Here is a 70,223-nt window from a genome sequence, read left to right on the forward strand (position 1 = left end):
ACCAAAGCCATCGACATGTGGGCTGCTGGCTGCATCTTTGCTGAGATGCTCACAGGGAAAACCCTGTTTGCAGGTAAATGTTGACTCAGTTTGTTATGTCAGACTCACTCCTAACACCTTGTGTAAAACCAGTCTTTAAGGTGGCTCAAGTGACGGAGGTAAATGTCAAGTATAGGTGTGATGACGCATATGCTAATTTTGTTAGTCATTAAGTCTGTTAAACACATGGTAAACCAGACAGTCTGGTTTTCTTTCTGTGTGACTTTGCGTATTCGGCCGGTGCAGGGAGAGACTGTTCTTGCTAAAACAGCCTTGAGCTGACCACAAGGCAAATGAAATCTCAATTCCCATGATCTGAAGCAGATCATGGGAATCGAGGCTGCCTCACTCAAACTCCCTCAGTCATGCAGAAGTTGAGTCATGGGTTCTCTTCTAAGAAACTCCATAATATTTCTGTTTGCTGTTTCAGGAGCCCATGAACTGGAACAGATGCAGCTGATCCTGGAGTCAATCCCTGTACTACGAGACGAAGACCGCCAGGAGCTCCATAGCGTAATTCCCGTCTTTATCCGCAATGACATGACCAAGCCTCACACACCATTGGCCAAACTGCTGCCTGATGTCAGTCCGCAGGGTAAGTACCACTTTAAATAATCAGAAGTACTTGGAGCCTTATGAAGTGCTCGTGAACCCAGGGTCATGGTCGTGTACTTCATAGATCACATCTCGTATTTCCAGCTTGATAATCTCATTGTCCTTCTCCTTTACAGCCCTTGATTTCCTGGAGAAGATCCTGACCTTTAACCCCATGGATCGTCTGACTGCGGAAGAGGCCCTGGCACACCCCTATATGGCTGACTACTCGTTCCCCCTGGATGAGCCTGTGTCTCTGCACCCCTTTCACATTGAGGATGAGGTAGATGATATCCTGCTCATGGACCAGAGCCACAGCCACACTTGTGACAGGTGTGCCTTCTCACTTATTTCCCTCTCACATATTCTCTTGGGATTAACTTCAGCGGAATTTGTTTTGCTGTACTGTTCGACTAGAGTTTATTTGCAAACTTACAGTCTGTTCATGACTGCTGCTAATGAAGTCTTTCTCTTTCTTACTCCATTAGGTATCATGAGAGCCAGTTCTCAGAAGCTGACTGGCACTTGCACAGCACCCATGACCCAGATGAAGTTCAGGTTGACCCAAGGGCACTCTCCGATGTAACGGACGAAGAGGTCGTCCAGGTGAGTTATATTTGACAAACCTTTTCTAGCTACTATCAAAACAGTTTTCACTGCTTTTTAAGAACCTTAAGGATGATTAAACTCTTGGCAAAGAAGCAAGTATTGAGTTGATCTTAAAACGGTACACATCAATAAAAGCCTTAAGGCCGGGTTCCCATTCATGGATTAAGCTTTATTGCTGACATAAATAAACATTATTTCAGAGGCGGCATTCCTTGAATTTTTCATGTATTTTTGTTTGGATAGGCTTAATCTATGTCTGATAAAAGCTAGGTGCAAGTGTGCTCATTCCTTACTAATTTAAATTAGATTTAAATCAGTACTGACTTAAATTATCAGGTGCTGAAAGGTGGCTGTTGTCTCTTTCTAGGTGGATCCTCGTAAATATGCTGATGGAGATCGAGAGAAGTTCCTGGACGAGCCGTCCTTCGACTACTCAACCCCATTCCCACTGGAGCGATCTTGGCAGGATGACCACCACGAGAACAAATACTGTGACTTGCAGTGTAGCCACACCTGTAACTACAAGGCTGTGTCGCCCTCCTACCTGGACAACCTCATCTGGAGAGACAGTGAAGTCAACCACTACTACGAACCCAAGCTTATCATCGACCTCTCCAACTGGAAGGAGCAGCAGAGCAAGGAGAAGGCAGACCGCAAGTCCAAGAGCAAATGCGAGAAGAACGGGCTGGTAAAGGCTCAGATCGCATTGCAGGAGGCAGAGAAGAGCCCTGTAGAGAAGGACAAAGTGCAAGAGAAACACCAGACGGAAAAGCCTCAGAGCCAGCAGAACCAGGGCTTTGACTTTGACTCCTTCATTGCCAGCACCATCAAGCTGAGCCTGCAGCCGGAGCCCTGTCAGGAGGTGACCCTGCTCAACGATGTGGGGCTCCTGAATGAGGTGGGCCTCCTGAACGAGCTCAACTTTTCTGTCTCCCAGCTCGAGGCTCCTCGCTCAACCTCTATGTCCAAGTCCATAAGTCAGGAGAAGGAGGAGAAGTGCCTGGTAAATCTCGCCCAGCTAGGTGGCGGAGGACTGGGAGTGGTCGGCGGGGACTGTGTCTGGCCTGCTCGCCCCTGGGAGAGCTCTGGGGACACGGTCGGAGAGAACGGCATTTTGATAGATGAAGCGTGCTGGGACATTGGCAAAGAGGACCACCTCCAGAAGGAAAGCCCTTACACCAGCTACCTGGACCACCTGTTCAGCCGAAGGGAAGAAGCCGTCTCCGAGACTGCCAGCCCGCAGATTGGGTCCCCGGTGGTGAGAGAGCTAGACGAGAGCTTCCTCGACAGGAGCACGGAGATTGTGCTCAATATGCAGCTGGACTCTCTGGCCCTTCCTGGCTTTGACAGCACTGATGACTTGCCTCTAAAATCCATCCAGGCGTCCCTCACCCCCTGCGCTGTCAAATGCTCCCCACAAATTGCCCACAAAACATACAGCAACATCTTCAAACATCTTAATTAAGGAAATGTATATCTTCCTCACAGTGCAAAATCTAGGCAGTTTTGTTTTTATGTTGCTTTTTTTTAATAATATGGTATACTGTACTTGAATCATTTCATACCTTTTTTTTGTTATTATTATGGTTATTATTTTTTTTTTAAGAGTCGAAAAGGGTGATTTTATTTAAAGAGTTTTGATCATCACTCTGAGCCTTGATCACCAGGCCTTCATGGGTTAATGTCTACACCCTCATTGCTATACTGGCATGTCACTCGCACATTTAAGTACTGTAGATGAAAGGAGAGCGGGAAAGAAGTATCTAGAGGAGGGAGGATGAGGATAGAGGATTTAAGAGATGAAGTTTGGCCGTTTTGGGTGTGACATAAAGAAGGAAGGTAGACGCTAACATTGCTGTGGGGTTTAAAAGTGCTCTCAAACAGCCTTTCCTGGGATGGGGTGTGTTGTTCGTCATGTTTTTTTGTTTTTCCTTCTTTTTAAAATATTTTTTGACCTTCTGACATTTTTTTTTTTCCCTGAAGAAAGCTTCCTTGAAAACCCTTTCATACTGTAAATCTGACACATGATGCCAGCAGCAACCATTATCGTAGGCGTTAATGTAAATGTGTTATCTACCTCAAGGTAACAGCCGCGAGAGACACTCGAAGCCGCACTAGTGCTTTACACACATGACCATCCTCATACCATGAAATGAAGTGGTCGCGTAGATGAAATCTGTCTCACTTTAGCAATTAACATAGTGAGGTGTTTCAGTAATCATTTATTTATTTCTAGCAAAATGTGCGCTATTTATTTTATCAAAATGTGTTATTTCAATGTGATTATTGAAGATTTGAGGAGTTGAGCAGACTTCCATTTTCATTTTTGGCACTATACGGGCGTGCAAGTGTTCTTTTGTTTTAAGGTAGGATGCATATTCATGTGTTATGTTGAAGTCGAGGCTTTCCATTTTCCATCAATACTGTTCTAATGGATATCTTTTTTTTTCTTTCTTTTTTTAAAAAATGGGTGCGTTCTGTCTTTAGTGGAAAAAATAATTTTATGGTTTAAAGAAGCGCCTAAAAGTCTTAATTTTTTTTTTATCCAGATGTAAAAAAATAAAATAAAATTGCGTGCATGGAGGCAAGAGAAAGGTACAGTTAACGGTGAGTATAATGTACGTCAGTTTTAATTGTACTTTGTTTTTTGTTTGTTAAATTTCTATGTACTTTTTCCAGGCAAGCATGATGAAATTAGGTTAAGGTGTAGCATGTAGAACACTTACGGACTTTTTTTGTAATCATTGGTTCCCCTGTTCTACAAAATATCTCAATAAAAATTATTGGCAGAGAGTTTGGCCTCCTTCTCTTCCTTGTTCTTGATCGGGATGGGCCCCATCAAAAACCTGGTTCTTGTCGGAGAAGACGTGCCGCCAAATCTACGTGCCACTTTTAAAGTCCAAGTAAGCAGACTGGATTTCACTGGAAGTGCTGGGGACATGGGACTTGAATCACCAGCTAAATGTAGCTCTGGTTGAGACCACCATATTTCAAAGCTGCCAACTTGGTTTCCACCTGCTTCTCATATAAAATGCTACAGAGAAGCGAGTGGGATTACACGACGAGTACTTTTCCATTCTGCAGTCCTGTTCTGTAACACTGACGCAGCATAACTACATTTCCAAACTTCCTGTTAGGGAACAAGTTGACGAGATGAAATCAGACTGTGGAGAAATAATAGGTTTTTGTAGGGTGTGGTGACATTGTCAAAGTCACTCTGACAGTTAATTTTCACATCAATCATGCAGGATAGTAGGGTTGTTTGGATTTTTGGGGGGTGGGTCTACTAAAATGTGTCCAGGAATGCATGTTTTTTAATCGTGCTTATAAATGGGCAAAAACAAGCTTGTCTGGCTCACTTTAAAGGCAGTGATACTAAGTGAGGTAGAGTCAGTTTTAATCAACCAATGGGCTGATTGGGATGCTTTGGTTCTTATTCTTGGATGGCATGATTTTGTCTTAAAGCCAAATCTTTCTAAACAAGTTAGTACTTGTGCACGAGAATGGGCATTTCTCTTTTAGCATTGGAAAATGTTTTAGTCGCTAAACACGGTTGTCTACAGTTTGTAGTCATCCATTTTCTTAACTGCTTAGGCAGTCCGGGATCACAGTGGAGCTGAGGCCTATCCCAGCTGCGCAGGGTACTTCCAGTTTATTGAAGAGCTGAAAACGGAGACAATTCACATCTTAATTAAACTACCTGGAGAGATTCTGTGCAGGCATTGGGGACTGGGAGAAACCCCGCCTGGAGATCCTCTTCCTGTGACAGCGCCTCCCAGTTTTTATTCATTTATTCTCTGGCAGTAGAAACGCTTCGTTCTCCAAAATATGGCAGCATTAATCCACTGTGTATGTCATCACATGCAGAACAGTTTATCTAGTTGTCAAAATCTGCCGATGCCACTCCGTGCCAAGTCATGAACATGAACATTGTAAAAAACAGTTATAGAACTTGAGCACAACAGTTGGATGAGCATATCACAGGGAAACGGCCTGTCTGTGGAAGAGGAAGAGGAGTGTGGTGGTGTAGCGAGGGACAGATAAGAGATGTGAGGGATGCTGCGTAAACAGCGGTTCTTCCTCCATTACACTGCAGAGGGAGAGCACTGGGTGTGAGGTTGATTGAGTGACAGGCTGTCCCGTGATACCCGGCACTGCTATGTTACTGTAATACACTATTGCACACACATAATCTCTGTGGGTTGTTCTCAAAGTGTGTTTTTGGTGTTGATATGAGTTGTTCTGTGCAGTGCTTGTGTTGCTGGTTTACAGTACTGAGTCACCCTTAGAGGGTAAAAAGCCCCTCCCAGGTCACAGTACACACCAATACACTTTCTCTTTATAAAATCAAATGTAAAACCTTTTACTTGAAATCCCCATTTGAACATTGTTAAATGTGATCCACAAAGTGAAGTGAAGAATATAAAGTCTGTTCACGCAGAAGCTGTTTTACCCAGTTAAGCACGTCTCTAACCCAGAGCTCATGAGCCTCTGCTGACTCTTGGCTAGAATGCGTTTGTTTTGAGTGGCAAGGCTTCTCTTAATATGTTACTGTTTGCCTATTGAGGGCAAACTGCTTTAATACTGCCTTACAGTGTGCACAGTCCTCTGAGCAGGCGAGAGTCTGTATTTTAAAGTAATCTAACTATTAGAGAGCGAGGGGGGGAATCGTGGTATAAAGGTTGGAACCGGTTGTCCCTCAGTAATCAGCTACAGCTGGGCTTGGATTTTTCACCGCAGCTACTTCCTGCTGCGAAAAAATTAGGCCAGCTCTGTCTTGTTTTTCTGCCTTCCTAGTAACGACACAAGACGCAGCCACTGTGATTAAACCCTGCTTGAATACTGAGATGAGAGCCAACACCTGATTTGCATCAAGTGCAAGAGTAAGAGGCGTGCCCAACAACCAAATGTAGGCCAAACACTCTGAAGAAAGCACTCTTTCCACTACGACAGTACTTATTCCACATCTTCCCTCTGCAATATTTTTTTTCTTTATACTGCAGCTTCATATTTGCCTAGATTTATGTGTTGATCCTCTCTGTTGTCATTCCCCACCCGAGGTCTTCCTCATGCCCTGGGCCTGTCAGGTGCCACCAGGTTAAAAATAAAATCCAGCAGCACCAAGATAAGCAGCTCAACTCACCACCCATCAGCTGACAGTAGCTTACCAAATCGCCTCTTAATTCAAGGTCATGAGTGCTATTCTCTTTCCTGGGAGGCCAATTAAAACTCCTAGATGAGGAACTGCTTAAGCTTCCACAGAATTTCCTTCATCGGCGAGCCCTAAAATACCTCGTGTAAAAGCGGTGACCTGCTTGGCACTGGCTGCAGGTCTTGCAGTGGGGCTGAACAAACGTGGGGACAAAGCTTCCGGCAGTTATCTGCCACAACTCGAGACTGCTCATTATGGCTGCACGGTGTCAGGATGTGTGTCCATATTCAGACCAGAGCTGTGCGGAGCACTGGTCACTAAAGTTAGAACACAAAGTGCCTTTATAAATATAGACGTCGCCACTTTGAAAGCTTCGACTCTGGCCAAAATTACAGCCTGTCCCGACCACTGATATCAATGTGTCGTTTCTAAGCTTTGACATCACAGTTACAGATTCTCCTCAAACTGGGAGACACTGTATGGAGGAGGGGAACAAATATTTGCAGTACTTCTGACTTGAATCATGCACTTCATATTAATACAATCCAGCTTGGCTGCTTCTCCAGTAATGGAAATTAAAGCAGTCATTGTGTGGCTGGGAGGGCGGGGGGGAGAAACGAACCCTTTTCTGGCCTCCTAAAGGAGAAACGTGCTGGAGAGACTGCTGGATGCACAGCAGCCAGTCTTTCAGTGTTGTTTAAAACTGGAAATCCAAACTGTAGAAAAAGTCAGAGTAAGCAAAGTCAAAGTCATATGCATACTCCTCGTTTTAAGAAGAGAAAGAAAACGCACCGGCACTCACTTTAGGACTCGAAGCACTTTTGGGTCTGCGGTGATAAACAACAGCAGCTAACATCATAATAATGTGCCCTCAATCAGAGAAAAACATCCTAAAAGCCCATTGATATTCACAGAGTCCTCACAAAATGTTCCCTGTGCCTGCAGAGTGGCAACAGCTGTTCCCAGTGAAGCCCATTTATTACACAGAGACAACCAATTTAGCTGAAGAGGGTCCATAATGAAACAATTTTTTTTGTGTGCATGTGTGTGTGCATAAGCAACAGAAAGGCCAAAAATATGACATTTTGTCGTCTTATACAATCAACATGTTACATTGTACTAAATTAGACTGTAGTAATAAAGTGATTTATTAGGACCAAAGTGCTTCTTGAAACTAGTCTGCCACCACTGAAATGCTTCCCGACACTTACTTGAGCAGTTATGCTAAAGCTTGATCTTAATGAACTTTAATTTCAAGCATTAGTAGAAACAGTTTAAACAGGTTTGCAGACTTTGGCCCACAAATAAGGTTTTGAATATATTTATGTTCTTTTTGGACACCATCTTTGCTGTTGCACAGTTCTCCCAGAAATCCCAATGTTGGATTCTTTAGGTACCACCATGCTCTCTCTCTCTCTCTCTCTCGCTGTTATAATATCTCTGACATGCATTGTGGGGAGAGTTTCCTCACTTCCCTCTCAGCGTGTCTGCAAGGAAAACAAAAAGAGTCCCTGAGAAGAAATCACCTGCTGTGTGCAGGACTAAAGGTTCAGGTTTTAGAAAGTCTACAGATTCTCACCATGTCGACTGTTCGTTCATAATCAATTACAGACGGAAAAAAAGACGACGGCGATGCTTTAGATGAGGTACGCTGAGTCATAGATGCTAAATTTGTGTTATATGCACACCCTCTTCTGGCTGGTGCTATTTTAAGGTACCTATGAAATTTAGACCACTGTTATGGAGCAGTGTTAGGTCAGCGCTCTTGGTATGTTTTTTACTTTCTTAGAATTGTGTAAAAAATAAACAATTCTGATTAATACACAGTCACTAATTAAAACTTGCATAGTTCATATTTCTGTATAGCTTTTTTTATTTCATATTTCTGTATAGTTTTCATATTTATATCCTGTTCATAGCCTGTACATAGCTTGTGCACCCACTACAGCCTGTACATACTTATAATTATAGCATATTCATAACATACCGTGTACATTGTAACATACCCATAATAGACCTATATTTTGTACCCTCATACCTATAACAGACCCATTTCTGTAATATATCTATATATCTATATTATTGCTAATATATATTTTGTAATATATCGATATCATGGCTAAAGCACTTCTGGATGGATGCAAACTGCATTGCGTTGCCTTGTACTTGTGACATGTGCAATGACAATAAAGTTGAATTCTATTCTATTCTATTCTAAACTGTTTATGATATTTAATGGAATATTGCACTCCTGTGTTTCAATGGCACATTGTGTTATGCAAGTTTATAATGTTAGACGGCTAGTTGATCATTAAACCATCAGGCTGTATGGTTTATGATTACAGTCTCAGAATAGCCGCACAACTACCTCCTTCTGAAACCACTTAGAGTGTTAAGAACTTGCAGGAAACTAATTAAACCTAAAAAGACTGAATTTGATACAGTGTTGAAAAGTTGTTAACCAAAAGAAAAAAGAGACGTGGGAAACCTTGAACCACAGTTGAGCAAGAAGAAGAAGAAGTCTGAGTCTCTAGTTTGAGAAACAGGCACCTCAGAGCTCCTCAGCTGGAAAGTTCATTAAAACGCACCTACAAAGCAGCAGTCTCAACGTCAGCATTCAGCAGTTGCCTACAAGATCCTGTTCTTCTATTCAAACTGCCGAATATAAAAGCACATCTTCCTCTGTCCAGTAACCGTGTTCTTCTGCCTGTCTTGATCTTTTAATTTTATTTGTCAGCCTCAGACGTGGCCCTGGTTTTTGCAGCTCTGTCTCTGCTGACTCTCTGACTGCTGTTTTGTTCAAAACATTAAATACTGTGTAGGCCTCCCTGGTGCTCTCACCCATATGCACATGACCTGTGGAGTTTTTCTGTGGTGTCCAGCTTTGGGGCGCTGTGGTCTGTGGGATGGGGCCTCCATGGATTGGGTTTGTTCCAGCGCATCCCACTGATGCTTTGCATTGACATCTGAGATGTTTGGAAGCTGGGTCAACGCTCTCCAGCTGGGCAATCGGGGTGCATGATTACCACAACACTGCAGGCTCGGTCTGTTTAGACGTCAAAGAGACAGGGCCCAAAGTTTCCCAGCAGTAAGATGATAATCACTGTTATTCAAGTCATCTGTCAGTGGTTTTAATGTTGTGACTAAGCTGTGATTCCATTAGGAATTCATTGTTATTTACACAATTTCTAATCAATATATTGTTCCATTAGACAATAATAAATGTGCTTTTCTATCAAATAAGGATATTTTGGAGTGATCTCAAGCCTTTGACCAGTAATGGCAGATCTGTATTTATGTGGCTGAGCATGACTGAGAAAAAAAAATGGAAGTGAAAGAGTGAGTCAGAGAAAGAGGGAGAGAGAGAGTCTTATCAGTCCTCATTTTCCACACAGTGGCCAGTTTTCCAACAGGGCTAAAAAAAACAAAAAAAAAAACCTGCACACATTCCTGCCACATTAACGATTCCTTATTTTTTCCAAAACAATGTTGACCTTGTCCAGGAAGTGGACTTTTTTCCACTGCAGTGTCATTACAGGCACACAGAGAGCTCAGTTTACAACAGAGGTACACAGCTGATGCGTATCTCGGCAGCAGACTGCCACGCACATTACACTGTATTATCTGGCTGAAGCTCAGCATAATGCATTTTCCACCACAGAAGGTACAAAAGAGTACTACTTAAACATGCATACGCTTACGCACACTCGTGCTCACTGTGCTGCACTTTGCCTTTTTATTTCTGTATATTTGCAAGGCCCAAAACTTTATGATCACCTGGGTTAAAGAGTACAGCAACGCAATTTGTTCCTTGTAAAAGAATGCGTGCGTCTGTGTGTGTCTGTGTGTGTATGCATGTTATAACACCTACCAGGGTACACCTGCACTGTACAGAAAAACATAGCGATGCAGTGTTCTCTGCTGACTCGTCCAGAAAAAAAAAGAAAGAAAGAAAAGAAAAAAATGAGGAAGCATCACAAATGATGTTTCACTCCAGTGTTTACGTAATTTTACTTCTGGTAAATATTTCCATCCAATCTTGACCTGAGTCGTTCTCACGCCAGTTTTCTTAAATTAGATCAAGGATCATCATCATCAGTTTTACTGCCTTCTTATTGACAAAGACATAAACCCATCTTCTTTCATAACAACTTCAAAGGACAGTGCCTAACTATTTCTGTAATTATTATTATAATTATTAATAAATCTTTTATTTAAACAGGTATTCTCAATGAAATCAAGATGTCTTTTTTCCAAGCGAGAGTTGTTTACAAAAAACTGAAAAACTGAGACAGACACATGTTAAAATGACACAACAGCAATTAAGAAAAACACGGGCGAGAGTAGCCGCAGATAAATACATATAATCTTTTAGATTATCTTTAGACAATTTGTTACCAACAGCCTGTTGCCAAAAAACACACATATTTTGCTCTCATTCTTCTATTTCAGTCCATGAGGAATGTCAAAGATAACACAGTCTGGCAGACAAGAAATTTGCCGAAATCTTGGCAAGTGTTAGCATGGCATCCTAAAAAAAATCTGAGGAAGTACTGAGAACTATCTACAGCAGAAGAACTGAAAATCATGTCCTTAATAAATAGAGAAAATGTGGGAAACACCAGATATCTCACCAGGATGTGAGAGATGCATCTGGCTCTTCAGTTGATCCGTCTACTGTTCACTGAAGCCTCGCCAGAAATGGCCTCAGTGGAAGGGTGGCTGTCAAGAAGCCATTCTTAAAGAAGGGGAAACAGGAAGAAAAGTTAGATTTATGGCAAATTACACAAGAACTGGACTGAAAATTTGGTGGCAACAGGTCTTATTGAGGGATGTCTGGAGGAGGTCAGGAGAGAGGTATGACAGAAAACTGATGGAATTATGATCACAGAAAAGTGCCGTCAGATGATCCCAGATCCACCATGCAGTAGAAAAATCACACAGTAAACACTATCAGTCGTGGCCTGGCCTCCCCAGAGCCCAGACCTCAACATTACTGAAGCAGTGTGTGATCATGTTGAGACAAAGTAGAAGAAAAGGCAGCCAAAATCCAAAAAAGAGCTTTAATATCATACCAAGTATTGACTTTCAAGATTTTACAAACTCTGTTTTTGCAACTTATTTTCCACTTTCCTAAAAAAAATACTTAAAAAAAATAAAGAACACAATTTCTCTTCTTCTGGTCTAATTTAAAATGAGTCGGTCGTGCAAATATTTAACTGATGTAACTAGAAATTAAAAGATCTCATCTTAATGAATCTACACTATAAGTGATGTTGGACATGGGCATGTGTGAAAGAGAACTAGCCTGTCATTTTCAAATGAAGAGACAACTCTGGATTATATTCACTTGGTTTAAAATCTTTGTTCATGAATTTTTCAGACAACAGCAGAGTTTCCAGAAACACGATGTGCAGGGTAGCCAGTTTTCTGACCTGTCTTCAATCACAAACAGAACAAAGGAGAAGCAGAATGGGGTCAGGAATAATGTCTTCAGAAGATAATTTAAGGATCTGAGTGGTACTACGATGCAAACTATTGCCTATCTTCAAACTCCTACATGAAATAAAATCATCACCTTCTGGGGGAGTTTTTTCTACTGGGTGTGTGGGAGACTTGAAGTGGACACTTCAGACTGAAACACATTTTGTAAACAGTGGCTATTTGATTATGTTTCTTTGGGTCTAAATGAATAGGTTCTTAAATTAGAAATTAGACAAAGCTCAAAGAGTGTGCTGAAGGAGAGACGATGCCCTTTGATATTAATGGATTAACATATTTTAAGCGTAAAGTGGATGTGATTTATGCAAGAGAGCTTCCCGAGCCCTCGAGGTAATTGTGCGATTCTTCCACCCCCGGTGACAGAAGGCAGGGTATTATCACGACACTCGGCATATACTTTAGATCCGCTGTGGAAAAAGACCTTTAAAATTCATCTCATGAGTTAGAATTATGCAGTTTTCCTACAAAAAAAAGAAATGTGCCAAATCTCAGAAAGAATGACATCATTCAGGCTACAGGTAAAAAAACAGGCGAGCTTTAATCGTGCTGCGAGCACAGAAAGCAGGATTGCAGTGAAATGAACACGGGCAGTCGTGAGGCTCGTTTTTGCAATTTAGATGGAGATGCGACGCCCTCTTTGTTTTCGTCCTCTCTGCCAAACTTATCTGCATTTCACAGCCAGATCGCTTGTGATATTATCTGTGATTAGTGTTTCGAGCAGATTATCTGTTCACATATGGCGAATGTTGGATCAGCTCTAACGAAGGCAAATACGTGTTTTGTCAAAACATAAAATGTTGGCTGAGTAATTTGGCTGGAAGTGAGCAGACTTAATTTCTTGAACTGATCTGGTGCTGTTGCGAGCAGCTCTGTGAAACAACAGCACCAGTGTCACTGAGGATGGTGAACTCAAATCCATCACACTGGAACTCACAGGTTCATGTCTGCACCTCTGGAGCCAACCTCGCACCACCTACTGATAAGAAAAGCAGCAGTAGAGACAGTTTACACAAATGCACAAATGGTTGACAAATTAAAGGAAAAGCCTGAACCATTAAATCACTATGGAAAAGGGATCTGGTGGCAAAAAAAGAGCAAATCATCTTCATCCTGTGATAAAACCCTTCTATCCTAATGGGAGCTGTTTCTTCGAGGATGGAAATGCCCCCATCTGTAGTGCAGAATCATCAAAATAAATAATAAGGGAACATCATTTGGGAAAAGGTGTTCCATTCGTCAAATACATTACTAGAAACTCAGTCACAGCATCGTGCCAAGGTGCAGTAAAGTTGTCCAAGTGGCACATTGGAGCACTTCCCAAGAAACTTCACATTGTTCTTTGTTTGGTTTTTCCTTTAATTCACCACCCATGTGGAACTTGGTACATTTCAGATAATTCACCAGGGCAATCACTGCCACTTGTGATGCAGTTAATCTTTTTCTAGTTGCTCTTGATGGATTTATATGTTAAATATTAAATCTTTGTTTGATCGGGGACATATTCAACAGAAATGCACCTGCCAGTATTTCTGCAGTCCTGGAGACAGAGACACAAGGTCTCCCGCTTGATGGTTTGCTTTTTGGATAATAAAATGAGCAGTCCATTTAATGTTTTACCAAAACTCAATCCTGAAAAAAATTTAAGCTTTTTCAATGACTTACCCAGAATTGGTAACTGTAGACTTTATGGCTGCTTACTATGTGGAGAAAAAAAACTATTTGGAGTAACATTTTTCTCTCCCACAAGGGAGGGAGTATGCGATCGGTTGTGGTTTCTTTATCTGGTTGTTAGCAGTCTAGCAGCCACAGACTTCAAGATGTCATTTTCAAATTTTGTGGGGGAGGGGGAATCACACTCTCTAATATCAAGTGTCACAGTTGAGGGAGCTATATTTGATTTATTTGTCCGTAAGAAATGCCATCCATCCAATTTAGGGTCACAGAGCCTCGAGTCTATCCTGTCTGCCTTAGGACGAGAGGTGGATACGCACTGGACAGGTCACCGGTCTCTCACAGGGCTACCACAGAGAGATGACCATTCACACTCACGTTCACACCTATGGGCAATTTAGAATCACCAGTTAACCCACTAACTGCATGTCTTTGGACTGTGGGAGGAAACCGAAGCACCCGGAGAGAACCCACACAGACACAGGGAAAACATGAAAACACCACACAGGAAGGCCCTAACTAGATGGGGGATTTGAACCCAAGACCTTCTTGCTCTGAAGGAGCAGTGCTAACCCCCACACTTTTCCTCAAATCCTTCTAATCCAAAGTGGTGTCACCTTTACCCAACTTTCCCAATTCCTGCTGTAATTGATGCAAGTTGTGACCCTTGAGCAAGGCACATGAACTTGAGCTGTCCTGCTTGTTGGGAAACAGATCAAGCTATTTGCAGCTTTCAGGTCTGTTTCTCCAGGCTGCTGTGTGGATAAGAAAAACAAAAACTGAAATCATACGACCAGCTTTCACAGCTAAATGAAATGTGTATTTTTTTTCCTATTGCTTGGAGCCACAAAATAACTAATAAAAAAAGGTAACCAAACAGAGCTCTGCTACCATTTGTTCTTTTAAGAGCCCAGTAACTGAGTTTTAATCACAGGTAAATTAACACATATTTACACTCATAGTTTGTCTCAGGTTTAAAAAGCATTTTGGTTGAACACCCCACCCATATGATCCATCAAAACCACAAAGCTTTATCTGCTTCCATCACTGGCCCTTTCACTGTTTTGCAACAGTAATCCAGACCTAAGATCATACCTTTGCAACTCCAACCGCAAAACAAAGCAACAATTACCAGCACACAAAATGAATGGGCCAACTCAATACTTAAAATGGATTCAACTGCACCTTTACTGCAGAGATCTGGGTACAATCCTGGATGCTGATCCCTTTGTGCATATAGGTTGACAGTCTTTACTTTTAATATGCTACATGGCTCTGTTGGGTCTGCCACAGGGAGGAGGCCCCGGGGCAGACCCAGGACACGCTGGAGAGATTATATCTCTCGGCTGGCCTGGGAACGCCCTGGTGTTCTCCCGGACAAGCTAGAGGAGGTGGCTGGGGAGAGAGAGGTCTGGGCTTCTCTGCTTAAGCTGCTGCCCCCGCGACCCGGCCCCAGATAAAGCAGAAGAAGATGGATGGATGGCTCTGTTCAAAACAGATCTTCGACATTTTTACCTGAAGGAGGGACTCCTGCTTTTTTCTTGCACCTTCTGGGGTCTCTTCCATTATAGAAGTTTTACCGGCAGTGTAGGGGTTGTTTCAGGAGGTTATGATATAGGGTGGAGTTAGGGACCTGTTGGATGCCGTCAGCAGTACGTAGTACCAGCGAGGACACTTCAGCGGAAGAGAAACTGCCACAACTGGTCAGGTGTTTTTAAAAACTAAATTATTAAAAACAGATTAGAGCAGGGGTGTCAAACACAATGCCTGTGGTCAGAATCGGCCCAGCAAAGACCCCAATCTGGCCCACAGGGCAGCTTTGGAAAATGTAACGCAGGGCATTAAATTTGGACTTTGAACTGTATTTTCAAAGGTTTTACAACACTTCCTTCTGCCATTCAAACTACACCAAAGTAAGTAAGTAATAGATAAACAACTACAGAAAAGTTCCTGTTTTGTTTTTTTCCTTTAAGAAACAGAAATTTCAGTTTTTTTTACAACGGATTCGAGCTACCTGATATCTGGGATAACCTCCAGACCCACCTCGACCCTGAGTTGGTTACACGGAAGAGAAAGGAATAGATTTATTTGTGCTGACAGATTTCTTTAATTTACTACAGCATCATTTCTTTATCGTGTAGAAAAACTGAGATATGCTGTTGAAATTGCACTTTTCATATCAAATGGGGTTTAGTGTGTAGTTAAATATCTTTCACTTGTTCGGCCAACTTACGACCAAAGTGGCTGTATGTGGCCCACGATGAAAAACCCCACAGTTTAACGTCCCTGAATTGTAGGTTCCCAAAAGCCGCACTGGTTCACCACAGAGCACCATCTAGTGGAGACTCTGAAGAACTGCATGTAGCTCAAATGATACCCAACAGATACACTGTAAACAAATTCTCCATGAGCTAGTTCTTCTAAGTGTTTTGCTAAATGACAAGTTAAATCCTGAAGTCACGCGCACCAGAAGCCAGAAGCGCGTCACGAGCGCTGTGTTTACGTTGCCAGGACACATTTGTCTGGCTACTGCGGATCCCAGGTGATTTACCTAAAAGCGGATTCTCCTGAGCGCTGGTTTCACCTGAGGATCAGATGAACATGAACAGCACACACAGTTTTCAGGATAGCACACAGGATATTAAAAACACCGTCGTCTGAGGCTATCTCCTCCTTTCGCTCCCAAATAAATACATATTTTGAGATGGCTTTTTTCTTAGCGCGCACAGGTTGAAAGATGAAGGCCAAAGCTCTGTCAGTGAAGGAGTGCGCCTGGATGTCAGAGGACTGCCACCTGGTGGACATACCGCGTGAAGATACCCAGAGGGACAGCCTTTGCTTACCGAATATCTTCCAAAAGTCCAAAAAGGTGAAGCCTCTGACAAAGACTCGGACCAGCCCCAATTGCCAGGTTTACTACACAGCCAGGGAGCTTCTGCTGGAGGTGCTGGACAGAGAAGCGATCCGGGAGCTGATCAGGAGAGCTGCCGGTGTGAAGCCAGGGCCAAATCGGCAGTCACACTGCCAGAGCAGGGAGCAGAGCACAGATGTGTCTGAGGAAGGGTATGCTGATGCAGTGACGTGGTTTTCTGTGGTCCTGCAGAGCGGCCTGTCTTTGGGGGAGAACTGCAACTTTGGGCATGATCTGAATGTGAAACTAGACGGATGGCAGGGCGTGCTAAAGAGAAACAGCATCCAGGCCGACCTGCTGTCTCTGACCAGACTGGAGGATGGAGACAAGCTGGAAGTCCTCTCTGCTTTCTGTGGCCACATAACCCAGCGCTACCAGGCCCTCCATACCCCAGGGCCAAACCTGGCTGTGAAGAAATACAGACTGTCCTCTCAGCAGGAGCACTACTCTCTTTATCTCGCTCTCCTCTGTGACCCAAGCTCGGGGTTTATCTGTAACACGTATCTGTACTGTCCAGAGCAGCTCCAGAGGCAGAGTAAGAAATCTGTTGTGGAGCAGGTGGTCAGACACCTGCTGAGACCTTTCTGCAGCCACAGGTGTGTGGTTCAGCTGGATAGCTCCGCCTGGATGGAAGGAAGGCTCACACATATCTTGTCTAGATTAGGGTTCACCATTCATTTTGTTCCCGCTGTTAAGAGGCCACCATCTTCACCACCTGAGGGCTCCATGATGTCTGAACTTATTGCCCACCTGCAGGGTTGGACAGGACCTGCCCTCGTTCCCCTGTCTGACCCGAAAGGAACAGCGGCCGATGTATTCCTCCCAGGCCTTTGGGTGACGCTGCATGTGATCTGCATCAACACATTTGTGCTCCACACTCTGCAGAGCCAGAGCTCAGGAAAGAAGGTCAACCTGACTCAGTTCACCAGGACTCTGGCCTCTCAGCTGGCTGTGAACAGCAGCACCGCCGTGCCTGTTCTGCCACGACTGAACAGCAGCTCATACCAAGAGAAAAATGTCTCAAATATTTGTAAGCAAAGGTTAGTCCCGCTTTTTGTCACAGATCTTCTGCTACGTCTTATGGCTGCTGCAATGTTTGATGAATGAAATAAGCCAAACAGAAAAAAAATGAAATTCTGAAAACTTTATATTTAGCTTAGTATTTAATTTATAAGTGTGTGTTTTAGATATTTGATCCCCACACTCATCACTGAGCCTTGAGCACCCTGATTCTGACTTTCAGTCTTCCTTCCTTGCTCATCACCCCACTTAACCCGCCATAGAGCCTTACCGCTACTTGCAGCTGATTTTTAATTTCCTGTGTTATCTATCCCACCACTTGACACACCACATTCTAATGTGATAACCAGGGTTTTTAATATTGTGATCTTTTTATGTGAAGATTTGAACAAATAAATCCTGTCATTGATATATTTGATATTTTTGCTTGACTAAATTCTCCTGCAGGACAAACACCAACATCTGTGGTCAGGTGACGGTGAAAGGAAAACACAGGTGCAGCTCTGCAGTGAGGCTGCAGAACAACTGGAACAGACCGGGAGTGTGTGGGTTAGACAATTCTGGCAACTCTTGCTACTTAAATGCGGTGTTACAGTGCCTGTGCTCCACCGTGCCGCTCGTAGAGCACCTCCTGGATCAGGAAACACGCAGAGAACTGGAAAAGTAAGACTGAGCATCTTCGTTTTATTCTCAGACTCACCTGAGGGTTGGCAGTCATGTTTTTTCCAGTAGTTTAACCTCTTTTCATGCAGGTCCAAGTGCCGGGTCGCTGAGGTGTTTGTCCGCCTGCTAGAGGAGATGTGGCTGGGGACAAACTCCAGCTGTGCCCCTGTAGAGGCCAGGTCGGTGCTGTGCTCCATCCTTCCCCAGTTCAACAACTACTCCCAGCAGGACGCCCAGGAACTGCTCCTCTTTCTCCTTAACGCGCTACACGACGACCTGAAAAAGGTGCAGAGACACCTGCGCATCTGCACCATCACATAGCCTGTTCCTTTCGGTAATATAAACCCACGGAAAGCATAACTGAGTGTGTTTCTGTGCGTATGTGATTGTTTACAAGGTTGCAAAGGACCAGATGCGCTGTTCAATACGACAGCCGAGGCAAGAACACAATAGGAACTGCGCCACTGAAAGCACCATTGTGTCACAGCTGTTTGAGGGCCAGCTGAGCTACATAACCCTCTGCATGCATTGCGATCAGCAGGCGTACAGCACACAGGCCTTTACTGTGCTGTCACTGCCGATTCCTGCCGGCATCCTTAAGTGCTCCATTCAGGCAGGTTTTTTTTAAACACCTTGCAGACTCTTTGCATTTGATATATTGTTGGCCTCGCCCCTGCAGTTCTGTGCTTGTTTTTTATTTTCATTTCATGTTGTGCAGGACTGTCTGTCGCTGTTCTTCGAGCAGACCGTCCTAACTGGGGGAGAGCAGCTGCTGTGTTCAGTGTGCAGGATGAGGAGAGAAACGGCGGTCATCACTAGTTTGGACAAACCTCCAGAGATCCTCATGTTGCACCTAAAACGGTGAGAGGGAATGGATCGTCATCTGTTAAGATACTTTATTTACAGAGTATATGTTCAGTCGATAAAATCTTTAGATTTTATGAATGGATGTGTAACATTTAGCAGAGTATAATCTCACTTTAAGGTCCACTCAGGAGTGTAGCTGCTCTTAGGCTTTCATCTTTAGAAGGAGATGAACTTCAGCAGGGTGCTTTGTTCGAAAGCAATTAAAGGACTTAGTTGATGCTGCCTAGATTCAGTGTTGACCGTGAAAACGGCAGTGCACAAGACTTTCACATTCACGTCACATGATACAATTAATATCATTATGACCAAAATTGAGCAAAACCAAGAAGGCTTTGTAGGCTTGAGGGGAAAAAAAAAACAAGATGCTTAAATAAATCGTTTCTTCCCCATGTGCAATTTTCTAGGTCTGCCACTGCTCTGGAGACATTCTTTTTTTTAGTGACCAATTCAGTCTGTATTTGGTCTATTTGAATTACAGCAACAATGGTCATGACAGTAACAGACCAGCAACAATATGCATTCGAATAATTCAAGGACTGAGTTTGTTAAATTATTAGACAATAAAGACTCAAAAAATTAATTAACTGATTTCTAATAATGGTCTTTTTGCTTGTAAGTACAAAAAAACTAATAGCGCCATTTATCAATATTGAGTAACAGACCTTTGCTACAAATAACATGTATTCATGCATGCATTAATTCAGCAGGCATCATGAATACTTAATACTCTTTCTATTCTATTATGAAGTGTTTCTGCTTCCACATACCCCGGCGATACAGGAAGGCTAAGACAAATCAATAACCCCCACTGTTTTTTTAAGAGTCAGTGTTTTAAACTAAACTTGTTTCCTCCGCCGCAGGTTTGGCTGTAAGGGGAAGAAGCAGGTGAAACTGAGGACTAATGTCGCGTTCCCCATGAAGCTCGACTTGACCCCATTTCTGTCGAGCTCAGTGCATAATGTCTCGGATTCTTCATACCACCTGTATGCTGTTGTGGTGAGTGAACATGAAGAAGATCGTAATATGAATTTGTGAGGTCATGTTTGTGTTTTGCCAAAAGATATTTGAGCGCACTGCAAACATCCACACTCGTAGATTCAAAGACTTGGAGATGCATGACTGCCAAGACCACGAAGGCTCAGGGCTGTAAATGAAATGCATGATGCCACTTTAGCAGTCAGGGGTGTGTCCAGAAGGGGGCCATGGGGTGGCAACAGCCCCTTCTGAAAAATGACTGCCCTCAGGGGCTGAGGGCAGTCATTTTTGGCAGGTTGGACTGGAATACTGTTAATCTTACAATCCCCAACATTGTTATATAAGAGCATGAATACTACCAGTAGGAATGTAACTGAGTACATTTACTCCAGTGATTTACTGGGACTTACGTGTTGCTGCTTTCTTCTGTTACTCCACTATATTTTGGATGCAATTACTGTATTTATACTATTTATTTTGCAGCTTTTTAAATCTTTAGTTATTAATTTCCTGATAAATTACATTATTATATAATTAAAATAATCAACAGCTTCAATAATAAAGAGACCATTTTAAAATTCCTAGGAACACCCCTGGTGCCAGACTTTTCCTTAGGCAGGGGCGCAAAACTCATTTTCCATCCTGGGCCAGTTTGATCTTCTGTGGGCTGGAGCAGTGAACCAACCCCTTCTAACAGTGTGAAGTAGTTTAATAATTTAATGTGAGATAACTTAGTATGAGAAAATGAAGGGCAGCTTCAATAAACTGTCTCAGTTTTAATACGTGATAAGGAAATGCTGCTGCAGTTCATGAAACAAACCCAACTTTTTTGGGCTTAAATAGTAAAACACAAAACTGTAACATTACAGAAAAACTTTTGGCATTGCCACAAAGTGCTTTACACCAATTTAAGATCACCCAGGCAACACACAGGGTTTAATGTTTAGGACTTGGCACCGTTTCATGTAAATATTACAGCTGCATCTGTTTTTTTTAAATGTATTAATGTTTTTTAATAGAACCACACAGGTCATCTAAACATGGGTCACTATACGGCTCTGTGCCACAACGCCTCAGCCCAGACCTGGCACTTGTTTGACGACTCGCTTGTCAGAGAGGTACAGGACACCCTGGTGCAATCTCCCAACGCCTACATGCTGCTCTACAGCCGTAAGCCTTTCCAGAAGCCAAAGATCCAAGGACTGTGAGCTTTGCAAATAGAAGACCAAATCCAGTTTCCCTCTTGAAAATGTTTCTTATCATCTGCATTTGGTTCAACATCTCTGGTGCTCTTTGTACTGTTAGCATCTCCATAACAATTAGAAATAAATTAAAAGCTATAACACGGACTTGTGAGTTCAGTGCTAATGTATAATGTTTAACTATCACGCTATCTCACAACCACAGGAAGACAGGGACATCATGTTGATAAGGGCTTTATGACAGTACTTAATACATATGCTGAAAATATCTTGGAAAATTTGTTCACAAACACACAGAGAAACTAATTTGAAGCAGTTTTAATAAATAGACATGAGTTGTTTGAGATTAATATAATCGTTATATCTGAAACACTTTCAGAACATTGAGGGGGGAAGTACAAGTGAAAAGAAAATAGCACATGATCTCATGCGAGGCAATAAAAACAGTCAGGAAGTTCAGAGTCTAATCCTACCCCTTAAGAGCTCTGGTCCATTCTAAAAAAAAATTATAATCAAGCTTACTTTGTGCTTGCCCTCGTCAGTCGGCTGGTCAGTCAGGCAGCGTGTTGACCCTATCACACTCGTGTAAGTGGCTAAGGGTAATTTCTCATGTCTTCACATTCTCCAGCTCAATACTAAACATTAAAGTAATTCAAAAAAAAAAAAAATAATCTAACCAAGCCTCAAACAAATAAAGACCAAAAAATCACTAGTATGAACCAAACAGGATGTCAATCTATCCTGATACATTTGCCTCTAAATAGTGTTTGAGTATAATCATGTAAAGAGTAAGTATGTTTAACTGACAAACTTTAAGAAGACCGTAGGGTTTCCTTTCATTAGCTGAACAGAGCAAGACAGACAAGATATCAGCATCAGTTTAAAGCATTCTGAGTAGAGCGCTGAAATCGGCTGTTAAACAAATATGTTCTACATAAACAACTTAATGTGATTGCATAAGTGGATAAGTGCAAGAATGTGGCTAATATGAACAATCAAAACTCCCTCCTTTACCTCAGGAAGAATGCTAAAAATCAGTCACAGTCTCTTTAACACCCCCTCGTTAATAAACAAGAGAAGGCTCTACAGGTAAACCCCTAAAACATATGCTTTGCCTTTATGAATATGGAGATAATATAATGGCTGCTACTTTCACGAAAAAAATAATAATAATTTGGTCACTTAACAGATAAATATTTTGCCCTAAAGTATTTACATTTTTAATGTGCAACATCAGTGTCGGTAGGTATGTACATGCCGCCTAACTGTTAATCCTGTGTATGCACAGTACAAGAAAGCTGAAAATCAGTTCTGCGATAGTGCTGTCCACACCGAGTGCGAAAGAAATGCGAGTGAAGAGCGTCTGGACCAGTGGTCAGCCCTACAGCACAACTATGGTAGAGAAGTCAGATTTAAAGGAGGATCCATTTAGTCTCTAGATGATCAGTAACGTGAACAGATGGCATATTTTAAACAGCTATGGCTCCTCTAGTAGCTGAAGCGTTGCACAGTGTGCCTGCACCGTTCTCCTTTCTGGGACAGACGAGATCTCATGGCCACTCGCTCGAGTAATTCCCCGACAAGTTACCCGCAGCTTCGTGCACCAGGTCCTCAGAGCTGTGATTCTAAAAAGAAAAAAAGCATTGCTGCTCTGGTGTATTAGTGTGCCTCCTTTATGTCCCACAGCACCATCACAGGGTGGAGTAAAACAGGATATAGGCTGCAGAGGACTTGACGGAGGAGGTGGAGATGTCAGACACCTCATGGTCGTCGAACTTGTACCAGCGCTGTTTGGCGGCGTTCTTACAGTAGGCTGTGTAATGGCCGCCATCTAAACCCCCATAGTGGTTCTGGTAGTGGAAAAGCAGACGACAATCAAATGTTACTTAAGCATTACAGGCTGCTGTTTTCAATGTTTTAAACTTTTTTTTTTTCCCCCAATCTTGCCTGTATAAATATTTTACTATCCTGTCTTGCTGTTTAGGGACCAAACACATTTATGTACCAAAGCTACTGAGCCAGTACAGCTCTTGTGTTGCCTATTTGCCAAAAGACTGGCTGTAGTCCCCAAGTAGATCCAACTCATTTTTTTATCATTCAGACAATTGTTGATGTTACTTTAATAAGTTGATAAACTGTACATCAACCTTGCTCCCTACATTTGTTATATTTGAGAAACCAAACAACCCATTAAAAAAAAAAAGTGTTCTTAAAAAGCCCAGGTTTTCACAGGTTGATCATACAAAACGAAATGGACCATGCTAGATCTATCGATTTAACGTTTACTGAAGCCTGAGTGGGACCACAGATTTTGCACCATGTCAAAATAATTTTTAAAAATTCACCAGTTTTGTTCAGTAAGCAGACTGTAAACTTTGCATGTAGCAAGTTTGTAATCATTGCTCATCTGCTGATCTTACCACAGATGATACCATATATAACTTTAGATTTTGACTATGAAGATATCAGAATTGGCATATATTAATAATTTGGTCTAATTTCACAATAACAGCTCATTCAGCCAGACCTTTAACGAATCCTGGGTCTGTCAGTAGAAGCAGCTATACTGAGCCCGAACTACATGCCAACACTTCTTTCTCACCAAAATAGAGAAATGGTATCATTGTGGTACCTGCTGAATTTACTGCCCAGGACACAGGACCCGTTGGCATTATGCCTTAACTTAATACAGTTCAGCAAATCATATTTATATAGACAGGCTCAGAGGGTTCCTGAGCAGAGTGTTATTTCAGAATAAAATGTTTATGTTAAAATTTTGTTTAGTGCATAAATTTAAAAATATTGGTAAAGGGCCAGTGATTTGACCTTGAGGTCAAGGTCACTGAGATCGAAAGTCATCAAAGATTTTTAGTAGACACCCTGATGGTATCAGTTTGAAAACCCTAGGTGACTTACTTCTCAAGCTATTGCAGATGCAAAGATGTTCAGAATATGTGAGCTCTGACATTTAGGTTGAGGTCACTGAGATTAGAAGAGATTTTTTTGCAGATGTTCCCATGTTATCAATTTGAAGCTACTGCTCACTACTCACAGCTACATTATCGAGTTATTGCATTCACACATTTAGGTGTCCATGCAGCCCACCCGCCTGGCGGGATGACAACAATACTTCATCAACCTTTTACAGCAGAGTGGTAAAAACAGCAGCAGTCCTTTCAGTTTCACTTACAGACACTCCGTAAAGATTGTATCTCTTCAGGCTCTGTTTGGGTCCAATGACGTACTGGGCCAGGTCCAGATTATCTAAAGGGAAGTCTACAGATGTCTGCAGTTTCTGCTTCCATCTACCCTCATAGGAGAACCTGCAGGAAGAACCCCCACAACAGAAAATAATGTTAATGTCAAAAATAGCACTCCTGTAAAGCTTATAAAGTGAGGAGTGAAAATAGACAGATAAAAACTGTTTTACTGCATTGATTACAGACCGTTTCAAGTGCACCAGGAGGATGGGTGGGACCTTCCAGATCTCCAGTTTCTTGGTGGAGTCTCTGTGGGCTTTGCAGTGTCTGCAGAACACCTTGTTGTTGTCAGTCAGCTTCTCTTCCTTGGAGAATAGCCTCAGACAATCCTACCCGGAAGTAGAAGAATCACTAATTATTAAGCATAGTTATATCTGCATTTAATCAAGAGTAATATGATCTACACAACCACAGTACATTCAATTGGCTAGTTTGTCAGAATAATTAATTCAGAGAAACAAATGCTGTTATGATGTGAATATATTAGATAACTATATGTGTGCTTGACACGAGAGAGAAAAACATGCTTTGATATGCCCTGACCTGTAGGGAGCACTTGCTGGTGGAGGCCAGTGGCAGCGACAGGTACATGAAGGTCTCAAATGTCCGTGACTTGCGATGGCAAGTCAGACATTGCACAGTGGACTTGAACTGCCCCTGGAACAGTGCTACGATGATGGACTCGTTCAGAAGCTTGTGTTTGCTCCAGGCCAGGTCAGCACCCGTTTGATCATCCAGATGGTCATTTTCTTCTTCCTTGTACCGCTTCCTGTTGTCCGCCTGACCAGAAGTGAAAGAAAATAAATAATTTAAAATGACAGATGCCAAAATTAACGGTTAGAGACACCTGCCTTTGTGATTCAACTAAAAATCGATGAATAATGGCAGATGTTCACTATACCACCTATCAATATCACATTGCAGGGAGAAGTGAAAACTCACTAAAAACTACATGAAGAATTTTCAAGCCATAATCTCTGTATTCATCTCTCCAGTATTGTTTAGCTTATTAGCATGCAGTTCAGCCAGTTCACTCTCAGTATGACAGGCAGAAAGATATGGCAGGTTAACACTTGCTAATTAATACCTTATTAATTAGTATGATATTTAAAAAAGAAAAAAGAAATCAATTGTCCCAGAGAGACAGAGTGGACTGGGACTGGGCCAGCGTGATGGCACACAGGTCAGAAGATCACACAAAAGGGGCATGATGAGATGGAGTGTGTGATGACAAATGCACATCACCAGCTGCTACAATCGAATCGGCATCCTATGCTCAAAAAGAAAATGGGTTGATGTACTTCTGCAACTTAACCCCAGGTGGAGACATTCGTCACTGTATCATTCAGCTGATACTCTAACAGCATAAATAAAAGACCTTCAATAGGAAAAATACCTCAGAAAAAAACCCACTACCTTTGTGGTTATAGTAAGTTTAAAAATATAAAATACTGGTGACCCGTCAGCCTCCTAGTAGACACCCCTATGGTATCCTAGTAGACACACCCATGGTATCAATTTCAAAAAGTTATTGCAGTGAAATAATACAAAAATACAGTTATCAGAAGTACTCTAACCTTGAGGTCAAGGTCATTGAGATTCAAACGTATCCAAGATTTTTAGTACATAAACATACGGCATCACTTTTAAGGTCTTACATCACCTCGTTCTTGATCTATCGCATTCACAAACGTAGGTGACCACAATATCAGCCTTTTACAGCTGAGTTATAAAAACATAAAATCGCACTAGGGGATTTTTTTTTTTTCCTCTGTCTTGCCTTACCCCCCGTCCCCCGATCTAAATGCACATGAAGCCAGTAAAAACAAAATAAACAAAAGGAAAAACATCTGTTGATACAGGCAATGAGCATGTCTTGGGTCAACATGCACAGAGGTTCTGACAGAGCATCAGACCAGACAGATGCAGACACGTCACACGCACACTGCTGCAGGAGGACCAAAGACACACAGCTATTTACTTACTCTCTAATTTGCCATCAAAATGAAACCCAGTGAAAAAAAACAGAAAGAAGGAAAATGATAAAAAAGACTAGGACTTTATTGTTAACAGGCAAGTGTGTAACAACATACAGGGATACTAAACGCAAACCTGAGAAAGCTGTGGTTCAACAGAATAAATGATTCACTGTTAATTTAGTCAATATTTAAATAAGAGTGAGACTATTTAGATGTTAATGGTTCTCTTTTCATGAAACCATTGCAAGACTTTGCCTCACTGGTGGCTGTGGAATACCCCTTATTAAGTTTTCACACTACCTTGTTGAGGTCCTCATGAAGCCCATCCATGAGGAACAGCAGCAGCTCCTGGGAGTCTTGCTGGTCATAACCAGCAAACTGCTCATTGATCTTGCCTATGGTGATCTTGAAGTCACGTGGACTGATGCACTTGTACAGACCAGCCCACAAGGCCTTCATGATTACACCAAACTCCTCGGCCACCTCCCCTTTGTGGCCAAGAATATTGTGCCTGGCAGAGAAAGAGAACAGAGGCCCCGGTGTTATACATTACCCCTCATACAGACCTCATTATGACCAGCAATTCCACTTATCTCGGATCTAACCTGTTTATATCCTCTAGGTAGCAATTGTTGTTGAAGTATTCAGCCAAGGCAGGAGTGTTGCAAAGACACTGTAAAATTGAGTTCATATAACATGTGTTGCCCAGGTTACGAAGGCCAGTCAGTGATGCGCCCAAACCCCCGAATGTGGGATTGAGGTTGCGAATTTTGGCTGCTGAAGGACGCGCAATCTCCACTTTAGAATAGACTTTGGCAGGTGCAGGTCTGAAAGAGAAAAGAGCAAAATGAGAGAAAGCCAGAGTAGTTACTACAGATGAATCATCAAAGGAAGTACCACAGTGTAATATGTACAAAGAATACAGGTCATACATACTATTGTTGCTTTAACAGCACAAAAAGCATAACTGTGGCTCAGGGGGCTCAGGGGAAGCGCATCTGCAACCGGAAGGTCGCCAGTTCGATCCCCGGGCTCTCTGTCCTGGTCGTTGTGTCCTTGGGCAAGACACTTTACCCTACCGCCTACTGGTGTTGGCCAGAGGGGCCGATGGCGCGATATGGCAGCCTCGCTTCTGTCAGTCTGCCCCATGGCAGCTGTGGCTACAACTGTAGCTTGCCTCCACCAGTGTGTGAATGCGAGAGTGAATGAATAATGGAATTGTAAAGCGCTTTGGGTGCCTTGAAAAGTGCTATATAAATCCAATCCATTATTATTATTATTTCACTGTAAAACAGGTTCAAACTAAACATGAACAGTCACTGAAATTACTACCTTACCATCCAGGCATCTTTTAACCCTACAGTCTCGAACCTCAAACTGTTTAGAACATGTTAAACAAATCTATATACACGAAGTGACCAGAAGAAAAAGTAACAAGAAAATTGTAACACCCTGCAACAAAAACCCTGTAACCATTGAGACCTTTGATTTTAAATCATCACACATTTTCTGCTCACTTAACTGAACAGCCTGAGCAAATACTATCAAAAAACTACTCTTCTATGCACACAAACACAATCTGAATCATCTTTATGACACTCTGACACACCATCTTTATACCAGAAGAAGTATTTTGCAGGCTTCGATTATCCTTTATAATATGCAGCTATTATCTGTTCACTGTCACTTCACATATTTATAGGTGCACAGCATGTCTTACTTGGTTTCTCTGTTGATTGTGGGTATGACAGCAGTAGCAGTCGGGGCAGTGGCCTTCTTCTGTGCCTCCTCTCTCAGGTCCTGACTGATGTCAGGGGAAGAGTAGGAGCGTTTCAGTTTAGACTGCTCCTGCTCTCGTTCACGGTTGGTGTCTGGCTCAGCTGGTCGTGGTGTTTTCTGTTTGACTGTTGGTGGTGTCGATGGTGGGGTCTGGGGAATAGTGACTTCAGGAGGGTACAGGTGGACACGATTGGTTGGCGAATGGTAGTATCGGTAGGTCCCCGTTACTGTGTCAAGGAACTAGCCAAAAAAAATTAAGCAGAGGAAAAGAAAAGCATTTGGTAAAAGTTAACCATAAACCTTTAAACTTTTTTTCCTTTGAACTTTCACCCTCAGTTATTTCAAATGAATCACTTATTTCAGGTTCGGGTATCTGGTACCTTCATCCAACCATCAGGAAGGCCCGGTACACTCCTACCCATCTCTTCACTCCTTGCTCGGGTCAGAGGCTCCCTCTGTGAAGACACACACACAAACACACTTTATTTAATAAGGTCATACAAAAAAATAATAATAAAAGCTGTGAGAGTCACAGTCTCTCACAGCCCTGCTGAAATCTAACAAACGCAATAAATTTGACAGACAACACTAACCCCAAGTGTCCAGGAATTCAAATTTAATAAAGGACAAACTACAATTGTTTAGCGGTGGCTTCACTTCTCTATCAAACTGTTCCTCCATTTTGACAGTGACAGGTTAAACTGAAGGAAGCGATCAGCCTAAACAGGACTAGTTAGTAAAAATGGGGGGTTAGAATTTAAAGTCTCAACATACACATGCCACCTTTATATGAGCAGCATTACACTATTTGATGTGCAATCTTTACAAATAATTGTTATTTGGGCTCTAATTGTTATACTTTAGCTCTAGGAACCAAACTAGATTCTAATCCTTTAACTCATTAAAACAGTTTAGTGGATTGTGTGTTTAAATAATAATAAAAAAAAAAGTACATTGTTTAGGATGTGCAATTATGACGAAGAATTTTTAACATCTTCTTTTAACCAATGATTTAAGACACTAGGACCTTGTGGGATGACCTTAAACTTTCATTTGTTTGTGATAGTAATTATCTCTGACAGAGAAGAGGACTCACCTTAATCTCACTAACAATATGGTTGGGAGCCGGGGAATCCAGAGACATACTCTTAGAGGGTGTGTCAGAGTTCTGCTCTTTTCCTCTCCTGTCTTTTTCGTCCCATGCTTTGTTTATTTTATTTTCCTCATCTTCTGCCTTCTGCCTTTCCAGTTTCTTCTTCTCCTGATGTCTTCTCTCTTCCTCTTCCTTCCTTCTCTTCTCACTTTCTTCCTTTTCTAGCCTTTCTTTCGACTCCTTGTCCCGTTTCTCCTCCTCTAAACGACGCTGCTGCATGCGCTTCTCCTGCTCCTGCTTTGCTTTCTCCATCAATGCCACTGCTTCGGAGTGTATCTGACTTTGTTCTTCTTTAGAAAGAGAAGCATTAGAAGCAAAGGGTGGTTTAACTGAACGGTCTGGGACAACTGGGCCATTCTGGGTGGAGTCCTTTGCTGACCCGTTTTGGCTGGGCTTAGGTTCAGGTTTCTTGGTACGGTCAAACTGGGACAGGAGAAGAGTCACGTTTAGACACATTTGGAGTCCTTAATGCTTTGCTTTTTTTTTCTCTAAAGGTTTAACAGTTATCAGGGTAAATACAATACCTGAGGGAATGCTTTGGGTGTTGCAGGTGACTGGCTGGATGTGCTTGCAGCAGGGGCCTTCTTACCCAAGTCCTGACCAGAATTTGTGGAGCCGGTGACAGAGAAATCAACACTGTCGGGCAACCTATCAGCGACTATGGAAGTTTTAGATGTTGGAGGTTCTGCTGGTGTGACCCCATTCACAAGCACAGGAGCTGATGGTTCCTGAGGCTCAAGTGAAACTTCAGGCTCGGGTGGAGGTGGGGTTGGAGGTTTTGGTTCTTCAAGGGATGGGTAACTAAAGTTCACTGTTCAAAACATCAAAGAAAATGTCTACATGTAAGACAAGAGTCCAGCCACAATTAGGAAGTAAGTGAGTAATATGTATATTTTATATTGTAAACAACGTACATATTGTATAGTAAGTATATTGTGGTTTTTATTTTCTATCTCATAAAATGACAAAACATAGCATTAAAGGGCCACTTTTTAATAAACTGTACTACTCATACTCACACTGAGGGAGGGTGTTGGTAATGGTCTGTCTAGGTGGTCGAACTTTAGCATTGGTCGTATACATGGGGTAAAACAACAGCCAGTTCTCATAGCCACCCTCCAGCACCAGCGGCTCACTACGCAGGATGGTGATGCTGTCCCACTGTGTAGTTGTCAAACACAACATTGTAATTTTACATGACACAGCTATTGATATTTACAAGCTACTGGATAAAGTCAACCACCCTCCAGACACAGTTACCTTAAAAAGAGCATCTTTGAGGCTCTGCAAGGTGGTCCCCAGTTTAAGGTCAGTGACAGAACTGAACCAATCCAAGAGGATGACATAATCTACAAATCCCCGCCGTTTCCAGTGCTCTTTGGAATCTTCTGGCAGCTTTGCCTCAATCTGATTCACAGTGATTCTGAAAAGTCAAAACATTTCATTGACCAAAAAAACCCAAAAACACAGACACAAAAATAAATAAACGAAAGATAGAAAGATCAGTCCATTCATATTATTATTCGATAATGAATCACACATGCTGTGTTAGAACAAACTTCAATCAAATTTGAAGCTTCGCTTCTCACCCTGGGCTAATGGCCTCCTCAGGCACGCTGATGCAGGTTTGAGCCTGGACCTGAATATGAGACTCCTCAAAATCTCGATGGCTGCGTGCATCCATAACAATTATTGCGATAGTCTGGTCCTTCATCATGTTGTAAAGTTTCTCAGCCGTGATCCCACCAGCAGGCAGCGCAGCTGTCAGACAAAATTCGTAACTCAACACTAATAAATAAACTAAATTCAAATAAAATTCAAAGATCAAAACAAAATGACTGCTTTGAGGTTTTCCACTTTACCTTTTGAGGTTACATTCTTCAGTTCATTCTGTTCAGCTTTCACCTGCAACACACATCCACAAACACTCATCTCATTAGCATGTTAACATAAATTGAACTGGAATTTTTGCCTTATACTAAAGATACATAAAAGAATCATTGCGATTTCAATACAGGCATTCAAATATTAATTAAGCTACAAGTGTTTGCATTATTATTATTAAAATCCACTGTAATGCCCAATAGGGCAAAGAAAATAAAACATTTGAAGTCTTTATTTCTCACCTTATTTTCCAAAAGGCACAGAAATGCTGTGTGTAATAAATATCTCAATACCTGTAACCACCTGCAAAATTCAACTCTTATACTGTGCTTTAGGTTAGATCCTTTTGGGAGGGTTATTTATCAATGCAGTTCTTATGTAAGTGTAAATTTGGTAAAATATCGGAAAGTTGCATATAAGACAGTAAAATACTCCTTTTGAATTTGCAACATATTTCTAAAAGTTGGGATAGTGACAGATTCACCACTTCGTTGCATCACATTTCATGTTTAAAAAACTAATTACCGCTGAGGAGATCATCTACTGTAGGAAAAAGCTTTCCAGTCACTATCTGAGTTCAGCTTCATACTGTTCAGAGTCTCCTTTGGTCTGTGTTGTTGTCCAAGTGTTTTCAATGGGGGACAAGTCTTGAATGCAGGCAGACCAGTTTGACAGACTCTATTATCTGAGCATTCCTTTTGTGATGTGTGAAGAATGTGCAGAAGGTGGCACATCTATGTCATCTGAATGGAAGAATATTCCATTGCAAAGCCTATATATCTTACGCAGTGTAAATGGGGGCTTCAAAAATAAGTCCAAAACCAGCAATATACTTTGCAATGAGTATACACACTGGCAGCAGTGTGTATCCTCATTTCAAACCTTCACCTTTTTGCTGTCCTTCCTGTTTGCGAATGACGTTTTTGGAGAGCCCCGTTCGCCATCCTTCTCTGTCATTTCCTCCCTCCTCTTCTTCTCCTCTTGTCTCTCCTTTTCCTCTAGTTTTTTTCTCACTTCTACCTCTTCGTACCTGTTAAAAATAGGTAGGAAATAAAGATCAGTTAAGTGAAACAAAATCAATATCCTATTTTGCAGTGTCTGAATTAAGAAAGTGACCATAATCATGACAGCTGAAACCTCTAACCTGAGTTTAAGACTTTCAGACAGCTTTTCAGCTTCTTCAATGGCTTTCTTAAAGCTGTTTGTCCCAAGCATAGTCATGTAATACTCCTGTGCACATCAGAGAACACTTCAAGTAAATAATCTGCCTTCATGTGAAAAAAACATTAGGTTAGCAATACAAAAATGAACAAATTTATAAATATTAGGTATACCGGTTGCTGCTTGAACTCTGGTCTCTTCTTGATGATGTCATATACTGTCAAATACTTCATGTACAGTACATAAGCTTTCTCCTCATCTCTGTCCAGACGGCACTCCTCTGCCGCCTTGAATATTTTGCAGGCACTCTGGACATAGCTACAAACACAAAAAATGTATATGTAAGTTAAAGACTTTCATCTCCACATGACTGCAATGTGCTTCAATCACAGAAGCCAGAAAATTGAGATCAGTGACAAATGTATTTTTATTAGGTATTAACTTATGCCAAAAAAATGTAGTAATATTACTTTCTAGTGCTCGTCTTGTCTGGCTTAATTTCAGCTTTTTTATTGAGGTCCCCCAGAGAGGTGGACAAATACAGCTCTTTGACCCCGGTGGAAACTGCAGGCATCTTGGCGAATGTGTTGAGTCAGAGGTCACTGGCAGGCAACAGGGTCAGTGGTGTAGACAAGCTCCGAACATCTCTGGATAAATGTTTGTGAAAGAGAAAAACACAAACACACGCTGTTTATACTAGAACAGCTGGTTCAATCTGCTAAAGAACAGTTAAGCCACGGTTAGCAAAAACGTCTCAAAAAGTTTTCCCGTGCCGTCAGCGGTCGTGTAGCATTTAGAGATGTCTAGAATTAGGATAGGTTAAGCCGAAACGACGACACGTCGAAGATAAATCACTTATTAGCTATAACACGGCGCTTGGCCGTAGTCAACAGACCCAGGACATGTCAACACTGACGACAACAACATAGTTTTCTCGCTAATGTTAGCCGCTACCCACTACTCGGCTGGATGCTTTTACGAAGCAGTTAACGGTCAACTAAACTGACAGCATTCGGGTTAAACTTTAAACCTACTACTTGGCTGATAAAAAACCTATTTAGCCCCTTAAACGTGCACTTGGCGTTGTTACCTTCCTCGTTAGCCTGCTAGCTACGTCAGTTAGCAAGCTGCGCATGGAGCTCACGTAGTTACGCGTTAAGGTTAGCTTATGAGAGCTATTTCCCTACAACAGAGACAGTCGAGTACATAACACCCCCCATATCACTGAGGTCTATATTACCGTCTGACAGTTTGACAATATACATTTAGTTTTAAAAAAAAAAATACCTCTTTCTGATCCGTTGCTTACACTTTAGCCACTTTTTGACAGCTGATTTCTGATTTCTTGTTCCGCTTCCTCCTTTTTCCCCCAACCCGTTCTCTTCTTCCTCTTCAGCTAATTCTTAGACGTCGGCATCCTTACTATCACACTACCGCCACCTTCTGGAGTCATTTTTTTCTTTCCTGATACCCGTTTCCCACATCTTTGCTGCCAAACCACATATTCTGTGGTGACTCCTGTATTTTATCTGTATTGCTCTGTGACTTTTAAGTGTACGTACTTACATTGTTTGCTGTTATAGTCTATAGCGCTACTCTTCAACTGCTGTAGATATATTCATAGCACTCTGTAGATCTGTTTACCACACACTGGTACATCTGTACATATGTAGCACATCTGTATATTTGTTCATATTACATCTGTATATCTGCCCGTCTGTATAGCAATATAGAATATCTGTATTCTGTACACCTCATCTGTATATCTGTACATATGTATACATCAGTACATCTGTACATTTGTCCGTAGAACATCTGTATATTTGCTCTCTGTATAGCTATATAAACATCTGTATACTTAATTTATTTGTACATAATCTGTACATAACTATTTCCACCTTTCATACTACCCTTATCTGTATATAATCTGCTCTTAATGCACTTAATGCACCTTGCACTTCTGATTAGATGCAAACTATATTTTGTTACCCTGTATTTATACATGTTTAATGACAATAAAGTTTGATCCTATCCTATCCTATCCTATCCTATCCTATCCTACTGCCATAAATCTGTATAGTTAAAACAGTTTTATACTGCCCAGTGATTAATATGTTTTTGGTTCTTTTGTTTATATATAGAGGTGTGTGAAAAAGTGCACTTCAGACCCACCCACGCCGTCAGACAAAAACTGGTTTATCCCAATGACAAAACTCCCAAACAGAAACGAAACAACTTAGTATTTGTTTGCAGTGCAGCAAGGAGTACTCAGACCTCTACATTCTAGAAACTACTACTACTCCACCTCAGCAGGATGAGACTCAGCTCACTCTTTTGAGGATGCCAATGTTCACATTTTGGACAGACAGGACAGATGGTTTGAAAGATGAGTGAAAGGGGCCATCTATGTCTACTGTGAACCACCATCTTTGATTAGAGGGGGTGGCTTATGATACCAACTGTCTGTAACCTACAGTGCAGATTTGAGAACCCTTCCCAGGCACCTTAACGTCCACTCATACCTTGCGTCAGTTAATCTCAATGAGTCACATGATGGTTTCACCCAAAACCTCTGCTGATAATGATCCACACCCCTTTTCACACTTTGGTTCGTGCGATGAGGCACGTGATCACTAGTAGGTCAACAGCCCTCTTAAGGGACAACTCCCACTAAGGTTTAAATACCTGGGACTCGCCACCATTTGGTTTTAGAACTGAAAAAGCTTCTCAGTTGAAAGGCGAAAGGTCTCGAAGAGACTTAAAGAAGTCCTGTCCCTTTCCTAAGATCTTTAGATTACCATTACCTGGATGACTGAGAAGCTACACTGACATATTCTGAGTAGTGGCATCCCAGTAAATTCACTCAAGGTCAGATCATGCAATGCACAGACAAACCAAGGGCTGCATGTCACGCTCCATTGGTTTGTTAAATGTTGAAAGCTGCTTCTCTCTAAAAAAGGACACAACAGCACGGATTAGGTTCACAAAGTTGCATCTGGACAAACCACAAGACTTTGGACAGACAAAAAAAAAGTTGAGATGTTTGGCCATAATGTACAACACCACATTTGAAGAAAAAAAAGCAAACCCAGCATGTCAGCACAAGCACCTCATACCAACTGTCAGTGTAGTGGTAGAAAGGTGATTATTTGGACTTACTTTCAGCCACAGGACACGTTGCATTCACTGATCAATCATGAACTCCTCCGCATGCATATACAAAGTGTTGTGGAGTTAATAATGAGATTATGATGAGTTAACAATCTTTCTAAACAGATCAAGCTTGGCTGAAACTGGTTCACGGATTAGAGCAATTGTTGGTGTTGTATGGCTCAGTCAAAGTCCAGACGTCAACTTGATTGAAATACTCTGGAGGAACTTTAAGAGCCTGAAAATAAACATTTGTCCGCAAACATAAATTACCTGAAGCAATGCTGTAAAGAAAAATGGGTCAAAATTCCTAAGAGACCGATAAAGTCATACAGAAAATAGTTATTCCTGCCAAAGGGGGCTCTGCAAGCTGCTGAATCATGGGGTCTAATGAGTTTGTCACAGGGCTGCATAGAGACTCTACCTGCTCTTCAAATGGACAGCTGAGGTTGATACAGAAGGAAAATGATGAGCTGTTGAAGTCAACACAAAGAAAGCTTGTTTCTAAGTTGGCTCTGACCTTCAGCTTCTTTTCTTTCTTCTCCTGTGATGGGCTTCCCGTATATACAAAGGAATATATTCACATCTATATACAGTATGTAATTCCCTTTTACATCAAGGATATTGTACATCATGTATTGTATTGTACTGTAGTAATAGTTAGTCTTGAAACTGAAAATGAATCTTTCTTTTTAAAAGCAGAGTGTACTTGTATTTTCTTAGGACTGCCCTATTAACAGTAGCTCACAGCCATGCCAGGCTGGTCTGCAGTTAAACCAGTCTGATCTGTTGTACACACAATGGTTCAAATGGAACGGATAAGGGCAGATAAGTGCTGCTTTTTTCACATTCATACAATGATTTAATAAATCAGCTGTTAAGTTGTGAGTTTTACATTAAAGTGATTTTAAAAAAGTGAAATAAAACAAAAAAAGTAAAGCTGTTATTAGATAAGTGACTTTCTGCATTACATTTTTTATTTGGTTCATTATTTTCTACCACCAAAATTCCTACCATGCAAGGGGAACATGTTTAAACTGACACTTAGTTGCTTTTCCCATTTTTTTAACCTTCATTCACAGCCAGTCTCATCATTAGTCATTAGTTTTTCCTCTCTGCTCTTCATGCTGTTGTTTTGCTTTTTTTGGTTTGCATTATCAAGCTCAAAGTTTTCTTTGTGACGGGCTTATGTCGCATGGCTATTTTCAGCTTATTTGAATAAAAGCAGCAGAATCAGACCAAATAAGAAGCACTCTCACTTTGATGTCACAAGGCAGCGATCAGGCTTCATTGCACAATAATGCTTAAATCCGCTTTCATCAGGCTCAGCCTCTCAAATTTAAAAGCACACAAGGAGCACAATAGTCACAGTGTGCTATGCTGCATATCACATAACACTTATTTCTGTGTATAGTAACACACCCACTCCTGCCATCAGTCATTGCATGCTACCAGTTTTCCTACATAAAATCAAAACTCTTTGTTCTTGATCAAATTTAAATAACCAGTTTGGCTAGTTTAGAAGAATCATTAACCTATGTGACGGTTTGGACACCAGATGTCAGATGTAAATATATCTACATAAACTCTTTAACCATTGTAACAGTAATAAACGATACTTACGAAATTGTTAATACATGGTTTATAAACTGTCCATGAACACTTCTTTGCAACTGAAGTTAAGAAACACTGTAATTCATCTAGTAACACTATATGGATCATTTTTATAAATGTATGTTTTAATAAACAGTTACTCAAAGATTAGGCAGATAGTTGTGCAGCAACGTAGATCACAAGGCAGCCAGTCCAGAGACCATGTTTCATGTCCTGTGTCACTCTCAGATTGGTTAGGCTCAGGAAAAGATTGTGATTTTGGTTAAACTAGACCCATTCTCAACATTAACCCTGCAGACTGGAAAAGGTACGTACCTACTAGTACCTACTTAAATGTAACCCCAAAGGCTCCGTGTTGTGCAAAAGGAGCCATGATTTCATGTTGTTTACACCCAGTTCTGACTCTACCATCTGAATGTGGCAGGAGAAATCTAGTCATCAGACTAGGCAACACTTTTCAAATTTTCTGCTGTCCAATTTTGGTGATCCGGTACAAACTGTGGCCTCTGTTTCCTGTTCTTAGCTGACAGGAGTGGAATTCAGGATGGTCTTCTGCTGCTGTAGTCCATCTGCTTCAAGGTTTGATGTGATGAAATTTTTCCCAGAGAAGTGCTGCTCACTGGATATTTTCTCTTTCAGACCATTTTTCTGTCAACCCTCACACTGTTACTTAAATCACTTTTCTTTCCCATTAGATGCTGTCATGCTCATGTCAAATGGAGTTGTTGCTGTGTGACTGGCTCATTAGATACTTGCATTCACAAGCAGACAGTTGTATGTAAGAATTAGGAAGATCCACCTCACCTTTGCCACTAAAAGTGTGTCACAGTACCTGCAGCAAAGAACAGCCTGTGTGTATCTCTGGAACCACGCTGTTTTGAAACAATGTCAGACTCTGACATCGTGGGAATGTGGAGAAGTTCAGTGATGAAGCCTTTTCCTGCTTTCAAACCAGACAGGCACATTTGATTAGAAGCTTTCATGTGAAGTTGCTTGTTCGCAACTTTAATGAAGGAAATGATAGAATAAACACTCATACAAGTGCATTTATGGATTTCTTTAACTTTGTGTGGTTCTTTTCATCTTATGTGACAAAACTAATTACATTTTAATTGAAAGAATTATACTATTAATAGAGAGCAGTAAATGGTTAATGGTAAAATAGCTAAAGTTTAATCAAGTACAAGTGTGCACAGTGTGTTACGAAAAATAACTACAAATGAATTAAAATAAATGAAAGAGTAAAAAACATAAACCTTCTGTTGTTGCTGTCCGGTTATTCATTTTTGATTCATGAATTCATTGATTGATTAGATATGTTTACATATGTCTTAGATAATGTGCTTTATTAATTTCAGTGTGCTTGCTCTCTCTCGGTGATTTAACAATAATGCGTGCTTTGTAGGTTTGAATTGCGGCTCGATTGTCATCCAGCGACTGGTTTCCCCAGAGCACCACATGAGAGCTATCACATGCTGAGCACAATGCTTAGTAAACAGTGCAGTGTGCGAACAGTCCAGGTGCTGCTCAGGCTTTTGTCAGGGTTTAAAAGGCTGCAATAAGCTAATGACATAAATGGTTTTCCCTCATCATCTCAGTACCTTTTACTGTGTTTACATTTATTGTTTGTTTATTTTTTTTTTTTTACCTATTACTTTGTGAAGAGTCATCATGCATTGAAAATATTGCTCATCATGATCCATCATCATTTGTAACCCGCTGGGGTAAGAAGAGGCGAGGAAATAAGACTGAAGATTAATTGTATCGAATTGTGTTTCCCTAAAGATTAAGGGTCAGAGAGATGTCACCGAATATATAATTTACACACACACACACACACACACACACATACACACACACACACACGCACGCACACACACACACACACACACAGAAAAAAAAGCATAAACCTTGTAAGGGGGCCTGAACACCAGTTTGAAAATATAAGGATCTCTGTATAATCTGATTTGACACATAAATTAATTTTTCTCAATATATTGGCTGCATTACAGAGGGATGAGGTGTAATGGTGAAAAAGAATTCTTCATAACTTTTATATAACCTATCAATTACACTATTGATTATATTGTTCTAATCCTGTATCATTTCACATGGATATGAAAAAAATCAAATCAAATCCCTGGCTGCAAGAGGAAAGTAAATATTTAGTGCAAATGTGAAGCCAGTGATGGAAAAAATACATGAAAGACATTTGCCTTGTGGTTCAAATGCGTCACCAATTTGGGGCGTGTTCTTCACAACAGGATCTATATAGTGGTGTAATCTCTGCTCCCAAATACACAAAGCCTCACTGCAGTCACCTGTTACACACAACAAAGTAACTCGAAGAGGTCTCATCTCCGAAAATGCAAGCTGAGGAATACAATCGCAGAGGTAATCATGGACTCATTTTGGATGATGTTGATATTTAACTTCAAATGCCAACAAGCACATAATAAAGAAAATGAATATGAATAACTTGCAGTGATCTCTTACTGATCAGGTAAGGAGATGGTGGACTACATCACAAAGTACCTGGGCTCCATCAGGGAGAGGAGGGTCATTCCTGATGTGAAACCTGGCTACATGAGGCAGCTTCTTCCTGAGGCTGCACCTACAGAGCCGGAGGACTGGGAGAATATCTTCAATGACATTGAGAAGGTTATCATGCCAGGGGTAAGTGTCACAGCAAAACCCAATTTGAATTCACCTTGCTTGCTCAGTTCACTGAAATGATCATGAAATACATTTACGGCAAGCAAGTGTTTTCCTATCTCTCTGCCCAGGTGGTTCACTGGCAGAGCCCTCACATGCACGCCTACTATCCCAGTCTGACTTCATGGCCCTCTATGCTCGGGGATATGCTGGCAGATGCAATCAACTGTGTTGGGTTCACTTGGGTAAGGAACGACCAAAAAGACAATCAATCAGATGCTACCATCTGCTTCAGTGATGTCCCATTTGCTTGTTTTTTCAGGCCTCAAGCCCAGCATGCACAGAGCTGGAAATGAATGTGATGGACTGGCTGTGTAAAGCACTAGAGCTCCCCTCTTTCTTTCTCCACTACCATCCTGACAGCAGAGGTGGAGGCATCCTGCAGGTGTGCAACATCCTAATCGGTTTGCTCTAAAGCCATGAAGTTTACAGTCTTTCGGGGCCTCATTGTGTTTCTGACCTGCTTGGCTCTCTCGTCAGAGTACAGTCAGTGAGAGCACACTGGTTGCTCTGCTGGCAGCCAGGAAAGACAAAATCCTGCAGCTGCGGGCCGAGCTTGACCAGGACGTGGACGGCTCGGTCATAAACTCAAGACTAGTGGCCTACGCTTCAGATCAGGTAAGCTGCACAGCAGCTTCCTATCAGCCTGATAAACTGAACCGTAAAGCTGATCAGATGTTGCTTTTATAGGCTCATTCGTCAGTTGAAAAGGCAGGACTGATCTCACTGGTGAAGATCAGGTTTCTGCCCACCGATGACGAGTTGTCTCTGAGAGGAGACACTTTGAAACAAGCCATACAAGAAGACAGGGCAAGAGGACTTGTCCCCTTCCTGGTATGTGTGTTTGAAACCTCAGTGGGACATTTCTGCAGAGAATTTAAGAATCCCCATATTGTTTTGAATCTAGTAGCTTACACCGAGTACCTAACATGTGCCACAATACCCATCACATTTTTAAAAGTATATACTAATGAGGTGACGCTGCAGTATATAAAAATCAGAATCGGCCGACTGTAGCATCAGCCAATCAGTGCCTTTGTTTGATTTTTCTGCTGCATGGCAAACACAGATGCATGCAAAAACTGTTTTACAATCTATTTACTTGATGGTGCATTTAAAGAAAATCAAATGTCTGGAAGTTGAAGTTCAGCTTTATTTCCTTTAAAACTGAAAAATTGTCCAAATTTTTTTTTAAACTTAAAAATATGAAATAAGTAGCAAAACTTTGTACATCAATAATCGGGACACTTGTATATCATCTCATATCATGAGGAAACTGTGATTTTTAGCTTCAAAAGTACACAACAAACCCGTGTTGCATGTTGGATCTCATCTGACCCATTCTGTCATTTTCAGCTGTGTTCAACTCTGGGAACTACAGGAGTGTGTGCCTTCGATAAGCTATCGGAACTGGGACCAGTCTGTGTGTCTTCTAATTTTATAATCTGATTTCTTCCAAATCATACTGCAGAGTCAGACTTTTTTTTTTTCTTTGCATACATAAGATGAAGTTAGACGTGAAATAGAAATCTTTTTGCAGGTGAGGAAGAGGGACTCTGGCTCCATGTTGATGCCGCGTATGCTGGCTCTGCCTACTTTTGTCCGGAGCTCCGCTGGTCAATGAAGGGCATTGAATTTGCACACTCTTTTGTTTTCAACCCTTCTAAGTGGATGATGGTCCATTTTGACTGCACAGCATTCTGGTGAGTTGAGACGTTTAAGCCATATCTCAGCTCTGTCTCTATAATATCTGCAAAATTAGATCTAAGTGCAAATTTAAACAGAAGAATGCTTTTAAGCTGGTAATTTAATTAACTGTTGATCTCAGGGTAAAGGATAAATACAAGCTCCAGCAGACCTTCAGTGTTGATCCTGTTTACCTCAGACATGAAAACTCACAGGCAGCCACCGACTTTATGGTTCGTCATCATCACTTATTCACCAGTTCAAAATGTTACAGCCTCATCTGAAGCAATTACACTACTTTTTTTTCTTTGGTTCAGCACTGGCAAATACCCCTCAGTCGACGCTTCCGTGCTCTAAAGCTCTGGTTTGTTCTGCGCTCCTTTGGATTGAAAAACCTCCAGGCTCATATCAGACATGTAAGTGGCTTTTTTAAAAATAGATATCAATATTAGACTTCCATTATAGAAAGTGTATTTAATGTGAAGTTATTTTTGTTTGTTTGCTTTGGTTTTTTTAGGGGATTGAGATGGCAAAACTCTTGGAGTCTCATATTAAGAGCAACACAGATTTTGAGGTTCCTGCTAAGAGGCACCTCGGCCTGGTGGTCTTCTGCCTGAAAGTATGTAACTTGTCCTTGTACCTGAATTGTGCAGTAAACTATAAATATGTTGACCTTATAGCTTTCACCAGAAAATCATTACTGACATGTGCTAAGAAGTCCCTATTACACCTTGTTCAATGGTGGTTTGTTATATACCTGAATGTGGTCAGCTAGTTCCCAGGTGAAATGGCAAAAATAGTAGGAAAAGGGTAAACACAGATGTGTTAGTAAGGGTTTTGTGGCCTTAAACAAACACTTATGAACATTTTATTGTATCTTCTTTTTGTAGGGAGGGAACGCTTTGACCCAGGAGCTGCTGAGGAGACTGACCCGGTCGGGCACCATGTACCTCATCCCTGCGGATATTTATACCAAACGCATCATCCGGTTTACGGTGACCTCACAGTACACTACTGCCGATGACATCCTCAGGGACTGGGGCATTATCTGTAAAACAGCTTCTACTCTCCTGGCTGAGACACAGGCTTTGAATTATGCAGACCAGTCACAATCAGGGGAAGATGATGTAATAGGTGATGAAGAATACCAAGACCCGGTCTTACACACCGGGTCTGATGAGAAAGAGGATGCTGTTGCCAGGCTGGAAAAAGCTCAAGTGGAGTTGTGGATTGACAAGGCTTGGAATCGGTCTAGAAGACCAATGCGATCTCTTAGCTGCAACAGCGAGCCCCTGCCTTACACTTATATCAGGCCCCTGTGTGGCTATGATTTTGAAACGAGGCCTATAGTCGAAGATGCTGCCGGTGGTCTTCCTGTGCCTTCAACAACAGGATCTGGCCAGACAATAAATATTGAGGAGATGCCTTCAAATGATCTGGGAAAACAGGTCCTGAAAAAGCTGACAAAGTTCTACAGCGTTCCCAGCTTCTGTAACCAGTGGGTGCAGTGTGGTCGGCACCAGCTCTGCTGCCCTCTGAAGGTTTCTCCAGCAGCTCAAAAGCACTTACCCTCCACCTGCAGAAGAGTGAACTGTATGTCTTCCTCTGCTGTAACAAACACAGCCCCCCCTCCTACGCCACTAGAAACTTCCACTGCTCCTAAACTCCTCTGATGAGCCCAAAACCAGCACAAAATGTACCTCGCATCCACACAATAATTCACCTATTGATTGATAAGCAGTTTACTTCAGCACACAGTCAACCAACACAGTCACCTCTTGACAAACTGATAATCTCCAAATAACAGTGTCAGCGATATGGGATTTACTCATATAAAAATCATTAAAAAAGAAAGTATTTCAGTTTAAAATGAGTTGAAATATTAAAAAAATGAAATGCATGCCATTGTATGTTTGTATATCCACAATATAAAGGTTGTTTGTCATAAATCAACACTAATCTTTTTGAGACTGACAATAAAATATCAGCACTGAACTCATTTAAAGCCTGAGTCTTCCTTCTGCAATGCAGTTGAATATCTCCTGAGTCATGGGTATGTAGCCCTTATTGTCTTCCAGGTAAAACAGAGGATCCTTGATGAGAGCAGGGTTAAAACCTTCCTCTGCCAGCTTCACCTTCATCTGCTTAAAGGTGCTAGTCACTACCAATGCATCCTGCCAGAGAATAATGAAATGGTTACTGGATTATTGCTAAAATATATGCAGATCATTTTTAATGTGATCATTCTTTGAACTTTATTTACCTGTATGCGAACGAAGCGTGGTCTCGCGTAGCTGGGCAAGTAGTTTTTGACATGCTGATAAAAAGCTTTGCCATCAAAGTCCATATTTTCTTTTAGTTTCAGTGCTGCCATTCCAATTCTTCCCTCATGTCCTATTCAGTGAAGGTCAAAGTAAAAAGAAGAAAAAATACCCCTCAGAATCCTGACGTTAATCCAGAAATTCAGAGTTTTTCCTCAGTATGTCAGAAATATGCGATTCTTAGAATTCCAAGAAAAAACTTCAGAATTTTGAATTTTTCTTAGAATTCTGGAATCAAATATTTGTAATATTTATGAGACATACATCACAATAATCTTGGTTAATCGGAAACTATTGCTTTTAGTGTCATTATTACCTGGCACCTTCACACCATAGACATTAGCCTCTTCAACAAAGTCAACTGCGAGCAGGTGGTCAGCCACCTCTGTGGTTGCCACATTTTCTCCTTTCCACCTGTAACAGATATAATACAGAGTATTTGCAGAACTCAGCTGCAGTGTATCTTTTAACAGCAGGGACACACAAAAGCAACAAACTTCCCTAAAACACTGAGATAATAGTTCATCAAACATGTTTAACTATAAAGAATAAAATACTGAAAGCAATTAGATTAGACTCACCACAATCTCTGTAATTCTGAAATTATATATGATATATCCTAAACTTGAGGGTTTTACTGTTTTTTCCATAGCTTAAATTATATTTCAAGTGAAGAAGTAAAATTTCTGGCCTTATTTTACAACTATAACCCCAGCCTGGGTTAAAGGGTTTGTAAGCAATCTGTTAAACATTCATCCAGCCGTTCCAGGACAGAAGGACAACTGCTGCCTAAGCGAAAACCCGTAGTGATCCCGTATGTGTCAGGAGTACTGGAACAGTTGAGATGCATTTTTTCTAAACACTGAGTCTCTGTGGCTTTTAAACCCCTAAACACGCTGCACCAAAAATTGGTCCACCCAAAGGATCGGGTTCCCCAACACAAACAGAGTAATATAATGTATGCTGTAAAGTGCCAGGAGGATTGCCAGGATTTATACATTTACAGGCCAGTGGACACTCTTTCATTGATGAGGATGTAAACATCCTGGACAGGGAGGAACACTGGTTTGAGTGCGGAGTCAAGGAGGCCATTTACGTGAAAAGGCAAAGACCATCTCTGAATCGAGGAGAGGGCCTAAGGGTACATCTTTCACAATTTTACAATGCTGTGATTGCAGCCATTCCCCAGCTCTCTGTCAATGGTACTCATGGCCATTGATCAGTGGGCCTTGATCAGTGGTTGTTGATCAATGGTCATGAGAATTTGCATATTAATGATCAAGGAACTGACCTCCCGCCCATTGTTCCTTCAGTGGTCACACTAAGTTGTGCTTTTAAGACAAAAAACACTCTCTGGTACTCCTTGTCCTGACCTTTCACCCGGATTGTCAAATTCATTTAATGTTTCACAGACCTGAAAGTGTCTCCAATGCGGTCTTGAAAGAAGATGAATCCCTCGTCGTCAATCTTTAGAAGGTCGCCACTGTTAAAGTACACGTCGCCCTTCTTGAACACATCTCTTAGCTTCTTCTTGTCTGTCTGCTGCTTGTGCTTGGCGTAGCCGCTGAAGGGTGTTCTTTTTCCAATCTTTGCCACAAGCAGACCAGTTTCTCCTGCGAGTAAAAGTAACAGTATATGTTTAAATAGCAGCTTAAAAGGCAAGACGGCACTTTAGGAAACAGGCTCACCTCTTGGGACTTCAACACAAAATCTCTCTAGAGTCTCTGACTGGCTCCTCTTTTTCTGTGTCAAACCTTATGAGGGCATATTTGCATGCCATCTGAAACGAAAGTTTACAGATAAGAACATTGAAGAGAATAAGCAGTTAGTCATATAAATCATGCTACATCTCCATATACAGAGGTCCAGTTAGGCTCCCTGGCCTCACAGAGACTCGCAGCCAATTGTCCACCAGTGGCACTAGTTTCAGCCATTATGCAAATGTACTCTTTATAAGGTTGGGTAAATCTGCATTCAGCTGAGACTGAAGTTACTTGAGTGACAAAACGTTTCTCTCTCTAAAAAAACTATGACCTAAGCCATGGTTCTTCTAAGCATGGCTTAGGTTTGCAAAATTCATCTGAACAAACCACAAGACCTTTGGGAAAATGGACAGAAGAGACCAAAGTGGAGATGCTTGTACACAGTGGCATATTTTGTGAAAAGCAAGCACAGCATAAAAACTGTGATGCAGGATTGTGAAGAGAAGATGGTCTGGACTAGTTTTGCAGCAAAAAGACCTGATCACCTTGCAGTCATTGAGTCGACCATGAACTCCTCTGTATACCAAAGTATTCTAGAGTCAAATGTGAGACCATCTGTCTGACAACTGAAGCGACCTGAAGTGACATTATAAAGAAAGGTGGACTAATGTTATAGTTTTATAATTATGTAACTTTAGAATGGAAAGAGGGTGTGCTTTCTTTTTCACATGGCTGTATCTACCCATCTTCATAACCTTGCTCCTCCATATTTATCTGATTTTTCCATACATACTCACCCCCTTGTACACTCCGCTCTTCTTCAGCTTCCCTTCTGTCTGTTCCACCTGCTCGCCTGACTACCATGGGACTCAGAGTCTTTAGTTGTTCTGCCCCGAGACTTTGGGATGCACTTCCACCAGATCTCTGGACTACAAACTCTCTCATTAATTAGAAATCACGTATCAAAACCCATCTATTCAGAATTGCATACCCTTGATTCCGTCTTAGTCTATTTTTACCTCGCTTAGCTTTTATACTTTCATGCTTGCTTTTTTTCCTCATTTACCTTATGTTTAAAGTTTATTTTGCAATATTTTATTATATTGTATTGTTGCTACTTTTTTGTACTATTGTAAGGTGACCTTGAGGGTCTTAAAGGTGCCTATAAATATAATGTATTATTATTATTATTACGTCTTACTTTGTAGAGAAAATGTTCTCTGCCAACAGCTCCAACTTTCCCACCGTAGTTGAAAAAGCCAACATTCCCTTCAGTTGCTCCGTAGCATTCACGGATACAAATGTTCCCAAATCGCTCCAGGAATTCAACCCAGGTGTCTTCCCTTATTCCGTTCCCTACGGCCAGTCGGACCTTATGATCCTTGTCATTATCTCTCTAAAAGAAGGCCAAAGGAGAGGTGAGAACATAAACAATGACCATAAGAAACAATGCACCTCACTGAAGCAGGTTGGTAGAACTCATTAAAACAGTTTGAGCTTCTAACACATATCCCAAGATTGTCATTACTAAATTATGACCTTAAACTTGTGTTTACCTTCGGTGTGTTGCAGAGGTAGCGCATAACCTCGCCTATGTACTGGATGACAGTCACATTGTACTTTCTACAGTCGTTCCAAAAGTTGGAGGCAGAGAACTTGCTTCTCAAAACAACAGTGCTGCCTAAAAATGGAAAGATACAGAGTTCAGCAAATATGCCGCTTCATGCTAAGAGTTCAGCGTTGTAAACTCTGCAAGGTGAACTTTAGGACTTCAAAGCGCAAACAATAGAATCGGGTGTAGTTTGAGGTCATGTATATGTTGGTTTAACCTGCAATAAATTCAGTGTAAATCTTGATTTGTGGTATTATTTTTGTTACATGTTTCATGTATTACCTCTTTCTATAGCTCCACAAAGTCCCATAAGAAAAGCAGCACTGTGATACAGAGGCAGATATATGTAGATAACATCATCTGAGCGCACACCAACAAAAGTCAGGAGAAAACTTCCCATCCAAACCCTCTCGTGTTTAAGCACAGCTGCTTTTGGAAGCCCTGTAAAAACAGATGTAGCACAGTTTGTCCTCATTCTCAGGTGTGCCACCAATTTACTGTGAACTGTGAAAACTCTTAAAATATAACACCATGCAGACATGGGTCAATATTCTGCTTAGATAAATAGATTTTTTTATTTTTTTATTTTTAATATTTTTCATTATAGGATTGTTTCATTTATTTATTTTTATTTAGTTTGGGGTTTTTTTATTTTTTTTACATTAACTGGTACCTTACACCCAATACAAATAAAATATATGTTACCTTTTTGGATATACATGATTTCACTTCTTATCTATAGCGTATACCTATGTACAAGGAGTCTGGCTGTATCGCTTACATGTTGGCTAAAATAACGCAAACATATTATTTACTCTTATAAATGAAGTAAGCTAACTAAAACAAGAAAGTCAGGCAGTTTCTTTCATGTGACCGTCGCTTTGAGTTTCATTTCCACCTGTCTCTCTTTTCTTTTTAAAATCCCAGACATCCCTCTTACCACCCGCTCTGGCGCTCAGCATCAGTTAGGAGCGCGTGCACCTGGACATAACCAAATGATGAAATAATGAGGGGGGTAACTGGATTTTTATTCTTTGTTGCCAATAACAAAATAAAACCAATGCTTGGAAACAAACACGTCTACCTTGGGAAGCATTTTTTTTTATGGTGATAGGTTAATAATTTTCATGAAAAAAGCTAAATGACTGTTGTGCTGTTTTCATGGGATCCTGTCAGTCATTAGAATCGTCATCACTTTTCTCCCCACTGCTCCTTCAATGACTCAACCTCTGCGCGACAGTTGTATATAAGTCAAGGCCAGATAAGCCTTTGAGGTTACCTGTGGTTCCTGATGTGTAGATGTACACCGCAGGACTCTTGATGTTAATGCTGGCCCTGAGCTGACGGGACAGGGGCTCGTCTGACTCCATCTGAATTTTGTCAGAGAGGCTTTCGATGCCGTCCACATGACAGTGCTCACGGAGGATAAACACACGGATACCCTGCTGCTTCAAAGTGGGCAGCACCTCCTCTATTGCTCCTTGAAGGTCTGAGAGAGAAGGAGGTAAAAAGAAAAGAGGTGCTGATCAGTCATTACAGGGTTACGTAAATGTGTGTTTAATAAACAGTCTATCTATTTGATGGTGAAATTAATAAGATATACCCATGCAGTCCAACTGTCCCAGTTTTAAAAAAAAGATACAAACAGATACTTTTAAATTAATTAGACAATATGATCACGTGATATTAAAAAACGAAAGATATTCAGCACGTTTAAAGTTAAGTTCATTAAAACAAACGCCAAAAGCTTACTGCAGTATTTACGCATCTTACCAGCGCCAGTGATCAGGACTTTGGCTTCACAGCAGGAGAAACAGTGCAGCAGGGATTTGGATCTTATGTTGACGTTGAGGAAGGACGCTGTGCATCCCAGCTTGGACAGTGCGAGCCAGATCCATACAAACCACGGCTCGTTGCCCAAGAAGAGGGCTACTGTGTCCCCCTCCTTGAGGTGGGCATGCGTTAACAGAGCCCTGGCCACTTTGTTGCTTTCTCTGTCGGCTTGGCTGTACGTGTAGGAGCTTTCCTCGTAAACTATGAACTTCTTATGCGGATGCTCCGCCACTTTGTCCAGAAAACGATCTAAAATACTGTAAAACTTTTTCTCGATTCTGCTCAAGCGTATACCGACATAAATGGAAAGAAATGTGCAATGTAAATCTTTCAAAAAATAAGGATTCCGGAAGTAAATTAGTAAGGGTAAAACCGCCAACGCGGTGCACAAAATATATGCAAGCATTTCTTTAATCAAGAGGAATATGTCAGACCTGCTGCTGGATCCAAACGATCGACTTTCAGGAGCCTCCAGCACCTGTTGGATCATTTCCGTTTATTCCTCCTTAACTTTCTCTCCCTCTTTCCTCTTTTCTTTACTGGGGAGGAGTCATGGGAATTTGATGAAGTAGTAATAATTTAAAAACCGAGGAATTATATTCTTTAAACATAGGCCTGTATTTCGTATTTCGCCTGAATTTTTTTTTCTTTAATGTTATTCACCTCGTTACTCGTAACAACAAGTTTACATTAGGGCATTCAGGGGCCATTCTCAGGTATTAATAGCTTATGTCTCATATGACCTAGTTACTTCAAACCAACACTGGATTTTGTTACTACACTACACACGGTACACACTCGTAGACATTTATTTTTATTTTATTTTTATTTTATTTACACTTTCTATTCACACTTTAAAGATTTGCCACAACTTAAAGCACATGTCATAGAAAAACTTTGTTTGCACAAAACAGGTTCCTTTCTTGGTCTTTTTTTTTTTATATTAAACCATCTTCCACCATCACTGGACCTGTTGAAGAGAAAAAACAAACTATTAATTAATAGAGGGTTTATCTTTTTCATTGAATAGTACTGCCACAGATACTAAAAACAAACATAGGAGACTTATAACTCTGTGTTGTTTCTGAATTTTAATTACTAAAGAAGATCCACTCTAAACATTTATATCATAATTTTCAGAAATACCTTAAAGGTGTTGCCAAATTCTTTAACGAATTCCGTTTAACAGATTCGTTATAAAGTATGTGGTCTAAAAGAATAGATTTTCAGAATATCAACAAATAAAATCTAAAGTAAAAAAGAAATTTAAACCTAATCAAGTCGAATTACAAACACCACCAAGTGTGTTACAATTCCTTAATATCAAAATCCCCAAATTACTGTCTAAAATACATAGGACACTCTCTAAAATAGATGAGTCAATATCCCTTCCTATTGCAAAATGGGAAGCGGATCTATCAGTCAGCTTAGACCAAAACATCTGGTCTCAAATATGCTTAAAAACCTTTATATTGATTAGAAATCCCAATCTAAAATTAATACAATACAAAACACTACATTGATTGCACTGTAAATGTCAATGGATGTTCAGGGTGAGTTTTACATCTTCTAACAACTGCTCACACTGTCAAGGCAATACACCTGACAATTACATCCACGCTCTTTGGTTCTGTCCACCACTTCAGATGTTTTGGTGCCTGATATGTGGAAACTTAGTGTCTCACTGACGGAATGATTTAACCAGAATTATTTAGTTATCTGACATCTAATGTATAAAGTTCTATGCAATATGCACAACAATTACCTTAAAGTAGGCTATTAGGATATCGCTGATGTTGAGCAGCGCAGCATCAACAGCGATCAACTCGAAGGAAAATGACAACCAGGGCAAAAATATCTTTATTACACACTAACACACATTACATCCTCTCTTCACGGCTGACCGCTCACACCACGGGTGTCCAACTCATGGCTTCGAGGGCAGGTGTCCTGCAGGTTTTAGATCTCACCCTGGGTCAACACACCCGAATCACATGATTAGTTCATTACCAGGCCTCTGGAGAACTGCAAGACATGTTGAGGAGGTCATTTAGCCATTTGTATCAGCTATGTTGGATCAAGGACACGTCTAAAACACTGCGACACCTGTGGCTCACACGGTCAGCGGCGTGCCTTCACAGCGAAACTGTGCCCCCTTGTGGTGACAACTAAAATTCTGCGTCTCTGTTAACAATAATGCAGTCCACAACTTGAGTACACGCAATGAAAATCTCAAAACCCACTCTTGTACTCAGGTACTGGAGTCTAAAGAAGAGAGACAGACACTATCTCTACTTTTAAGATTAGGCTTAAAACTTTCCTTTTTGCTAAAGCATATAGTTAGGGCTGGACCAGGTGACCCTGAATCCTCCCTTAGTTATGCTGTAATAGACATAGGCTGCTGGGGGACTCCCATGATGCATTTTTTTCCTTTTCAGTCACCTTTTTCACTCACTATGTGCTAATAGACCTCTCTGCATTGAGAGGGGGGGTTGGGAAGGGCACCTGTAACCGGAAGGTCGCCGGTTCGATCCCCGGCCTCTCTGTCCTGGTCGTTGTGTCCTTGGGCAAGACACTTTACCCTACCGCCTACTGGTGTTGGCCAGAGGGGCCGATGGCGCGATATGGCAGCCTCGCTTCTGTCAGTCTGCCCCAGGGCAGCTGTGGCTACAACTGTAGCTTGCCTCCACCAGTGTGTGAATGTGAGCGTGAATGAATAATGTCATTGTAAAGCGCTTTGGGTGCCTTGAAAAGCACTATATAAATCCAATGCATTATTATTATTATTATTAATCGTACTTGTTGATAATCTCTGTCTCTCTTCCACAGCATGTCTTCTGTCTTCCTTCTCTCACCCCAAACAGTCGCAGCAGATGGCCCCGCCCCTCCCTGAGCCTGGTTCTGCCGGAGGTTTCTTCCTGTTAAAAGGGAGTTTTTCCTTCCCACGTTCGCCAAAGTGCTTGCTCATAGGGGGTCATATGATTGTTGGGTTTTTCTCTGTATGTATTATTGTAGGGTCTACCTTACAAGATAAAGCGCCTTGAGGCGACTGTTGTTGTGATTTGGCGCTATATAAATAAAATAAAATTGAATTGAATTGAATTGAATTGAACTGAACTGAATTGAATTGAATTGAATTAAAAAAAAATGTACAGTAAACTTCCACTTTTCCCCTTTTCCTTTTTTTCTTTTCAAGCACCAAACATAATGTCTGCAAACTTTCCAAGTTTTAGCTTAGAAACAGGTTTGGTCATAACATGTGCAACCATTTCTTCAGTAGTGCAATATAACAAACACATTTTTCCTCCATTTACATTGGACCTTACAAAATGATATTTAATGTCCACATGTTTGCACCTCTGTCGATTCACAGGGTTTTTAGCTAAAGCAATCGTTCCCTTGTCCTCGTACACTACTGTTTGTGTGTATTTGTAGTCATCTATACCTTTCAAAGGCTGCTCTAAATATATACACTCTTGCATCGTAGAAGCCAGAGATATATATTCTGCTTCACGGGTAGAGAGCGCCACAGTGAGCTGTTTCTTTGTCATCCATGAAACTAGAAAACTGTTCTTACATAGAAACACACAGTAACCTGTAGTACTGTGTCTGTCAGTAGTGTTACCTGTCCAGTCAGGATCACTGTAGGCTACTATACCTAAAATTTCATTGTTGTTCGTCCCAAAAATAAGTTCTTATCCTTGGACCCGCTGAGATATCTCAACACATGCTTCACAGTTACCTACAGTTCCTCTGCTGGCTCATGGAAATGTTGTGATAACTTGCTTACCACAAAACCCAGGTCTGGGTGGGTAACTGATTTGAGGTAAGACTGTCTGCAGCCTCTCTATACATCCTCACATCATCCATCTTAGTAGCACCTTCTGTGTAGCACAACCTCTGATCACAGGGAGTTTCTCTGGGTTTACAGTTCTGCATGTTAAACCTCATCAGTATCTTGTTGGCAAATGTTTCTTGTGACACTGTTACACATCCATCAGAATGAGTGAAATCAATACCCAGAAAATGCTTAACTCTACCCAAGTCCTTCATCTTAAATCTGGCTGAAAACATTTCTTTCACATCCTTCATTACCTTTTTATTGCCAGCTGCAATTATCAGGTCGCCCACCCAGATGATCATAACTATGTTCTGTCTCCTTCGTATAAACACACTGGTCTGCTGGGTTTTACTTGAAACTGTTCTTAGTTAGGAAATAATGCAAAATCCTCTTCCAGTTACAACCAGATTAACTCATACAAGGATTTTTCTAATCTACACACTAAACCTTACCCCTCTTCATAACCTTCTGGCTGATGAATGTAGATTTCACAGTCGATGGGAGCGTGTAAACATGCTGTCTTCATATCCATTTGATTGAGTAACAGTCCTGCGCTGCTTATATTGCTACTATTAAATATATTTGCCAATCCAGCAGCTAATCCAGAAGTTAATCCCTGAGCGAACAGGAAAGGGAAATGGATTTTGAAATGCAGTTTATTAAAGTGCAATTGGAAAAAAGGTTTTTGAAATGCAGTTTATTAAAGTGCAATTGGAGAAGAGGTTTTTGAAATGCAGTTTATTAAATTGGAATTCAAAAATGAATTTACAAATGCAGAATTTATTCTACAATTCATTATTTAAGCACAGAAATCTTTATTTCGATGCGCGTGGCTCTTGTGGTCCTCCATAGAAGTCATCTTACTTTGGTAATGTAAATATAATATGGCCAATATTATATTTATTGTCAGATTATAATGAGACATATACATATACATATATATATATATATATATATATATATATATATATATATATATATATATATATATATATATATATATATATATATATATATATATATATATATATATATATATATATATATATATATATATATATATATATATATATAGATAGATATATATAGATATATATATATATATATATATGTATATACACATACACACACATATGTAGAGAGAGAGAGATGACAGGATATATTACAGCAGTGAGCTTGAACTCTGTGTCAAAGATTCGAGTTGCAGTTATTTATATTTCCTATCCCCTTAAATCTTCACTCAAAGACAAGTATCTCTGACAGTGTATATACAGATGTATTATACATAAGAGACAAATATTGTTCGTTTAATATGTTGGCATTACTAAATTTGGCTCAATGCTTACATATATGTGTAAAAAGCAAATGTACGAGCTGTGATAACTGTTTCTGATAGAATGAAGAGTAGACTGATATATGAAATATTCCTTTATTAGGTGAGAAAATCAGACCATGTCATAACTGCTTTAAGTCATACAGAATAGATCTCAGAGCCTTAAACAGGCTGACTTCTGCTAAATTGGTCAAACTGGGCAGAAAGTAAACAAACACATAACATCCTTATAGAATATGATGTAACACTATAGATCAACTTACCTCAGAATATATAAAGCATATAAACAATTACAGCAATATGATGCAACAAACACAGCAGTGCTACTAATCCAAAATACTCAAAGCTTCATAGAACTGAAACAAACATTTATTTTTAGCTCCATTCTGCTGCTGATACATACTTTAGGTTTCTGAATATTAAACTTGTTGCTGCCTTTCATAGTGTGTAACTTGAAGGCCCTGAGTACTTTCTCCCACACTGAAAACACTGGAATGATAAAATTATTTGAACATTACCTAATAAGACTGATTCAGGGCAGACAATTAGTTATTTTAAACTTTTCTAGCAGTCCTTCACAAACAAGGAACAGTCTGTCTATTCTCTCCATCTGTCAGCTGCTGCTGGCTCTTCCTCCTCCTCTTCCTCACACACTGCTGAGTTTGTCCTGGTGGATCATCAGGGGTGCAAAGCCTCACAGATGATGTGCAGCAGTGGGTCCCTCAGTCTGTCCTCACTCTGGACACTTGCAGTTGTCACACATGGAAATCAAATGTGTGATAAGCTGCAGGATTCAAACACAAGTGCAACTTATAAATACATGTTCACACTTTTATTACACAATCAGAGAGAAAGAAACAGAGAGAGAGTGCAGGACAGACAGACAGGTGACAGTCTCAGGTGTATACACTGCTACAAAACAGCACAAGAGAAGGAGGATTTAGTGTTTGTGTTATTACGAGTGCTAAACAAGAAGAGTTCCCAGATGGTCCAGTGGACACATGTGTGACTCCTGTGATTAAAGCATCTTTCTTTCAGCTTAACGAGTGAACCGTCAGCTCATTCAAACACACGTTAAAGTCCGTTTGGCTCGACACCACCGAACAGAGGCAGCAATATAACATAGCTAACATTAACAGTGCAGTGAATCCTGCTTGTGCCGTCATATTCAGGACTGCAAACCGAGCAGCATTCACTCACTTTCAGCTTGTTGTGTTTGTGGATACAGGGAGTGCAGAATTATTAGGCAAGTTGTATTTTTGAGGAATAATTTTATTATTGAACAACAACCATGTTCTCAATAGAGATGGACCGATCCGATATTACGTATCGGTATCGGTCCGATACTGACCTAAATTACTGGATCGGATATCGGTGAAAAATAAAAAATGTAATCCGATCCATTAAATATAAAAAAAAACACCTCACAAAACTTGCAACACCGCGTAACTGGGCTCATAACTGTAGCACGTTGCAGCAGTGTGCTCATGTGATAGAGCAGCTGTGTGTATTTGTAGCCTTGCTACCAAACCAGCATTTCATCTCTGAGGAAGTTATCCCAGAGAGAAGTAAAGCAAGTGTGTAAGTTCATCTCTGAATGTTTGTAAAGCATTCCCATGTTAAGCTTAACAACAGATATATGGAGCGACTGCGCCTCTCTCTCCCTCTCTCTCCCTCACCTTCCTGCCGCTACTTCAATCGTGAAACTGCTTAATGATCAGCTGATCGGCTTTTCTGTCGGGAGTCCGTCTCTCTTCTTTGTTTTTGGTCCACTTCGTGCCAGAAAGAGGAAACCAGCGGCTGAACAACAGCAGCACCTTTAACCTTGATAAGCTGTTGTTAGAATTTATTTAATATTACTTTCTACACCAGGATCCTTTTCTAAGTAGCTGACGGCTGGTAACTGTGCAGGGGCGGATCTAGCAAAATTTAGCCAGGGGGGCCGATAGGGCATGAACAGGGAAAAGGGGGCACAAAGACATACTTTTCTTATTCTCATTTAAAATGTCTAGCTTTTAATAAATAATTATCTGAATCTTACACCCAAAGTTTTAATCTGATGTAAAATGTATAGAAGTCCATTACTGCATATAGTAACTGTTAAGTCTAATATACCCTAGTAAGCTATAGTACTTTTTCCTTTGGGAAGGTACCGTCTGTGAATTCTGCAATTCTGTTGAAGAAAGATGTTGAATCTATTTCATTATTCTTGAAAAATAATTTGTTTCTGTGCATTTTTTTTCACCCTGCATCAAATTAAAGTTGATTACATCGATTAAGCATCATGAGGTGGAGGGTGGGGGGTGGTTCCCTATTTTTTTTTTTTTTGCTGGGAGTTTGCAACCCTATTAGTTAGGTTGCTTAATATTTCTGCTAAGTACTCTTTAAAATACCAGAATAGGGAGGATGGAGTAGGTTTAAGTTAGGTTTTAAGTTAGGTAAGGTTTATTAGATTGATCGGTGTTGCTGAACTATGAAATATTTTGGGTGCAGTGTATTTTTTACACACAGGTATAACAGAATAGCTTTAGTGTTGTTGTTTATTTAAACTTGAGTATGAACTTATACAAAATGCAGCAAGATATTAAAAAAAACAGTTTTATTGATTAAAAAACACACAATATCGGATTCATATCGGTATCGGCAGATATCCAAATTTATGATATCGGTATCGGTATCGGACATAAAAAAGTGGTATCGTGCCATCTCTAGTTCTCAATGAACCCAAAAAACTCATCAATATCAAAGCTGAATGTTTTTGGAAGTAGTTTTTAGTTTGTTTTCAGTTTTAGCTATTTTAGGGGGATATCTGTGTGTGCAGGTGACTATTACTGTGCATAATTATTAGGCAACTTAACAAAAACAAATATATACCCATTTCAATTATTTATTTTACCAGTGAAACCAATATAACATCTCCACATTCACAAATATACATTTCTGACATTCAAAAACAAAACAAAAACAAATCAGCGACCAATATAGCCACCTTTCTTTGCAAGGACACTCAAAAGCCTGCCATCCATGGATTCTGTCAGTGTTTTGATCTGTTCACCATCAACATTGCGTGCAGCAGCAACCACAGCCTCCCAGACACTGTTCAGAGAGGTGTACTGTTTTCCTCCTTGTAAATCTCACATTTGATGATGGACCACAGGTTCTCAATGGGGTTCAGATCAGGTGAACAAGGAGGCCATGTCATTAGTTTTTCTTCTTTTATACCCTTTCTTGCCAGCCACGCTGTGGAGTACTTGGACGCTGCGTGTGATGGAGCATTGTCCTGCATGAAAATCATGTTTTTCTTGAAGGATGCAGACTTCTTCCTGTACCACTGCTTGAAGAAGGTGTCTTCCAGAAACTGGCAGTAGGACTGGGAGTTGAGCTTGACTCCATCCTCAACCCGAAAAAAGGCCCCACAAGCTCATCTTTGATGATACCAGCCCAAACCAGTACTCCACCTCCACCTTGCTGGCGTCTGAGTCGGACTGGAGCTCTCTGCCCTTTACCAATCCAGCCACGGGCCCATCCATCTGGCCCATCAAGACTCACTCTCATTTCATCAGTCCATAAAACCTTAGAAAAATCAGTCTTGAGATATTTCTTGGCCCAGTCTTGACGTTTCAGCTTGTGTGTCTTGTTCAGTGGTGGTCGTCTTTCAGCCTTTCTTACCTCGGCCATGTCTCTGAGTATTGCACACCTTGTGCTTTTGGGCACTCCAGTGATGTTGCAGCTCTGAAATATGGCCAAACTGGTGGCAAGTGGCATCTTGGCAGCTGCACGCTTGACTTTTCTCAGTTCATGGGCAGTTATTTTGCGCCTTGGTTTTTCCACACGCTTCTTGCGACCCTGTTGACTATTTTGAATGAAACGCTTGATTGTTCGATGATCACGCTTCAGAAGCTTTGCAATTTTAAGACTGCTGCATCCCTCTGCAAGATATCTCACTATTTTTGACTTTTCTGAGCCTGTCAAGTCCTTCTTTTGACCCATTTTGCCAAAGGAAAGGAAGTTGCCTAATAATTATGCACACCTGATATAGGGTGTTGATGTCATTAGACCACACCCTTCTCATTACAGAGATGCACATCACCTAATATGCTTAATTGGTAGTAGGCTTTCGAGCCTATACAGCTTGGAGTAAGACAACATGCATGAAGAGGATGATGTGGACAAAATACTCATTTGCCTAATAATTCTGCACTCCCTGTATGTATCACTTTTACATAAGTAGATTTAAAGGATAACTATTGCCAAAACGCAACCTGGGCTGTTTTTTTTTTTTTTACTGTATCGATTTTGATGCGCTCAAATTTATGCCCCAGCCCCCTAGTATTCCCATTCACTGGCTATTGACCACAAAACAAAATCACGGTCAATCTCAAAAACGGCTCGTTTGTCGTAATTATGCTTTTAGATATATGTTTGTCTCGTTTACAGTTAAAAAAAAAAAAAACAGCCCAGGTTGCATTTTGACAATAGCTATCCTTTAAGAACTTAAGAAATCATTTATCATTAGATCTGTTTTTGGCAGCACGTTTTGTTCATTTCTGTGCATTTTGCTCAAGCACTGATCAAACTTTGTCCATTTTTTGCTGCAGAGGGGATCCTGCCAGTCCAAAGTGAACTCCTGATGGACATTGAAGTACTCCTGCAGAGCTTGTATCTTCGACACCATGCGCATTAGAAACTCCACTGAGTCCTTTCCTTCACCTTTCCGTCACCACCCAGTGACTCATTACTGTTGATAGGTCAGGGGCATATTTTGTTTCATGTTTATTCATTCCTCCATGGATTACCAGCCATATATATGGACACATGCTGTATTCTCAAGATCTATGCTGTTTTGTAGGAATAGAGAAAATGATATGTTTAGTCTGTTTTCAAATGGTATGTCAAATTTTCTCATTGTTTATCAGTAATATTCACTACCTTGGTTATATATGAACATCTTTAGATTTTTCTATATTTAGCGGTTGCAAATGTAAAATGTACGGTAAACCATTTATGTTCCTCATATTGTACTGTATTTTTAGCGGTAAAATACCGGCAGCTGTGGTTGCCAGGAATTTACCGTAAAATGTATCTGGTCAAAATAAAATGCTGTAATTTGTTATACAATTTCACTGTGTTTTTTACTGTCAAAGGTTTTAATAAGGTTTAACATATTTCTGTTATTTTACAGTTATTTACAATAATAGGGTCTATCCTATTACTGTTAAATTAACAACAAATTACTGTAAATATTATTATATTATAACTTTTTTTACTGCAAATATCCGTAAAAGCTATGGAAAGTTGCATTTTTACATTAAATTGCTGTATAATTGACAAATATATTTGTTTTTTTTCTATCATGATTTTGGTAAAATAATACGTTGTCTACCTTAAAATTTAGGGTTACAAAACCAGTATACCGTATTGTCTTTTACAGATCCCACATTTTTTTCACGGTATATTCCTGGCAACCACAGCTGAAGGTATTTTACCGTAAATTTGACAGTTTTTTTTTTTTTTACAGTGTATTCACAGGGACACCAAGAAGACCTGATGAACCTTTAAGAAATGCTCAGCCGCACAAAGAAACTTGCTCTGTGTGCGGTGCGCACAGATGCATCTGTGTGCACCGCCATCTTGCATTTTTTGCATGTTTGGATGTGCGCCGATGGTGTGCGTCCAGTGGTGTCAGCTGGTGAACCAGCTAGTCATTCAAAAAGCGCCTTTATGCCCCTCACCATTAATGGAGGTCCCATTTGAGCGCATTGGAATGGACCTCACTTTATCGATGAGAAAAAGAAAGTCTTTAGTTCAGCTGTTGTTAACTGATCTTGACTTTGTTAATTAAACGTTGTAAACCTGCTTTCAGTGTGTCCTGTACATGAGTTCATTTAGTAAACCACAGCACAGTGTGTTTTTTGAGCTGATGAAGTTCAGCCAAAACAGGAAACATGCAGCAGGAGACAGTAACTTGTTAAAATGTTATCAAAGGAACAATTAAAGATTTTCAACCTATAGGGTTGTCAATGATCCAAGGATAAATGTCTAATTTGGCCAAAATTTTATATACCATTTCTGGAGAGAGTGCAGTGGAAATGTTGTCACTTCTGGACTTTGCTACTTGCAGCTAAACATTTGCAGCTAAATAATTTATTTAACAGCAGAAGCTGCAACTGATCGAGGGAATATTTGTCTGAAAACTTCAACTGAACTTGAAGGGTGCCAGTGCTCCAGCTTACCATCTTTACCTGAGTAAATCGGTTTGTTGAACAATCTAAACGGTTGATTCAGAAACTTCTGTGACATCAACTTAACTAAGACTCATTACAAATTTCACAAAACACAGCTGAATACTTTTATTATTTTTTTATTAGTTATTTTGATTTTAATAAAACAAAATTTAAAAAAAGAAACAAAAAAAATGTTTTCTTTATTTTATTTTATTTTATTTTATTTTATTTTATTTAGTGCTGTCAGTGTTAATCTCATTTTAACGAGATTAACACTGACAGCACTGATTTTATTATTAATTTATTTGTTTAATTTTTTGTTGTTCCCAGAGAGCAAGCCAAACACTGGTCCACAAAAGGACTGTCTCTAGTAGTGGTGCACTACTAGTAGAGTTTCTTTTAACCTCCTAGGACCTGGTGTCCACATATGTGGACATCACATTTTGGGTTGTTTAGACCAAAATACAAAAAATTCAGATAACTCAAACATAACTCATAGATTTAAAACCTCATTGAAACAAATTATCTGATTGACTGATGAATGACGCTGCTGGTTGATTTCACCATCCTCTCTTTAGCCTTCTTCTTAATGGGATCCATTTCAAAGACCTGATATCCATTTAGGAGGACATTACACTGCCACTGTTCAATCGAAATTTAAAATGAATGTCCTCATATGTGGATCTCATGTTTTGAGAAGCAGTCATCAGGTCCCAATCAACCCAAATGGCACAGAGAAATTAAAAATGCATGCCATGAAAGAGTTCAGGTCTTAGGAGGTTAAAAATGTCTCTGCTGATGAGACCAGTGAATGTGGGGCGACGGTGGCAAGAAAAAACTCCCTCCTGGAGGAAGAAATCTTGGGAGGAACCAGGCTCTCTGGGAGGACCCTTCCTCCTAAGGCCAATACTTACCTGCAGTCTGCGATGGTGGGCTGGGACGACTGTTGTTCCTTCTCAGCATGATGATGACCTTAACTTCCTTCCATATCCTGCTTCAGAACTGACAATGAAGACAAAACTGGTTAACAAGGTAATAGGACATTTAAAAATTCTCTCACTACAGGATGAGATGCTGTGTCTTCTTACGTTTCTCTTGTAAAACAGGATGTAGGCCGAGTTCTGCTGTTCTTCACAAGCTGCAGATCCAGTTGTGTGGAGCACCTGTGCGTCATTATAGGTGAGCCAATTATCTGATGTAGAGTATGGACTCTCCTCAGGATGGACAGAATTACAGATGTAGTGTCCTGAAATCACATTAAGACAAATGAATCAAACTTCTGGAAGTCGACTGATTCAAGCAAACAGTGATTTTGACTTAGTGCTTCTCAGAACATCAAAAGCTTTTGTGTGCGAGTCCTTCACTGAAAAGTAGCAAATTCTGTTAAATCATTTTCTGCTTGTAACAAGTCAGTTGTTTTACCTGATTCTGTGCCTCCATAATGACTGATGATGCTGACAAGACTGTAACAGCCACCACCCTGAGAAGGAACAAATCAAAAGAGTGTTAGTTTCATAAAGTCTCACATCAGTGCGATAATTAAGCTGATTCTCTGAGATGTTCTGCAGTCTGTTTTTACCTGATTGGATGGCACCACCAAGTCCCTCTGCAGCCTGACGGGGTCATCCACCTTCTGAATCTTGTAGGTTTGTGTAAAGCCAAACCTCTTCAGGTGCAAGATGAGAACTCTGGCAAAAAGAAAGAAAAACAAACAAGGTACAAAATAAGAAGAATGAGTGTCAAACACAAACAGGAGATGGGAGAAAATGACTGCTCAAGTATTGTCTCGAAAAACTCTGATGTTTGATGCGCCACAGTTTGGAAACTTGGTCAGTCGATCAATTCTGATGTGACCTTACTCACCTTGGCAGTGTATCAAAAGACGACTTCAGTTCTGAGGTCGTCCCTCCACAATCACAGCGAAATTCTATTTCTTGTTCCTGAACAACAGCACAGAGAAAACAGGCTTTATGGTAGAAAGAAATCACAACATATGCACACACACATACACACAAACACTAACAAAAAAGGTGTGTTAAGATCGGTGATACTACAACTCTATTGGAATTTGCAATCTTACCTTCAAGTATGTCTCTAACATGTCCTCAACAGACCCCTCTGGAACCAGGTCAAGAGACAAGCTGGTGAATTCCTCTTGCTGTGATGATTGGTGACCGCAGCTACACATTTAAGGAGTAACATAGTTAAAGTAAAGATCAGGTAGGTGGAAACGAGGTATATGAAGATATTGCAATCAGCCCTGTGTTTCTGAAAGACAGGCTTACCCCTTGCATGTCCTCATGTTTTCCATTTTGAAAACGTGATGGTCTTCTACTGGGCAGGTATAACTTTGGCCCAGGAGAGCTGCGTTCCTCTTCAGGTGAGGTGAGAGCCTTTTGACCTCATTGAGGAACAATGTTAGGAATTCATGAGCATCCTGAAAGAAAAGCACAGAGGAGATTTAAAACAGAACATCAAAATCAGAAGGTAAAGCAAAAAATGAAATGTCCAAATAGCTGACGCACTTTCTGTGCGCTGCCTGTGTATTCAGGAGCTTGATTGCTGAATGCCTTCTTAAAAGATCTCAGGTGGTGATCTTTAAGGCCATAATCTGTTGACTCGTGACAGTCCCTGATGTCAGTGAGCCTTCTGTAGAAGGGAAAGGGTAAACAGACATTTCTGCTGTTAGATCTCTTTGTTCTTCAGGTTTTTGAAGAAAGTAGAAGGTTGACGTAGCGCACCTTAAGAGCTGAGCTTCTGGGACTGCGCTCCACAAAACCTCCTGACGGCTGATGTCTCTAATGAAGTCCTCAATGTTGAGGAGGCTCTGCAGGCAGGAGTTCATGTAGCACGTGTTTCCGATGTTTGGAAACCTGACACACACGCACAAAGTTTACAGTATCAGTTTAAAATAATTCATTTTCTCCATTTTGACAAAGTGAGCTTTGGTCTTTGTGCACCACGTGTACTCACCCGAAGCAGTCTGTAGTCTCAATTTGATTTTCTATTGTTTTTCCACCGCAGACTCCACTGCTCCAAAAAGGTAAAAACACAAACAAACAATTCGGAAAGATGTCAAGACGCTGAGCAGTGTATGTGCATGTATGCATGAGCTTTGAAGTTTAAACATTTTGGAGGACGTTTTTCTCTTACCTGTTAAACACATGCTCCCATCCACTCTCTTGGTCCAGAAGCTCCATAATCAAAGTGTCCCAACTCAGGTCTGCTGGGATCTTTTCAGTGGTGTTTTTTACCTGATGGGAACTTTCACCACATTCCTTACCTGTGCTGCTGGATGTAGAAAGAAGAAAAGAGTCAGGGATGCATCGCAACACAACAAGACACCAAACAAACATTCTCTCTCTGGAGAACAGCATTCGACTATCTAATGCTTATTTATATAAAGAATTTAGCTTTAAAGTGAGAAGATTAAAGTTTCCCTCACCTGTCACTCATTTTATCAGGTTCCCCTGTCGTTTCAGAAGCAACCTGCCTTTTTCTCTGTAGAAAGAAACCAAAGTACAGGACATAGCCGTGTGCTTCATTGCTCTTAATTGCTCTCATTTAACTGTGATGAGTAAATGCTTGATGACAGTGACTCTTTCCATAAAACATACCTTCCAGAATTTAAAAAGAGACCAGCGAGACTTTTTTTGTGTCTTTACAGTGGTGGTCTCTGCCTCTGAATCGCTGTCAGTTTGCTGCAGACGACGAACAAACATAATGTCATTCAAAAAGTAAAGTCACTTAAAACTAACAAGTACATTTTAAAGAGAATGTGCATTTCATATGTTTTGTGTAAAAGCAAACCGAGGAACAGCAGAAGAAGTGTCTCCATTTTCTCTTCTTCTTCTTCTTCTTTTTACCATTTTCAGGGTTAGTTGGTGTGGCAGCAACAGAAGCATCCGGGATGCTGATGAGGACAAAAGTGTAAATGTTATTTTTCAAAGTGGAAATTTTTAACAAGGAGTACATGCTGGAGATTGCAAATAAAAATGAATAAATGTAATGGAACAAAATCATGTATTTTAGACATTTACACATTTTCAAACACTAATCTCTGAATCAATATAAATAATAGACAAGACTAGAAGTAGTAAAAAAAATGTAAATACACAAGGTGGAAGAAAAACACCAACAAAAGGGAAATAAAACAGCTCCAACTAAACCACTGCTATAAATATCTCCAGCAGCATTAAAGAGTCGTGCATTTCTTTACCTCTGATGAGACGTAGAAGGAATTTCCTTCTCTGCCACGTTTTGTTTGTGTGATTTCTGTTTAGAAACAAGAAAACCAACATCAGTAATGGCATAAAACAAAGTATATGGTATGAAAATACAAAATCCTTCATTTGGTTCAAAATTCAGTTTTTACAGAAATCATCCATGAAGCTCCATTAAAAGTTTCAAAAATGCTTATTTACTGTAAGAAAATATTTAGAGAAATGTGCTGCAAGTCTCTTCAATCTTACCTTTCTGTGAAAAAGAAGTTTAAACATCTTTGGACTTAATGTGATCGCAGTGAAAATCTTCTCAGCTTTGCAAAAGTTCAACTGAAAGCAAGCTGTCAAAGGTTGTGTATTTATAAACTTTCAGCATGTTCATACCCTGAACAGCAAACATCATCATTATGATGTATGGGGCTAATTTGCATATTTTGGAATGTATGCTCATTTGAACTGTATTGTACTCGTCTCTAAGCAACCCCTACAAAATACAGGTCAAGTCAATTCAAGTGGCTTTTATTGACATTTTAACCACGTGCAGTGGTACTGTACAGAGTGAAATGAGACAGCGTTCCTCCGAGACCCTGGTGCTACATATGACATATAATGGTAAATGGTAAATGGTAAATGGCCTGTATTTATATAGCGCTTTTATTGTCCCTAAGGACCCCAAAGCGCTTTACATATCCAGTCATTCACCCATTCACACACACATTCATACACTGGTGATGGCAAGCTACGTTGTAGCCACAGCCACCCTGGGGCGCACTGACAGAGGCGAGGCTGCCGGACACTGGCGCCACCGGGCCCTCTGACCACCACCAGTAGGCAACGGGTGAAGTGTCTTGCCCAAGGACACAACGACCGAGACTGTCCGAGCCGGGGCTCGAACCGGTAACCTTCCGATTACAAGGCGAACTCCCAACTCTTGAGCCACGATCGCCCTGGACAAACCCAGGACTACATAAAGTGCAGTGTGCATAAATTGCAAAAATAAACAAGACAAAACAGTGCAACACTAGACAGCACAGGACGATACAGACACAAGACAATGGAAATGTGCAAAATGCTGAGTATTGTGCAAAAGTAACTTGGTGTCTGTGTGTGTGTGTGTGTGTGTGTGTGTGTGTGTGTGTGTGTATATGAGTGTGAGATACTGCAGATAAGTGCTTGGTAGTGACGTGTGTGAAGGTGTGCGTGTGCCAGTTCAGTCACTGAGTGTTCAGGAGTCTGACGGCTTGTGGGAAAAAACTTTTCCGTAGTCTGGTAGTGAGGGCCCGGATGCTCTGGGACCTCTTTCCAGAAGGCAGCAGGGTGAAGAGTGAAGGGTGTGTGGGGTCCTCCACCAAGCTGGTGGCTTGGTGGATGGAGCGGGTGCAATAAGGAGGGGAGAGGAGCTCCAATGATCTTCTCAGCTACTCTCACTATCCGTTGTAGGGTACTGCAATCCAATACGCTGCAGTTACCATACCAGACAGTGATGCAGCTGTTTAGGATGCTCTCGTTAGTCCCACTGTAAAAGGTGGTGAGAATGGATGGTGGGAGATGGGCTTTCCTCAGCTTCTGCATGAAGTAGAGACGCTGCTGGGCCTTCTTGGTTATGGAGCTGGTGTTGAGGGAGCAGGAGAGGTTCTCCGCCAGGTGGACACCAAGGAATTTGGTGCTCTTGACAATCTCCACAGGGGATCCATTGATGTTAAGTGGGCAGTGATCTCTCTGTGCTCTCCTGAAGTCAACAATTTCTTTTGTTTTGTCCACATTCAGAGACAGGTTGTTGACTCTACACCTCTACAGATGGCCCCCAGTGCAACCCTTCAGCCTCCTAGTAAATGCACCTATGGTACAAATTTAAACAACCTAGGTGACTTCCTTCTTGTCACTGAGTTGTAGCATTCACAAGATTTTCAGAAAACTTGACCTTTGAACTTGAGGTCAAGGTCACTGATATTCAAACTGACCCCAGAACTTTAGTAGATGCACCAATGGTATCAATTCAAAATCCTACGCCCCTCGTTCTCGAGTTATTGTCTTGACCAAGCTGAGTATACAATTATGAAACAATCATTTTCCATTTTATTTCACTATCTGTAACTAAGACAAATAAACAGTATTTGGGACACAAGTTACTATTAAAGTGGTTAGTGAGACTCCACATCTGATAACAGTATAACACACTGCTTATTTATGTAAAATTGTCATCAATAAATGTGCTCAAAACAGAAGCTACACTGGCTTTAAAAGTTTTTGTTAACTCTGACTACCTGTCCGCTTTTACCTGTTTCTTTTGCTCTCTCTGCTGTCTTCATCCTCCATCCAACTCTACAGCTGTTGTTAGGGATGATATGATGAAACTGAAGGGTGTCTGGGCACCGAAAAAAAAAACAAAAGAGATTGGATTAGGCTGCAGCTGGCGTGCCATTCTCTCACTACAGGATGAGACGCTGTGTCTTCTTACGTTTCTCTTGTAAAACAGGATGTAGGCAGTTGTGTGGAGCACCTGTGTGTCATTATAGGTGAGCCAAGGATCTGTTGTAGAGTGTGGACTCTCCTCAGGATGGACAGAATTACAGATGCAGCAGCTGTTTCCGATGTATGGAAACCTGACACACAAACACAAAGTTTACAGTATCAGTGTAAAAAAATTAATTTTCTCCAGGTTGAGAACGTCCTTGTGCACCACCTGTACTCACCTGAAGCAGTCTGTAGTCTGAATTTTATTTTCCATTATTTTTCCACCGCCCAAATGTTTCACTACGCTATTGCAAAAAGGTAAAAACACAAACACACAATTAGACGCTGAGCACTGGATGTGCATGTATGCATGACATTTTAAGTTTAAACATTTTGGGGGACGTTTTTCTCTTACCTGTTAAACACATGCTCCCATTCATTCTCTTGGTCCAGAAGCTCCATAATCCAAGTGTCCCAACTCAGGTCTGATGGCATTTTTTCAGTGGTGTTTTTAACCTCTTGGGAACTTTCACTACATTCCTTACTTGATGTAGAAAGAAGAAAAGAGTCAGGGATGCATAGCAAGCACGACAAGACACCAAACAAATATTCTCTCTCTGGAGTTTTCATATCATATCAAACATTATTAACCGGATAACAGTTTCCGGTTGTTCAGTCTGACGTCACTGGCCGTGTCTGGGCCTAAACTCCGCTGCAGGTCCATATATCAAACGATCACTGTGGCATTACTGAGAGTTGAAAAACTGTCTAAAGTCTTTCATCTTTAATAAAATGATCAGTGTTCTGCTCTACCAGGTGTAACAATTGAGTTTAACATCCAGGCATCCATGAAAATGGAATTTATGACATTTAACGGCGTTAGAAGTTAGCAGGAAGTTAGCTCGCTAGCTTCTATCTAAATACAATATAGCATGTCCTGACTGCGGGTTTTGGAAAAAAATTCAAACGTACAGCTCTGCTATAACTTCAACATATAAATGAAGACAGAAAACTAAACAGCAGTGACGTTTGTAGGGTTACTGAAGTTTGGCTAGCTGGTATATAATGATGTGCTACGTGACCGCTAGCGACACAGCTATGTTAGCATAACATAAACAAGCTAACTTTTTTTCCACTCGATAAAAGTTAACGTGAGTGTTCTCGGTGGTCAGGAACAAATGTAATCGCATGGCAGGATGCTGTAAAAGGACTAAACTTCAGCCAGGAGAACAAGTGAGATAATCCATCCACAATACGAGGTTAGTCATTCATATACTGCTGCATGGGCTGTGCTGTAGTTACATCGTAAGGTTTTAAAAACTGAGCTTAAATAAATGATTAGCAGTAATAAAAGCCGAGGGAGGTCAACAGTGATCACTGACTGTTTTAGGACCTTTTTGAGATTAAATAGAAGAAAATACAAAACATTAAACATGTTAACAACACAAAAGCCATATTAAACGCAGACTACTTTAGGCCCGGAAGTAGGATTCGTCACGTCATCACTGAACAACCGGACTGTGTGTGTATATGGATAAGCGCAAACACTGAAATACATTTTTTGCACGCAGCAATGAATTTTGTTCACTCAAATTCAGCTTTTGTACGCTCAAAATAAATTTCTCCTCAAAATGCAACACTTGCACCTGCAATCTGTTTTTACGTGCGCTCAATTTTTTTTTTACGTGCGCTCAGAATAGTGGCACTGAAATAACGCCATACCGGCACCTGTTGGATCATTTCCGTTTATTCCTCCTTAACTTTCTCTCCCTCTTTCCTCTTTTCTTTACTGGGGAGGAGTCATGGGAATTTGATGAAGTAGTAATAATTTAAAAACCGAGGAATTATATTCTTTAAACATAGGCCTGTATTTCGCCTGAATTTTTTTTTCTTTAATGTTATTCACCTCGTTACTCGTAACAACAAGTTTACATTAGGGCATTCAGGGGTCATTCTCAGGTATTAATAGCTTATGTCTCATATGACCTAGTTACTTCAAACCAACACTGGATTTTGTTACTACACTACACACGGTACACACTCGTAGACATTTATTTTTATTTTATTTTTTATTTTATTTACACTTTCTATTCACACTTTAAAGAAAGATTTGCCACAACTTAAAGCACATGTCATAGAAAAACTTTGTTTGCACAAAACAGGTTCCTTTCTTGGTCTTTTTTTTTTTTTATATTAAACCATCTTCCACCATCACTGGACCTGTTGAAGAGAAAAAACAAACTATTAATTAATAGAGGGTTTATCTTTTTCATTGAATAGTACTGCCACAGATACTAAAAACAAACATAGGAGACTTTATAACGCTGTGTTGTTTCTGAATTTTAATTACTAAAGAAGATCCACTCTAAACATTTATATCATAATTTTCAGAAATACCTTAAAGGTGTTGCCAAATTCTTTAACTTAATTCCGTTTAACAGATTCGTTATAAAGTATGTGGTCTAAAAGAATAGATTTTCAGAATATCAACAAATAAAATCTAAAGTAAAAAGAAATTTAAACCTAATCAAGTCGAATTACAAACACCACCAAGTGTGTTACAATTCCTTAATATCAAAATCCCCAAATTACTGTCTAAAATACATAGGACACTCTCTAAAATAGATGAGTCAATATCCTTCCTATTGCAAAATGGGAAGCGGATCTATCAGTCAGCTTAGACCAAAACATCTGGTCTCAAATATGCTTAAAACCTTTATATTGATTAGAAATCCCAATCTAAAATTAATACAATACAAAACACTACATTGATTGCACTGTAAATGTCAATGGATGTTCAGGGTGAGTTTTACATCTTCTAACAACTGCTCACACTGTCAAGGCAATACACCTGACAATTACATCCACGCTCTTTGGTTCTGTCCACCACTTCAGATGTTTTGGTGCCTGATATGTGGAAACTTAGTGTCTCACTGACGGAATGATTTAACCAGAATTATTTAGTTATCTGACATCTAATGTATAAAGTTCTATGCAATATGCACAACAATTACCTTAAAGTAGGCTATTAGGATATCGCTGATGTTGAGCAGCGCAGCATCAACAGCGATCAACTCGAAGGAAAATGACAAC

General features: G+C 40.6%; 5 protein-coding genes, 2 long non-coding RNA genes and 1 pseudogene across 8 annotated transcripts in view; 4 read left to right on the plus strand and 4 right to left on the minus strand.

Moving 5' to 3' along the window:
* The window catches only part of mapk6 (mitogen-activated protein kinase 6), a 14,079-nt gene extending 10,043 nt beyond the window's left edge, over nucleotides 1-4,036 (plus strand). For both annotated transcript variants that reach the window (XM_031728850.2, XM_031728849.2), the window contains exons 4-8: nucleotides 1-73; nucleotides 470-634; nucleotides 771-966; nucleotides 1,122-1,239; nucleotides 1,610-4,036. The exon at nucleotides 1-73 is cut by the window's left edge and continues 72 nt beyond it. In XM_031728850.2, coding sequence (XP_031584710.1) covers nucleotides 1-73; nucleotides 470-634; nucleotides 771-966; nucleotides 1,122-1,239; nucleotides 1,610-2,707 — 1,650 coding nt within the window. In that variant the 3' untranslated portion in view covers nucleotides 2,708-4,036. The remainder of the gene's footprint in view (nucleotides 74-469; nucleotides 635-770; nucleotides 967-1,121; nucleotides 1,240-1,609) is intronic.
* Nucleotides 4,037-16,044: 12,008 nt separating this feature from the next.
* On the plus strand, nucleotides 16,045-21,873 carry LOC116311659 (ubiquitin C-terminal hydrolase 22). The gene is made up of 7 exons (XM_031728851.2): nucleotides 16,045-17,518; nucleotides 17,946-18,161; nucleotides 18,251-18,446; nucleotides 18,559-18,774; nucleotides 18,880-19,022; nucleotides 19,889-20,024; nucleotides 21,023-21,873. Exons 1-7 carry the CDS (start codon nucleotides 16,305-16,307, stop codon nucleotides 21,209-21,211), a joined length of 2,310 nt encoding a protein of 769 aa, XP_031584711.1. The 5' UTR covers nucleotides 16,045-16,304; the 3' UTR covers nucleotides 21,212-21,873.
* On the minus strand, nucleotides 21,509-33,948 carry usp8 (ubiquitin specific peptidase 8). The gene is made up of 19 exons (XM_031728852.2): nucleotides 33,709-33,948; nucleotides 32,892-33,068; nucleotides 32,595-32,739; nucleotides 32,405-32,490; nucleotides 32,149-32,290; nucleotides 31,239-31,281; nucleotides 30,966-31,137; nucleotides 30,637-30,799; nucleotides 30,396-30,537; nucleotides 29,901-30,187; nucleotides 29,320-29,799; nucleotides 28,604-28,678; nucleotides 28,165-28,463; nucleotides 27,050-27,271; nucleotides 26,745-26,955; nucleotides 25,009-25,245; nucleotides 24,652-24,794; nucleotides 24,396-24,528; nucleotides 21,509-23,055 (listed from the first exon to the last, which is right to left on the minus strand). Exons 2-19 carry the CDS (start codon nucleotides 32,993-32,995, stop codon nucleotides 22,897-22,899), a joined length of 3,243 nt encoding a protein of 1,080 aa, XP_031584712.1. The 5' UTR covers nucleotides 32,996-33,068; nucleotides 33,709-33,948; the 3' UTR covers nucleotides 21,509-22,896.
* A 2,190-nt stretch (nucleotides 33,949-36,138) lies between these two features.
* On the plus strand, nucleotides 36,139-37,995 carry LOC120438315. Its single transcript, XR_005611801.1, has 3 exons — nucleotides 36,139-36,166; nucleotides 37,709-37,764; nucleotides 37,881-37,995. It is a non-coding gene; the product is annotated as an uncharacterized LOC120438315 (long non-coding RNA).
* A 1,550-nt stretch (nucleotides 37,996-39,545) lies between these two features.
* On the plus strand, nucleotides 39,546-43,293 carry hdc (histidine decarboxylase). The gene is made up of 12 exons (XM_031728931.2): nucleotides 39,546-39,579; nucleotides 39,689-39,861; nucleotides 39,972-40,085; nucleotides 40,163-40,285; nucleotides 40,381-40,518; nucleotides 40,591-40,734; nucleotides 41,257-41,323; nucleotides 41,441-41,603; nucleotides 41,729-41,819; nucleotides 41,904-42,002; nucleotides 42,104-42,205; nucleotides 42,477-43,293. The coding sequence occupies exons 1-12, from the start codon at nucleotides 39,552-39,554 to the stop codon at nucleotides 43,257-43,259; spliced, it is 2,025 nt and encodes a 674-aa protein (XP_031584791.2). The 5' UTR covers nucleotides 39,546-39,551; the 3' UTR covers nucleotides 43,260-43,293.
* Nucleotides 43,294-43,387: 94 nt separating this feature from the next.
* LOC116311715 lies at nucleotides 43,388-49,579 on the minus strand (annotated as a pseudogene).
* Nucleotides 49,580-60,673: 11,094 nt separating this feature from the next.
* LOC116321368 (ubiquitin carboxyl-terminal hydrolase 29-like) lies at nucleotides 60,674-67,151 on the minus strand. Its single transcript, XM_039608537.1, has 18 exons — nucleotides 67,135-67,151; nucleotides 66,955-67,041; nucleotides 64,926-65,017; nucleotides 64,673-64,728; nucleotides 64,264-64,366; nucleotides 64,071-64,154; nucleotides 63,899-63,954; nucleotides 63,607-63,744; nucleotides 63,427-63,483; nucleotides 63,195-63,326; nucleotides 62,979-63,102; nucleotides 62,739-62,890; nucleotides 62,534-62,633; nucleotides 62,317-62,393; nucleotides 62,033-62,141; nucleotides 61,876-61,933; nucleotides 61,542-61,699; nucleotides 60,674-61,455 (listed from the first exon to the last, which is right to left on the minus strand). Exons 2-18 carry the CDS (start codon nucleotides 66,983-66,985, stop codon nucleotides 61,450-61,452), a joined length of 1,533 nt encoding a protein of 510 aa, XP_039464471.1. The 5' UTR covers nucleotides 66,986-67,041; nucleotides 67,135-67,151; the 3' UTR covers nucleotides 60,674-61,449.
* Nucleotides 67,152-67,166: 15 nt separating this feature from the next.
* LOC120438291 lies at nucleotides 67,167-67,837 on the minus strand. The gene is made up of 3 exons (XR_005611785.1): nucleotides 67,546-67,837; nucleotides 67,370-67,435; nucleotides 67,167-67,279 (listed from the first exon to the last, which is right to left on the minus strand). It is a non-coding gene; the product is annotated as an uncharacterized LOC120438291 (long non-coding RNA).
* Nucleotides 67,838-70,223: the final 2,386 nt, after the last annotated feature.

Source organism: Oreochromis aureus, linkage group 1, assembly GCF_013358895.1.
Source record: "Oreochromis aureus strain Israel breed Guangdong linkage group 1, ZZ_aureus, whole genome shotgun sequence".
Taxonomy (NCBI): Eukaryota; Metazoa; Chordata; class Actinopteri; order Cichliformes; family Cichlidae; genus Oreochromis; species Oreochromis aureus.

Bases quoted from the DNA above. Each gene is read 5' to 3' on its own strand.
- LOC116311659 (XM_031728851.2), top strand. From the start codon at position 16,305: ATGAAGGCCAAAGCTCTGTCAGTGAAGGAGTGCGCCTGGATGTCAGAG. The intron at 18,162-18,250 runs GTAAGACTGAGC...CTTTTCATGCAG, and splicing joins ACACGCAGAGAACTGGAAAA to GTCCAAGTGCCGGGTCGCTG. The intron at 19,023-19,888 runs GTGAGAGGGAAT...CCTCCGCCGCAG, and splicing joins CTCATGTTGCACCTAAAACG to GTTTGGCTGTAAGGGGAAGA.
- usp8 (XM_031728852.2), bottom strand. From the start codon at position 32,995: ATGCCTGCAGTTTCCACCGGGGTCAAAGAGCTGTATTTGTCCACCTCT. The intron at 31,282-32,148 runs GTGAAGGTTTGA...TGTGTGTTGCAG, and splicing joins ACAGGAAGGACAGCAAAAAG to GTGAAAGCTGAACAGAATGA. The intron at 24,529-24,651 runs GTCTGTAATCAA...TTCTTCCTGCAG, and splicing joins CTCCTGGTGCACTTGAAACG to GTTCTCCTATGAGGGTAGAT.
- hdc (XM_031728931.2), top strand. From the start codon at position 39,552: ATGCAAGCTGAGGAATACAATCGCAGAG. The intron at 39,580-39,688 runs GTAATCATGGAC...CTTACTGATCAG, and splicing joins TGAGGAATACAATCGCAGAG to GTAAGGAGATGGTGGACTAC. The intron at 42,206-42,476 runs GTATGTAACTTG...TTCTTTTTGTAG, and splicing joins TGGTGGTCTTCTGCCTGAAA to GGAGGGAACGCTTTGACCCA.
- LOC116321368 (XM_039608537.1), bottom strand. From the start codon at position 66,985: ATGAAGACAGCAGAGAGAGCAAAAGAAACAG. The intron at 64,729-64,925 runs GTAAGATTGAAG...GTTTCTAAACAG, and splicing joins AACTTCTTTTTCACAGAAAG to AAATCACACAAACAAAACGT. The intron at 62,142-62,316 runs GTGAGTAAGGTC...TCTTTTTGCCAG, and splicing joins TCTTTTGATACACTGCCAAG to AGTTCTCATCTTGCACCTGA.